General features: G+C 40.0%; 11 protein-coding genes across 14 annotated transcripts in view; 7 read left to right on the top strand and 4 right to left on the bottom strand.

Moving 5' to 3' along the window:
• LOC112172627 (probable WRKY transcription factor 7) overlaps positions 1–1,302 on the top strand; it is a 1,762-nt gene extending 460 nt beyond the window's left edge. The window contains exons 1-3 of the mRNA XM_024310028.2: positions 1–334; positions 432–557; positions 806–1,302. The exon at positions 1–334 is cut by the window's left edge and continues 460 nt beyond it. Of these exons, the coding sequence (XP_024165796.1) occupies positions 1–334; positions 432–557; positions 806–968 (623 nt within the window). The 3' untranslated portion in view covers positions 969–1,302. The remainder of the gene's footprint in view (positions 335–431; positions 558–805) is intronic.
• Positions 1,303–9,909: 8,607 nt separating this feature from the next.
• On the top strand, positions 9,910–11,880 carry LOC112173563 (uncharacterized protein At4g06744). Its single transcript, XM_024311212.2, has one exon. It carries the CDS (start codon positions 10,105–10,107, stop codon positions 11,398–11,400), a length of 1,296 nt encoding a protein of 431 aa, XP_024166980.1. The 5' UTR covers positions 9,910–10,104; the 3' UTR covers positions 11,401–11,880.
• A 1,909-nt stretch (positions 11,881–13,789) lies between these two features.
• On the top strand, positions 13,790–17,248 carry LOC112174162 (probable inactive receptor kinase At5g67200). The gene is made up of 2 exons (XM_024311891.2): positions 13,790–15,512; positions 16,426–17,248. Exons 1-2 carry the CDS (start codon positions 14,099–14,101, stop codon positions 17,037–17,039), a joined length of 2,028 nt encoding a protein of 675 aa, XP_024167659.1. The 5' UTR covers positions 13,790–14,098; the 3' UTR covers positions 17,040–17,248.
• A 1,129-nt stretch (positions 17,249–18,377) lies between these two features.
• Positions 18,378–20,309, top strand: LOC112170293. Its single transcript, XM_024307532.2, has 2 exons — positions 18,378–18,588; positions 19,549–20,309. Exons 1-2 carry the CDS (start codon positions 18,418–18,420, stop codon positions 19,912–19,914), a joined length of 537 nt encoding a protein of 178 aa, XP_024163300.1. The 5' UTR covers positions 18,378–18,417; the 3' UTR covers positions 19,915–20,309.
• A 146-nt stretch (positions 20,310–20,455) lies between these two features.
• On the bottom strand, positions 20,456–28,997 carry LOC112170292 (kinesin-like protein KIN-4A). Of its 3 annotated transcripts, none has more exons than XM_024307528.2 (26): positions 28,621–28,996; positions 27,446–27,592; positions 27,212–27,361; positions 26,807–27,060; positions 26,433–26,617; positions 26,217–26,341; positions 25,946–25,982; positions 25,761–25,852; positions 25,530–25,637; positions 25,208–25,321; positions 25,017–25,110; positions 24,700–24,815; positions 24,516–24,614; positions 24,318–24,428; positions 24,103–24,219; positions 23,931–24,011; positions 23,694–23,765; positions 23,337–23,430; positions 23,046–23,086; positions 22,860–22,957; positions 22,672–22,770; positions 22,310–22,531; positions 22,038–22,200; positions 21,515–21,685; positions 21,105–21,418; positions 20,456–20,973 (listed from the first exon to the last, which is right to left on the bottom strand). In XM_024307528.2, exons 1-25 carry the CDS (start codon positions 28,735–28,737, stop codon positions 21,203–21,205), a joined length of 3,123 nt encoding a protein of 1,040 aa, XP_024163296.1. In that variant the 5' UTR covers positions 28,738–28,996; the 3' UTR covers positions 20,456–20,973; positions 21,105–21,202. The 3 variants fall into 3 exon arrangements, with proteins under 3 accessions (XP_024163296.1, XP_024163299.1, XP_024163297.1); XM_024307531.2 differs by having other exon boundaries at positions 24,700–24,812; XM_024307529.2 differs by having other exon boundaries at positions 20,456–21,418; positions 28,621–28,997.
• A 4,879-nt stretch (positions 28,998–33,876) lies between these two features.
• Positions 33,877–38,784, top strand: LOC112173728 (long chain base biosynthesis protein 1). Of its 2 annotated transcripts, none has more exons than XM_024311409.1 (13): positions 33,877–34,037; positions 34,401–34,546; positions 34,659–34,753; positions 35,130–35,221; positions 35,494–35,587; positions 35,678–35,750; positions 35,851–35,983; positions 36,418–36,592; positions 37,201–37,341; positions 37,436–37,531; positions 37,705–37,846; positions 38,016–38,143; positions 38,232–38,784. In XM_024311409.1, exons 2-13 carry the CDS (start codon positions 34,438–34,440, stop codon positions 38,406–38,408), a joined length of 1,455 nt encoding a protein of 484 aa, XP_024167177.1. In that variant the 5' UTR covers positions 33,877–34,037; positions 34,401–34,437; the 3' UTR covers positions 38,409–38,784. The 2 variants fall into 2 exon arrangements, with proteins under 2 accessions (XP_024167177.1, XP_024167178.1); XM_024311410.1 differs by having other exon boundaries at positions 33,880–34,037; positions 34,388–34,546.
• Positions 38,785–40,907: 2,123 nt separating this feature from the next.
• On the top strand, positions 40,908–42,750 carry LOC112173564 (SUMO-conjugating enzyme SCE1). The gene is made up of 5 exons (XM_024311213.2): positions 40,908–41,087; positions 41,173–41,256; positions 41,965–42,117; positions 42,196–42,309; positions 42,392–42,750. The coding sequence occupies exons 1-5, from the start codon at positions 41,019–41,021 to the stop codon at positions 42,452–42,454; spliced, it is 483 nt and encodes a 160-aa protein (XP_024166981.1). The 5' UTR covers positions 40,908–41,018; the 3' UTR covers positions 42,455–42,750.
• A 2,216-nt stretch (positions 42,751–44,966) lies between these two features.
• On the bottom strand, positions 44,967–46,344 carry LOC112174333 (uncharacterized acetyltransferase At3g50280). Its single transcript, XM_024312073.2, has one exon. The coding sequence runs from the start codon at positions 46,342–46,344 to the stop codon at positions 44,977–44,979; it is 1,368 nt and encodes a 455-aa protein (XP_024167841.1). The 3' UTR covers positions 44,967–44,976.
• Positions 46,345–50,082: 3,738 nt separating this feature from the next.
• LOC112169552 (zinc finger BED domain-containing protein RICESLEEPER 1-like) lies at positions 50,083–51,659 on the top strand. Its single transcript, XM_040508638.1, has 2 exons — positions 50,083–51,514; positions 51,592–51,659. Exons 1-2 carry the CDS (start codon positions 50,083–50,085, stop codon positions 51,657–51,659), a joined length of 1,500 nt encoding a protein of 499 aa, XP_040364572.1.
• An 8,958-nt stretch (positions 51,660–60,617) lies between these two features.
• LOC112174414 (probable metal-nicotianamine transporter YSL6) lies at positions 60,618–62,255 on the bottom strand. The gene is made up of 4 exons (XM_024312187.2): positions 61,748–62,255; positions 61,471–61,643; positions 61,038–61,135; positions 60,618–60,841 (listed from the first exon to the last, which is right to left on the bottom strand). Exons 1-4 carry the CDS (start codon positions 62,253–62,255, stop codon positions 60,793–60,795), a joined length of 828 nt encoding a protein of 275 aa, XP_024167955.2. The 3' UTR covers positions 60,618–60,792.
• Positions 62,256–62,784: 529 nt separating this feature from the next.
• Positions 62,785–63,789, bottom strand: LOC112171800 (F-box/LRR-repeat protein At3g48880). Its single transcript, XM_024308922.1, has one exon. It carries the CDS (start codon positions 63,787–63,789, stop codon positions 62,785–62,787), a length of 1,005 nt encoding a protein of 334 aa, XP_024164690.1.
• Between the last annotated feature and the right edge of the window lie 2,678 nt (positions 63,790–66,467).

The raw sequence follows: 66,467 nt of genomic DNA, 5'->3' as shown, positions 1-66,467 counted from the left end.
AGACAGAGCAATCCCAATCCTCATCTGCTTTCAAGGTTTATTGTCCCAAACCGGTTCTGCGTTTACCGCCTCTGCCAAAGACTAGTACTAGTTTCCATTTCTCGGCTACGCCGGCGGTTTCAGGTTCGAATTCGTTTATGTCTGGGGACGGCGAGACTACTACTCTGCAACACTCGGTGTCGTCCGGTTTTCAATTGACCAACATGTCAGTGTCTTCTGCTGGTAAGCCTCCTCTTCCTTCTTCGTCGTTAAAGAGGAAGTGTCATTCTGTGGATGATGCGGCGGCTCTCAGGTGTGGCTCGTCCTCTTCAAGATGCCACTGTTCCAAGAAAAGGTTTGTCTTTTCATCACCATCTCTGTATTTTCTTGATGTGGGATTTGATTGAAATTTTGAAATGGTGGTTTTAACTTGAATTTTGTGGATTGAACAGGAAATCAAGAGTTAAGAGAGTGACGAGAATCCCTGCTATTAGTACGAAAATGGCTGATATCCCAGCTGATGAGTATTCATGGAGAAAGTACGGCCAAAAACCAATCAAGGGTTCCCCTCATCCAAGGTACCATTTTGCATATTGGTTCATCCTGATCCATTAAGTTGCACAAAACTTCCCTTATCTAATACCGAATAAGGAATCAATCGAGTAGTGTAGTTTCAATACTTTCGAACACTGTGTATCCGTATTATTTTGTGACTTTGTTTACTCATTCATAAAAAAATCTTGTTCTTGTGATAATTGAATGTTGTTAATCCGATTAAGGGATTGAGTTTGCTGAATGTGTGGTTTGGTTTGTGTGACAATTTTAGAGGGTACTACAAGTGCAGTAGCCAGAGAGGGTGCCCTGCACGAAAACACGTAGAGCGAGCTGTAGATGATCCGAGCATGCTGATAGTGACGTACGAGGGCGATCACAATCACTCCCAAGCTGTCACGGAGGCCATGGCAGCCATCGTCCTCGAATCGTCGTAGTCAACTCATCGAGCGGCCAAAACGGCGCCAACCACAATTCTTCGTCTTTATTAAAGTTTGGGCAAAAATAGTCAACTCTCACAGTCTCCAAGAGGATTAGTGGGTTCATATTTTTATTTTCCTTATGGGTTTATTCTTATTCTTTTGATGATCTAGAGCCTTGTTTAGAGATGGAAAAAAAATGATATAGGATTAGGAATAGAGAAGATGATGGATTTGGTGCAAGGTCAATGAATCAATGCTAACTAATGGCTTTTTGTTTATTAATATGTTTATGCTCCTATACTCGTTTAATATATCATTGTGGAGTTTGCTGACTCTGCGCACTTCTACTTGCTTGTTAGTTGTTCCAATTCCCACTTCACTTTTAATTCATTGCTAGATCTATTGAAAATAGTGAAGAGTCTTATGTGGATCAAGATCTGCCTGCATTAAACTGAAATTCTGCGTGTGAGTACCACACACCATCACTTAACTGCGGTTGATCTCTCATTGCTCTCTCTCTCTCTCTCTCTCTCTCTCTCTCTCTTCTCTCTCTCTCTCTCTCTCTCTCTCTCTCTCTCTCTAACCTATAATTTCCAAACTACCCATCGACATTCATAATCTGAAACCCTTTGCAAATCTCCTTCATTTCGAGTCTATATAGAAATGGGGCCCGTCACGAAGGCCTTCAATCGAAGAAATAAATAGCTTCTCAAACTCGCGGCTCTCGGGCGTCGAGTTACGGTGCTTATAGGATTTACAATTGTTAATGCTCAGAATATCATCACCTGATGTCGATTTTTGATAATGTGGACGGGGGGTCCAATCTTTTGATATGTGTATGGTTCGTGAAGTCCCACTATCTGTCAAGAGAAATACAACGGCGTCAAGAGGGGAGACCGCGGTTGGCGGTCTTCGCTCCTCCGATGTTAAAGTTAAACGATGTACTTGTATTGACAAATGCAGCGGTAAATAGCTATTGAATGCGTCCTCAATGAAGAGAGAGAAGTTGACCTTTTATAGGTGAAATAGTTAGTTACCTTACTATTGTTTTCGATGTGGGACTGAAACCCTTTAGTTTGCTAAGTTTTGGTTCTTTCTGCAGAGACAATTTTGGGTGGCGCTTGTCGGCGCGTCAAGGCATGTCTCGACTTGGAGTTGGCTTGCCAGTGGAGGTTATCTTAGTGTGTTTCCAGAGATCACTCCACTGAGGTCGTTCCGCCAAGGTGACATGGTTAAGTATGAGTGTTAATTATGGCCGGCATTTGCCATGTATATACAAGTCCCCCAAGTCCCTAGTCAAGAAGGGATTTCTTGGTTAGGGAGTTACCACAACTAAGGCGGAACCTTCAGTTACATGTCGGGCATAATTAGTGCGAGTGCGTCGTCAACCATGGATTTTGTTTGAGCGAGCGCTTTTTGCCCTTTCGGGTGGGCCCCTGCTGAGGATCAACCACAGGATGAGCCCGATCACCTCTTCTCTCGTTCAAATTCTTTCCTTCTTTCTTTCCTCCACCCGATCAACGCGGTTTACAGATCTTTTCTCTCTGATTCCCTCTCACTCTAAAAAGAAGGCAAAAGAACATAATAGGGCAAAGTGAGTGAGCTTGATTTCGTTTGACAAGGCTCACCCCGAATTCCACCCTAGAATCCGAAGTGGCCCTGCGGGACCTACCTTTAAAGGAGATTTACCAAAAATTTCAGCATAACCTCCCTTAAAAATGGTTAACCCAAAAACCTGCGGAAAACCAAAATTCACTTCTAATTATCCAACCACAACTCCTGGAGCCACCCTGCTCCCAAATTCAAACAATCATCCCAAAGCTAATATCATCGTACATAATCTCCAAAGGGTACAAGTTACTACAATCACCAAAGTTAGGTCATAGACCTCAAATATAATACATATAAGTTGGGTCACATATCCCTTAGTAATCAGAGCATTCTAGGAATATAAAAAGACGAGGAATACAGTAGGTTAACTAGGTAACCTACAGAATGTGATGGCGGAAGCAGGTGCGGTCACTATGGCTCACACTCGAACACCGAGCAACAATACTGCAATCTGGGCATTTGAAACCGAAGGGGCCAGGGAAAAGTATATAAAAACGTTAGCGTGAGTGGACAAAAATAAATAACTTTAAACAAAAGAGATTTTATACTTTCCCACATTTATTTCTTTAAAAACTCCCGATGCATGCAATAATTAAGAAAAGACCGACTAGCCCCGCTAGTCAAGGACAGCAACAAAAGAACATGGGGAAAATGGGTTCACCATACTGGAATGGAGCCCCTCAGGCTCAACCTACCCTCGACTGCCACTCACACATAGATTGTGCGAGGAGGAGAACTAATAACCTCAACTACCACTCACACATAAATTGTGCGAGGAGGAGAATATCACCTCGACTACCACCCACGTGAGGAGGAGAAAGCTACCTCACTGCCACTCACAAACACAAAGTAAGTGAGGAGGAGACCTATTCACATGACCCGCGTATGGTGAGGAAGAAGATCGTCAAAAGCCAGTAATTCTGTATAATTTCCCCACTTATCTCGCAAAATCGGAATCCAATGTATAAAGACGTGACCCCGCACGCCAAGCTCATCTCAGGTTCAAATATAAATAGGGTATAAATAAGTATAAATTTCCGAATCCGCATAAATCAAAATCCTCAAATCGAGCATAATGAATCTAAATTCAAAAGTTCAAACCAATAAATCAATCAATAAGCCAAACCAAAATAAAATGCTCGATAATTAAATTGATAAATCGATAAACTCAAAACTTGCGGAATATAATTTGCATGCATCAATTAAAATCAAAGGTCCACTCACAATATGCGGTCAATCCTGACGTCGCTCGTGATTCTCCTCGTATGGAGACTCCTCTCGTCCTGTACGAATAACAATCATAAATATATATAATCCACAGGACGGAAATTTAATTTTTCGATACTTATAATTGGAAATTCATAACATCCCCCTTCCTAATATCCGACTCCTCAACTCTCTACAACATCCATCCTTAATGCTCCAACATTAATCTGTCATTGATGCAATACCTAGAGTGAATTCGAAAGGAACTCGGCGATCGAATTCGCGATAATCAATAATTAATCATTTAAACTCAATTTGTAAATCCTCCGATTTCCACCAAACTTCATGCATTACATTCTACAATCATTATAGGGTATATGGGATTAAAACGACAATTAAAACACAAGTCTACGCGCCACCACACGCTACCTACCCCACGCGCCGGCGGCGACCTCCTCCAATGAACACCAAACTCTGGCACTAGCATCTACACCACAAGCCCAACCAACTTCTCAACTACAACATCAACCAATTTTACCTCGACGTGGTCGAATCAAGCCGGTGAAGGAAAGCCCCGAAGCTCCAAGAACCCTAGAAATGAAAAATTGTCAATTCGACCTCTACAATGCAAATTGGAATGAACTACCTTAGGGGAAATAATCTCCATCAAAAACCAAACCTTCGATGTGAATATGGTGGCCGGAGGTGGCCGGAATGGCCGGAAATCGGCAAAATCCCAAAACTGCGACCGGAGCACTTCTTGCTTCGATTCGGGCTTTCACGGCCAAAACTCCCCGAACCCAGGTCACAGGTATCACGAGCGGGTTGAGGCGCCCCTGTGGTGACCGGTTGCACGCCGGATGGTGGCCGGAAAGTGAGGAATCGGAGGGAGGAAGAAAACCCGAAGGAGAAAGGGGGAGAGTCGGGGGAGAGGAGAGAGAAAGAGGGGTGGGTTTCCGGTTTTGGAAACCTACCCGGGTAACTTTCCCTATATATCAAAAATTTACCATGAACAGTAATTTTCGTAATTCACTCGTAACTTTTGCATACGAACTCCGATTTTTACGTACCACATATGCACGCGCTCGGTTTAACGTCCTCTACAACTCTCATGAAGGAAATTTTCTCAAATTATTAACTCACAAAAAGTCAATTTTTAACCACCCCCTAAACGTTAAAATTATAACCGCGAACGGTAACCATAATGAATTTTATGTAACTCAGTAAAAAGGGTATAACAGATGTGGGGTGTAACATCGTTGCTCATCGGCGTTTTCTTCCGTGAATTTGAGGTATGCTCTGTTTCTTGGTTTTTTGTGTTCTTGTTTTGGTCTGGTTTGTGTGAATGCTTTTGCTCTGGTTGTGCCGAAAAGATATGTTTACAATTTTTGTGTTACTCTGTGTCTGAGGGTCTGAGGGTTTCTGGCTTTTCTGGGACCTTTCTGGTAATTTCTTGGATTTTGGAGTGACTGTTCTTGAATGAGTTCTTGTTGTTGATGACATGGGGTAGGTTTAGATCTGACTTGATTGCTAACTTCTAGGTTTAGAGTGTTTGTGTGGCATGTCGGCCGTCATCGATATCTCAAGTAGTGAAGAATCGGACGTGTCGTCGGTTAATTCGTCGGAGAGGGGTTTTATTGATTCATTGCATCGTCCCACTTTTGCAGGAGATAGTCCTGAAGAACAACTAGATCTGGTCCCTCTCCAGGTCATTAATCCGTCATATATGGCGGCACGTCAGAGTGAGGAGCATGAAGTTATTCGTCGTACCATGGAGGATGAGGTATCCGATAGTAGTGAAGAGAGTGTTGGCGCCTCTGGACAAAGTGACGATGGAGTTGAAATTGGGGATGAAGGTCAGAGTTCCGAACCTACCAACTTTTCGTGGGTTCTCAGTGATGGTGTCGGAGTAGACGAACCTTCCTCCATTATGTCGTGGCGAAAGATACAGAAAATGAAAGATAGGTTTCGCTTGCCCCAAATTGTGAAGTTGCGACCGTTAGAGAAGGGTGAGAAGGCTATTGATTTTTCGAAGGGTTATGCCGCTATTCATGAGGCTATACTGAATCATGGAGTGAAGCTGCCGCTACTTCCAAGCCTACAATATATGTTGCATGAATTGAATGTTGCGGTGGGTCAAGTGTCAATAAACATGTGGAAGGTGTTATTGGCTTTGACAGCTTTGTGGGATTTGTCGGGATGTGAATTTCCGACAATTTTTTAGGTATTATTCTTCTTCGAGTTGACATACAACGAGAGGAAAAAATGTGGCGGGACTGTTAAACTAACTCGTCGACCTGGGGCTCCGAAACTGTTGGAACATACGCTTGATTCTTCCACAACATGGCGGGCCGCCGTGTGTGTTGCCACCGATGGTTGGGAGTATGACATGAGGCCAGATGGAGCGAAAGTTTCGCGGTTCCGGGTTCCCTCAAAGTTCCAAGCCATAAAAGGTTGTTGTTTTTTTGCCGCTTGTCTTGATAATTACCCTGCTACCATTCCCTTTTTTTGTCATTGGGTGGTGTGGTTATGTTTGGAGTGGCGGTGGTTGTTTTTTTGTTGGAACGTGGCGGGTTGGGGGTTTTTAAGTGGAGTTTGCGATGGTGGTGGTGTGGCGTTGTAAGTGCTGTACTTGGCTTGGGCATGCAGGACTGCCTCATTCATGACGTAGTCATATGTAGCATTTGGACAATTACAATTGAGGTGGTATAGAAAACTTGCCTTGTGGAGTCCTTGCTTAAAGGCCGCCAGCGCCATTGTTTTGTCAAGATCCCGGCATCTTGATGTGGTGGTCCTCCACCTTGTTACAAATGATTTTAACGACTCGTCAATACCCTGACTGATGCTGAATAGTTGGCTAGAGTTGTGGTAGCCATTCGTCATGAGGATGAATCTTGACAGAAATGCATTTGATAGAGCCGAGAATGAGTCCATGGAACCTGGAGGGCATTCGAAAAACCAACTCATTTCCTTGCCATCCAACATTTCGCTGAATAGGTGACAAAGCGTTGCGTCCTCAAATCCCTTGTTACTTGTCACCTTCTTGAAAGTGTCCATGTACACGAATGGATCTGTTGATCCGCCAAATTGGGCTATCTTTGGGTGTTTTGGCATATGTCGGTCTGACGGTTTGCAAAATTCTGACGATAAATGGACTAGGTCGTGCTGCAAAGAGTGGATTCTGCGCTAGTGGTAGGGTGCCAGTCTCAGCTCTAAGTAACCTTTCCTCTAGCTCCCTCATTTTTTCCAGTATCAAGGTGGTGGGGTCAACAGTTGGTCTAGGCATGTGTTGGGTTGGTGCCGCAATCTGTTGTGGTGATGCAAGCATGTTTCCAGTTCCTCTTTGTTGACCCGCTGCATGAATTATCATATTGCGGCTGTGAGTCCGCCACCTGCTCTTGTGCTACCTGTAGTGGCGGTGTCGATCCTAATCCCGCTAGTTCAGTTGGGTTTAGGGCGACACCCATTGAGATTACCGGTATCGGTGCTGCTCTTATCCCTATGCTTGGACTTATCCTTGCTCTTTGGGAGTGTTCACTTTGGCTTGGTCGTACATTTGTTCCCAGCGCTTTCTTCAGCTCGTCAAATTTTGACAATAACGTCGCTACTTGATTTTGAGCTTCCGCCTTTTCCTTTCGTTCCTTTTCTCGATCTCTGTTTGCGTTGTGTAAGTCTGCCAATGCTATTTCTAACATAGCAGCAAGATCCCGGCCTTACGCTTGACGGCTTGTGCCGGTCTTATTTTCCACGACAGATTGTGTTGGGAGTATCTTGGGGGAGTTGAGATTTTGGTCGTCCACGTTAATTGGTGTGGTGAACAATTCACGGTGGACGGTTGATGGATTGGTAGGATTGGGCTGAGGGTTGGTGGCTTGATCTGCTTGGTCTCCAACGCCCTCGCCGCTTCCGCTTGCCATGGTAGGTTGAATGGGAAATGACTCTTAGTTCAGAGATTCCCACAGACGGCGCCAATGTTAATGCTCAGAATATCGTCACTTGCGGTCGATTTCAGATAATGTGGACGGGGGTCCAATCTTCCGATATGTGTATGGTTCGTGAAGTCTAGCTATCTGTCAAGAAAAATACAACGGCGTCAAGATGGGAGACCGCTGTTGGCGATCTTCACTCCTCCAATGCTAAAGTTAAACGATGTACTTGTATTGACAAATACAGCGGTAAATAGCTATTGAATGTGCCTTCAATGAAGAGAGAGAAGTGGACATTTTATAGGTGAAATAGTGAGTTACCTCACTATTGTTTTCGATGTGGGACTGATACCCTTTAATTTGCTGAGTTTTGGTTCTTTCTGCAGAGACAACTTTGGGTGGCGCGTGTCGGAGCGTCAAGGCATGTTTCGACCTGGAGTTGGCTTGCCGATGGAGGTTGTCTTAGTGTGTTTCTAGAGATCACTCCACTGAGGTCGTTCCACCAAGGTGATATGGTTAAGTATGAGTGTTAATTACGGCCGGCAGTTGCCATATATGTACAACAATTTTCGGTCTTTGGTCCAGAAGCGGAAGAGGTTCGTGAAGGTCGTCGGAGCCCTAATTTCTATGGCTGAGATGGTGTCCGATTCGGTCAAGACGGGGCGACGAGATGAAGAAAAAGATGAAACGGAGATCGGCCACAAATGGGACCCACGACCTCTTTCACTTACCATATAACCCCGCGTGAACAACATGCGTCGAGATTGACCGTGGTCGGCCTGCATCAAGGTCCGTATAAGAATTTTCAGGAAAATAGTGAGGGTTGACAATTTGAGGGCTTAGTGTAGTAATGGTTAATGTGTGTGGATGAGGGAAGGAGTTTTATAGATTTTGGGGACATTGGTTTGTCAATCATACCTTAAACTACGGATTCTATTCCTTGGCCAATAAGCATGGATCAGTGTACTCTGTTTTTAACCAGGTCGCGTTCATGAATTCTCAATCTGTCACCATTATAATTCTCCATCTTGACATTGTTGATGTTATTAGGACTTTTGTGAGTCTACGTACCCACTTAAACTAGTAATTTTGAATGGCAATGTCAATGCGGTCGTTTTCGGGTGTTTTGTCGAGTTGATATGTTGTCAATGTCAATGTTGATAGGTTGTCTTAATGTGTATCATTCCTCCATTTTCGGGTTTTGATGTTGGTGGTTCTACGTCTTCCGTGCCGGTTTGGATCGTGTTAACCGGCTGTCAGCCCATTTGAGATAGCATTTCATTTTTTTTAGCCCTGCTCATGTTGGACATTGCAAACAAATTCATTTTGGTTTAAATTGTGCCAGCTGGGCCAGTAGAAGCTAAAATTACCAGGCTAACTGAAAACACATTAAACACTTTGACCCAACTCATCATGGAAATCCAGTGGGAATCCCTATGCTTAGTTGCCGCTGCTAATTGGTCAAACCCCTATTCGTGTTTCCTTACTTGGTTACTTTTTTTTTTTCAGTGATGAACGATCATCTATAGTAAATGAACCAAACAAATGAGCTCCATTTCCTTGTCACTGCCTCTCTTCCGGGTAACAAGAGGAAAACAAGAAGGTAATGGTGATTATGGGTGGTTTCTTTTACAATTTAAAAAAATAAAGTGATATCAGTTCATTTCTGACAATCATTTCAGGTGTTTATTTACCAGTTGCATACACATACATTTCATACCAGAATTTCAATTGTATATAATATGATCAGGATCCTTTATTTTTTTTTGGTTGAGACATACATTTCATACTAGAATTTCAATTATATATAATATAATCAGGATCCCTTTTTTTATTATTGTTTTTTTTTTTTTTTTTGGTTGAGATCGCTTTTGAAAAAGAAAAGAAATATGCAAGACTTTGATCAACCATGATCTTTGTTAGAGTGACCAAAGCCTGACGCGAGTTGGACGCATTGGCCCGCCGCACAAGGAAATGGTTGTCGGTGGGCAATTTGTAAACCAATGGATTTACAAAGCAGCTCCTGCTCCATATATAATGAAAAATAAGACAAATCCCCTTTAGGTTTAGATTTTGGTGTCTCTGTAATAATGAAAAATGTAGGTAGAATTTTCCTCTGTAGCAATTTTAAATTTGGAAGCAAAGAAATGGAAGACCCCATTTCTATTTTCGTCCGATATTTTACAGAAGAAAAACATGTGAGGTCCATTATATAATAGCAAAGTCTCAAAGTTCTCATTAGTGCTTACATGGGGGCCTAAAGGATATGCTAAATTTATCGTTATCGGTATTGAAAAGCTGTTCATGATTCTGCCTGCATAAAACCCTTTCAGCAATGAACCACTTCTTGCATTTCCTCTCATTTGCCTCATTTTGCAACATATAGTTTCCTCACAGGAAAGAAAACAATGAGAAGAAGCGCTTCAACCAAAGCGTTGTTTTTAACCTTCTTCTTCTTCTTCCTCCTAACATGCCTCATTGCAAACTCTGCGACTCACAACATTACTAGAAGAAGTAGCAAAGACAAAACCCACAGAAAGAAGTGTCCTATAACCAGTAGTCTACTCCAGTGTTCGAAAACACCACCGCCACCACCACCACCACCAGATGCACCAAACCCACAAAAAGTGCTCTCATTTGCAGACCAAAGGCTTCAAGTGGTATACCCAGTCATTCAAAAATTCAAGTCCATCATCACCTCAGATCCTCTCAACATCACCAAAACTTGGGTAGGATCAGATATATGCAAATACAAAGGCTTCTACTGTGACAATCCACCATACAACTTATCTGCAATCGCGCTAGCCTCCATCGACTTCAATGGCTTCCAACTCGGTGCTTCCTCCCTTGATGGGTTTCTTGATCAGCTCCCTGATATTGCTCTGTTCCATGCAAACTCCAACAACTTTTCCGGCACCATTTCCTCCAAAATTGCCAACCTCCCCTACCTCTATGAGCTTGACATTAGCAACAACTTATTCTCCGGTCCATTCCCAACCGCAGTTCTCGGCATGAACGGCTTAACTTTCTTGGACATAAGGTTCAATTTCTTCACCGGCTCTGTTCCGCCTCAGATTTTCACTCAGGACCTTGATGCTCTCTTCCTCAACAACAACAACTTCATGCAGAGCCTTCCGGATAACCTAGGCAGCTCCCATATAATTCTCCTCACTTTGGCAAACAACAACTTCAATGGCCCTATTCCAAGCAGCATTGCAAAAGCTCTGTCTTCTCTCACTGAAGTTCTGCTTCTCAATAACCAGTTAACAGGTTGTTTGCCTTATGAGCTAGGTTTTTTAAAGGAGGCCATAGTGTTTGATGCTAGCAACAATCAGTTAACTGGTCCGTTACCGTTCTCTTTGGCTTGTCTAGACAAAGTGGAGCAGCTAAGTTTTGCTGGAAACTTATTGTTTGGCTTGGTGCCGGAGGTGATCTGTGATCAGCTGCTGAATCTGGCAAACTTTTCGCTGTCCAATAATTACTTCATCCATGTTGGTCCAATATGTCAAAGTTTGATCCAGAGAGGACTGCTTGATGTTACTAATAACTGCATTCCTGGTCTTCCATTCCAAAGATCGGTAGAAGAATGTGCAGATTTCTTCGCGCATCCCATGTTCTGTCCGAATATGGGGTCTTATACCTGTATTCCCTGCAGTAAGTTTCCTTATACTTCTTTTGTTCATCAAGTGGATCCTACACCTTGAATTTTTCATAGATATGATGTTGCTCAGTTATTCTTTTACTCATTTCAATGTAATTATGTAACAAGCACGTTATATTTCATGAGTCAAATAATGGTGGGACTGTGAATTAACAACTGAAAATAAGAAATTGATAAGGTGATTATAGTCTGTTGGAGAAGAACTCATTTCACTCCTTAGACGGCTTAGACGGCAACTTTCTTTTCAGTCTTCGTCTAAATCTTGATCTTGAACCCTTACAATACTTGGTGACAAATTCAACTATGTATGGTGGGAATCAATCATTCAAAAGAATGTAAAGGTGCTTTTTTGAAAAACTATGGTCCCAAATTTTATTCATATAATGATGGAACAGAATGCCGTCCTCTGTTGAAATCCCAGAACCTTCAAGTGATAGCAGCAATGTCACTTTCTAGAGTGACCCTCTTTGCTTTCCAGAGGACCTGAGCCAAGTGGTGGCAGGTAAGAAATGTCCTCTGCTTTGAGTGAGGTAAGCCAATGGATAAAAGGTTAAAACTGAAAATGTAAGATAAATAAGACAAGGCATTACAATTGGTCGCCTAAATTTCTTAGTATTAGTGGTACAGAAGTAGTTTAATTTAATAATGGAGAGCTTCATAATGCAAAGTGGAAGCTTATAGCGGTAGTTGAAGTGGACAAGGTGGTGGAGCACTGGCCAGTCAGCAAAACATCAGCTGTATTTGATATTTTTCCACCCAATAGCTGTGGATTGTTTGATTTGCTTCTGGAAAAAAATTATAATTCAAAGATCAGATTGGCTCAACTTGTATCTGGAATCTGGATCGTGATCCTTCTCTCCCACTTCTTTGCTTATTTTTTTTGGATGAGCATTAGACTTATGATGATGCAGATTCGGAACCAACATGGAACTGGGAATCTCCTTTATGATCAGGTCAGTGTTATGGTAAGAGCACTCAAACATGGTGGGATATCTCACTCAGAGAAGAAGAAAAAAAAAAAGGATATTATTCATGGCACAAATTCTAAATCTTTCTGAAAACCAAAGAAATTCTAAATTTCTAATGGGGTTGATAAATTGATTGGGCAGCACATCTAAGGTTTTGGGTCGGAGATATATAAGAGGTTAGTCAGGCCCAAGCTCTATTCATTAACTCAGTATAAGGTTCGACCAACGAAGTTAGTATATACCTTTCAACTTTTCTAGGCCTTGACCTCACTTTATATCCGTGCTTTGTTTCATACTCCCATCTAGTCTCTTCTGTCTTTGGTCTGAAATGAACTATAACAGTACATATTGCCTATATCACATATCGTCAAGCATAAGCAATGACTTTTTAGACGGCCCACTATAATATGATGGACCCTGCCTTTAACTAGACCGACATCTGAACTACATCGCCATGGTGAAGATCGGCTGATTTCTCGCCGAAAGGCCACCCTCTCATGCTCTCTGAAGGGCTTCAAGAGAAGCAAGATGCATATAGTGTCTCACATCGAAAACATGTACAGGGAGGGGACCAATTCCTTAGGTATAAAAGGGAGTTTTTCCTTACTTAGAAATGATGGTATCCATGATCCCCACGCTTATATTAATGCATAGGCTACTTAGCCTCACTCTCAATGAAGTCTTTAAGTGGACATAGTCTCTCTTATGGGCGAGATGAACCGCCCAATATCCTATGTCACTCTCTCTATCTCACTTTTTACTTAGTCTCCGAATTAACATTAAAACAATAATTGTCTTTCTTCTTTATTTTTGTTAGCAACTTCACAGAAATTCTATTATAACCGTATTTCAACTACTCTAGGTGTATTGCATACTGCATACATTACGTTTTCTAGCGTTTAAAGGAAAAGAGAGAATCTAGTAGCTGAAAGTTAAAGACCAAGGTCAAGTATGTGATCAAGTGATCTACAACAATACTCATCACATTGTGTTTTATAGTACTTTAGAGTTTTCAGAGTATTGAATTTTCAAAATCAAGGTGTATTTATATTGTGAGACACAACGCAAACAATAACTAGGACTCCCAGTTCTAAAGCTTAAATATTCCTGAATATACGGTAGAATTTTAAATGGAAAAATATTTATGAAGTAAAACTAAGGACTGATGGAGTTCATCTTACATTCCAACACGGACTGTACAATCACATGGTCAAGTGACAGGGTTGTAGGCAATAGGGTTTCCGTGCATAAACAAGACCTAATATTCCTCCCAGTATTAAACTTATCGGAACAGGTCTAGGGAGTTGTGTATTTAGCTAATTAAGTATCATTATAGACTCAAATAAATTGGTTTGTTACACTTCATGTCAGACGTAATACATATTAATTAGTTTGTTACACAGTAAAAATAAAAGTGAATTATGAGCAGTTCTGTTCTTCGGCCCCATACAGACGCTCTATAGTAGTACACTCCATACAACTCACATTTCCAGAAACCCCAAGTTACACTCCAAATCAAACCCTCAAATCTTTCACGATTTTACCCCTAATCCCTTGTCCTCGGGATTTTACTTTCACGTGATTCTGAGCTCTGTCTCATCCAGACAGCTCCAACTCTCTGCTCTGATCGTCCTAGCTTTTGTCTTTTATCACGTACTCTGCTTGCTTGCCTTCTCTGCCCTCTTCTCTCTTTCATACATTCACCCCAAAACCCCAATCAATGGGCAACTAGCAAAATAATACCCAGTTCGTTTTATACTTGTTTCAGCCACAATGCTCATCAACAAATGGAAACTACCCTCATTTCCTCTGTTTCTACTATTCACCTCTGTTTTCCTCTCATTTTGCACCACCTCAGTTACCAGTTCTTCAGTGAACTCATCATCCTCTTCAAACCCCTCAGATGCTGTTGCGCTTCTTGATTTCAAAGCAAAAGCTGATTTGAGCAGCGCACTTCCCTTCTCAAACACCACCCTCCAATATTTGTGTCAATGGGCTGGGATCGAATGCGCGAAATCGAGAGTGGTCCGGTTAGTAATCCAAGACTTGGATCTCGGCGGTGTTTTCGCACCGGACACTCTGACCCGCCTGGACCAACTCCGAGTCCTGAGTCTCCAGAATGACTCGCTCACCGGGCCGGTTCCCGATCTCTCCGGACTCTTCAACCTCAAAACCCTCTTCCTTGATCACAACTCATTCTCCGGTTCTCTTCCGCATTCCCTCTCCTCTCTCCATAGGCTTCGAACCCTTGATTTCTCTTATAACAACCTCACCGGTCCATTGCCCGAATGGCTGAGCGGTCTGAACCGGCTCTACTATCTCCGCCTCGAGTGGAACCGCTTCAACGGAACCGTCCCGCCTCTGAACCAGTCCTCTCTCCAAACCTTTAACGTCTCCGGAAACAACCTCACCGGCGTCGTACCGGTCACTCCGACTCTCCTCCGCTTCGGACCGTCATCGTTCTTGTGGAACCCTAGTCTTTGCGGCGAGATCATTCGCATAGAATGCCACCCAAACGCACCGTTTTTCCGTCCGGCGACTCCGTCTACAGTTCCCACGGCTCCGTCGCCTAGTCGCGCACTCGGGCTGAGAACCGGTCAGGGCGTTGAGTTGACTGAGCCGTGTCACAAGAAGCGCAAGAGAACCGCCGTCCTCATCGGCTTCTCTTCCGCCGTGTTCGTCCTGATCTGCTCGATCCTCTGCTTCGTCCTGGCCGTCAAGAAACAGAGGAAGCACGTCAAAAGGACGGACTTGTCCTCGGACGACGCGGCGGCGGCGCAGGCGGCGGCGGCGGTGCAGATGGAGCAGGAGGAGCTGGAGCAGAAGGTGAAGAGAGTTCAGGGGATTCAGGTGGTGAAGAGCGGGAGCTTGTTGTTCTGTGCGGGCGAGGCGCAGGTGTACTCGCTGGACCAGCTGATGAGGGCGTCGGCGGAGCTTTTGGGAAGAGGGACGCTGGGGTCCACCTACAAGGCGGTGCTGGACAACCGTCTGATCGTCTGCGTTAAACGGCTGGATGCTAGTGTGTTGGAGGGTACGGGTAGGGAAGCCTTCGAGAGGCACTTGGAATCGGTGGGAGCGCTCCGGCATCCGAACCTGGTTCCGCTCCGAGCTTATTTTCAGGCCAAAGAAGAGAGGCTCCTCATCTACGATTACCAGCCCAACGGCAGCCTCTTCTCCCTCATTCACGGTAATGCTCCTTCAATTTTGGGTTTGACCCTAGTTTGACCATAACAATGAGGAAAGCGAGTGAGAGATTGACACGTAAGGGTTGATTTGCCCTTTTTGGGTTTATTATTATTGGGAGATGATTTGTCAGATTTTCTCTCCACCAACATTGAGAATCTTGCTTTCTCTGGCTTTCGCCGCAATGTCGGTGCAGATGTCCTGGCGCTGGCGCTGGGATACCACTGCATGGGTGTGTAAGTTACTAACAACTAACCCGATAAAAAAAAAAAAACATTGAGAATCTTGCTTTTGGTTTAAGGCAGGCTAGGTTGGGAATTATTCATTCATGGAATATCATTGGGGGGTTATAGTCTTCAATCACTTTTTATATTTTGACTGTATGTTGGCTTGTGAACCGAAGTAACATGCTTACATGGTTCATATTACTTGCTCAGGTGCTCAACCCTTTTATTCAACCTAATCATCATCAAGAAGTTGATAGATTTAGGATTTTCTCTTTCTTTTTCTTTCTCCTCTTTGGCTGGTTCGATGAGAATCATACATTGATGGATTAGTTTTATCCCATAATCCCATTTTTTATATTTATATACCGTTAATGTCGTTAGATTGTTTCGTGTTATGGGTGCTTCCTCTCCCTATCGAACCCTATTTAGATGGGTGCTTCCTCTCCCTATCGAACCCTATTTAGAATAGTCCCTCTAGTAAATGGAGTCCTGAACTAGCTGCTGCTTGTGAAGTATGGAAAGAGATCCAATTTGAATAGTATTTATCTATCCCATTAAATACCTTTGATTTGTGGTACTGTTGGTTTCTAGATTACAAATGGCAGTAGTGTTGGAATAGTAAATGTGTACCTACTAAATGTGACAAATTAAAATTTAAGTGACTCATGAGCTATTTTAAAACTAATGCAGGTTCAAAATCAACGAGGGCAAAGCCTCTGCACTGGACATCATGCTTGAAAATAGCAGAGGACGTAGCGCAAGGCCTCTCTTACATCCACCAAGCATGGAGGCTTGTCCACGGAAATCTCAAGTCCTCCAACGTGCTACTTGGCTCCGACTTTGAGGCATGTGTCACTGACTACTGCCTCTCCGTTCTCGCTACTAGTCTTCCGCCATGGGAGGAGGAGAACCCTGATTCTGCTGCCTACAAAGCACCAGAGACTCGCCATTCAAATCACTCACCAACTCCCAAGTCTGATGTGTATGCATATGGTATTTTGCTGGTGGAACTTCTCACGGGGAGGCCTCCGTCGCAGCACTTAGTTTCGGTGCCCCCAAATGACATGATGCAATGGGTGAGGTCTGTGAGGGAAGAATCAGATCATGATGGTGGTGGTGGTGGTGATTCAGAAGAGAGTAGTAATAAGATGGGAATGCTGCTGGAGGTGGCCATAACTTGTAGAACAGCTTCGCCGGAGCAGAGACCGACTATGTGGCAGGTTTTGAAGATGTTGCAGGAGATTAAAGAGAATGTGGCCGCGGATGAAACTGACACCGAGTTAATGGGATCATGTCCTCGCTAGCTCTAGTCACTGCTGCAACAAACTAGGAGTGTAGTAGTATTCGATAGAAATGAATGAAAGAAATAGCTAGCTAGATGAAAACATGATATGCAATATTAATTGTTACTTCTTCTGCCACGGCATTGTTTTTGTGCTCTGTTCTTCACCTATCATGTATTTTTGTTGGCCATTTACTCAAGTTAATGCGATATTAATTGTCACTTTAGTTCTTGCTGCAGCTAACTATAGAACTTTGATTTTGGTTGGTGTATCAGATATGGTCAATTTTTGAAATGTTGGTGGTGGTGTGGGATTTGTATTGTGTTATTCTTATTATCATCATCCTCGCTTGCTTGCCAATGACGTTCTAACACATGACCTCGCTTGCGTTGGTTTTAGAAATAATAAACGGGTCACATTTCATTGGCATTGGAGTTTATATCAGCTCAGCCCCACATTTTGGTGCCTTAGAAGTTGGATAATTGTTTCCCATTGATAGCTATAATTTCCTACATTAAGGAGATTCAATTATTGAGAATAATGTCACACGTTCAAAAAGTAACAAGAGCTTATTATAAGATCTACTTGCCAAATGATTTGAGTTTGGTGCACAGACTCCAACAAGAATGTATGAACAAAAGATACAGGGATTAGGCATAACAGGTATCTTGTAACTTTTTTTTCTTACAGGTGAGATGGAGACGCCTGTAGTCTACATATGTAACTGTTATCGTGTTCGACTATTCGCCTCTTGAGATAAGTTTTTTTTTTTTCGATGACAGGAAAAAAGTAAACTACTACAAAACAAATCCACGATCTACGCCTCTTCCTAGTTGATTCAAATGGAACTCTGGGGACACTGAGAGGGGCAAGCGAAAAAACCAAACGGCAGGATTGGAGGATTGATGAGCTAACGTAGCGAGACGAACAACAAAGAAATTGGCTTCGCGATATAAATGCCTAAAGATGATGGACTGGAATTGTTGAGCCAACAGCTTAATATCCTCCACTAGGGTTTTGATTCGCCATGGCACTTCAGATTTTCCACGAAGGCACTCAATTAACAACTTTAAATCACCTTCAACTACGATATGATGATGCTGGTGTAGAAGAGCATACTTTAAATTTTAGTAAGTGACAAGATGAACACTACCGATAAATTTAATTGATGTCTTAACTAAAAAAGAAAAATGAGTTATGAAGGGCCATAAGATTAGTTAGGCCCAAAGAAAGACAAAATGTGTTCTCATGATTTCTTTTGTATTGGGCCAAAGAAAGGAAAGAAACCCAAGGCCGGAAAATGGACACCCGACCTCCAGAATTTGCTAGAACCGTCTCTCGCTTTATCAAAAGAGTTTCAAAATCGAAAGGAATCTGAAACCGGCGTACAAATGCCAGCATGGAGCGTACGGACACAGAGATGATGGAGACGGAGATGGAGGTGGACACAGCCGCGACTGGGCGGCCGGAGCCGCCGCCTAACACCGGCCAAAGTGACGAGGTCAGGGACCTGCTCACATTGGCTCGCCAGCTCGTCAGTGAAGGCAAGCCTACTCAGGCCCTCCAAGCGGTAAGTTTTCATGATCATCATTTTCTTCTGAAGAGGGTTGCTCCGATTTTTGTTGTGTTTGGTTCGTATTGTGCAGAGAAATCCCCTTAATTTATTGGCTTGACAAGTTTTCTTAGGTTGAAGTTTCTGGAAGCTCTCAAATGATTGCAATACCTTTGTTTTGGTTCGGCTTGGTTGTTAGGGTTTATACTATTGGAGAACAAATTATGTATTTTTGAAGTGGGAGTCATTAGTTGACAATATGACACGGTTTTGCTTCATTTTCGTCTTTTGAATTAGAGATGAATCACTTGTTTGTCTTCGTTTTCGAATAGAGAGTGTCTGAATGCATTGAAGAAATTGGAGAAAAATGGTGTGTTAGGTGGTGTAAGATCATCGACCTGATGTAGGATCTTCAAAGCTCGGAAAGAGTAATTTTGAATAAAAGCTGGAGCTTCTTGCTTCTTACTCATCGGAGATGGTCTTAGTACTGTGTTTATTAACAAAATGGTAGTGCTGGAAGTTAGGCTAGTTGGGTGGCACTAAGCACTGAGAACCTCGGAGGGGTTTTGGATCAGTTATTTGCTGGAAGATGGAGATTCTTAGAAGGGAAAATTGGTAAAGTCAATACAACTGAAGTCTGATTAAAAATTTACAGTGCAAGTTCAGAGCCGAATCTTAATCGGATGCAAATGTTAGGTTTTGGACTTGCCTCACTTTAGCATAACGTGGCTGATGTAGTGTTTATCTGTTGCTTTTTGTCTGATCCTGGTATATGAGGTTTGGTCTAGTGAAGTGAAGGCTTGTCTAGTTGTTACCTTTGGTACCTAATTGTGTGTGCAAGTATGGAGACACTCTCATAGCATGAGCTGCTTGGAAGAGATGACATAATCTATGTTGGAACTTGTTGGAAACCTTAGAATCAATATAACTATGTCCACAGTGGGCTTTCAGTACATGCTAATCTGGTTTTTGGAACAGGTTATTATGGCATCAAGAACCAGAGGTGGGGATGAGGCTGTTGTTCAGTCCTTGCAACGTGCTCGCGAGCTATACAGATGTAGATTGCAAGAAAGCACTGCTGTTGATCATTTAGCCTCTTTGTTTGCCGAGTGCGCAATTGATGAAGCTCAGCCTTCAAAACCTGAATCATCAGCACATAACGTGAGTGGCCCGTCAGCTGGACCTGATGCTCATGGAACTTCTATACTGGCGGAAAGTGGCAGGATGCAGATTGTGCTGGATGCATTTTCAGATGGGAGCAGCTTCATTTGCTTACAGTGTGGAGGTCTTGTTAGCAATCATCGCAAAGACGAGCACTATGCCTACTGGTGTTGCCAAATTTGATGTGCACATGCCTCGGATGGATACTTGTGCAATTCCACTTCCAACCCCCCCCCCCCCCCAATCCATGATTATGTAGCATGGTTCAACTTCTGTGGATCTCTAGTGGAATAGTGGTTCCCAGATTCTCAAATGGTCACCACCAGCAAGTACAACATTGAATGTTTGGTTAGGATATTGAGAACAGGCATTGGCTGGTTTGCAGTAAAATTTATAAAATGTATTGTGTGGTTAGACTAGAATCTTGTAGTAGCTGTGTTAATCACAGTTTTCAAAAAGAAAGAGTTGAACAATATATTGGGCAGTTGTTGTTGCAAACTTGTGTGTTTATTTATATAGGTGACATGAGCAAACCAAATAATGGTAAAAATAGAAGGAAAATTCCTTTTTATTGGTGACTGAAGAATTTCTGTATCAATTACAGGTGATGAAACTTGTATTCAAAACGATGGATAGTTTTCTTTGCTTAGATAAATTGCACAAGAGAATACTGCAAAAAGAATTTGCTTAGATATATTGTACAAGAGAATACTGCAAAAAGAAGTCCAAGAAATGACATAGCATCGTCTACTTTGATTCAATATTTTCATCTGTTTTATTACAGATAGTCATACAAGCAAATCTCTTACACAACAAGAAACAAAAGAAAAAGTTAAATCTACAAAAGAATTTCCCTTTAGCTGAAATTGTTCTGCTCATACACAATAACATTATAGCAGCTTAGGCCAAAAGGTTATAATTACAAAATACAATTACCAAAGAAAAAAGAGAGAGAAAACCTTTTATACATATTTCTGTAACTTGGTAGAAGGAGTTTTTTCTCATGTTATTTTGTTATTAAAAGATATGTCTCTTAGTTCCTCCTTTCACCAGTATAACACCACTGGCAGTCTTGCACCACTGCCTTTGGTGTGGTCTAGCTACACAAAGTATCATCGGCAGCATCAACACAGCTTTACAAGATGCTCCGAGTTCAGTAACCATTGCAAAATTTTCAACAACAAACCTATGCATGCTTTCCAGAACGACAGTAGCAGGATCCGAATAGCTACTTATAGCACACTGCATTGTTTATAGAATTCAAAGTGGGTTAATCACTACACTAACTCTTTCAAGCCACAAAACTTCTCTTTGTATGACCATCGATTATGCAGCTAGTAGTTTCGGTCATCCAAACAAGTGTTTTATATTACCTGCAATTCATTCTCTAATCCCCCAGCCATGCCTAGGGGTGCCATGTATTGGTCAAAGATGAGACGTGGGCAACAAATAGGCTGGTGACATCAGAACTTCAAATCCTCCCATTTGACAGTGCTTGTACCCGAGGCTTTGCCCTTATAATTGTTTCATCACTGTGCCTAATCCATTCTGAGAGTCTCCAAGGCTTTTGCCATTTCCATTTGAATTGTACTAGCCACTGGTGATGGCTCCTCTTCCATCTCCATAGCTTTCCAGATTGTCCTATAACTGTTAATTTTTTTGTTGGCAAATGCCCGATAGGTACCATCTGCATTAACAGCAAATCCTTCTTTGTTAACTGAAGGGGAAAAAAAAAGAAAAAAAAGAGGTCTCAGTTCTGTAATTGAAAATATCAGGAATTGACCTTTCGTGTCTGATCTATGAAAGCTGTGGATTCTCTCACTCGGCCATTAGCAATGCCTGCTGTATACTTTAGCTGTTTTTGTGCAGGCACAGAGATTGGGGACAAGGGACCATTCGTGTCATCAGCAAAGTGTTTCAGTGAATTGTGCGAGTTCCCGTGATCATAGCCAGCCTAAGAGTTATAAGATATCAAAACAACTGTTCACATACTTGAGCCAAGGGTAAGAAACAGATGAAAATATCTGCTGCTCCAACTACTATAAAACCTATAGAAAGGACCTGGCGAATCCTCTATTTTCTAATACAAAAAACTTTTGCAAGTGAACTGTTAATTTTGAGCTTCAACGTTGCTTAAGCTCTTCAAAATTAAACTCTAAAATAAAACATTACATCAGGTCCTGCCAAAGCTAGGGAGGTCTAAATTCCCAAACTTATGTTTTCAAAAGGACTGGGTATTAGAAGGAATAGTGGCTATGCTAAAGTCTACATTAGAAGAAATAGTAGATGGTGTCCAATATCCTTACCGATGGTGGTGTTGCCAATGCAGCTGCGGCATCTTGCTCTCTAAATTTTAGTTCCTTCTCAACTTCCTTTCTTCGTGTTTCACTCTGCCGCAACAAGCCTACAAGTTCTTTGAGATGCTCTTTCATTTCCTTGATTTCCATATCCTTCTCCCAACATTGACACCTGTCAACATGTGAAATGATACTCATTACTTCATGTGTGAATATCAAATTTTGACAGATCATAATAATCTGCAAGAAATTATTTAATTGCTACTGAGATCTCTTAATACCTTGCATCAGCAACAGAATCGAACATATATTGAAGCAAGTTCTTTGCATCTGCCATTGAGCGCAATTGGTTCCAACGTCCACGGTTAGTAAAAGCACGCTCTCTCTCTTCTGCCTCTGAAAGTTGTGATGCCATTGCTACAAGTGAGTTTGATGATATGCCAAGCATGTTCTCAAGTGAAGATATTCTGGCCATTCTTGCATTTGGTGACATGGAGGAAACTCTGAGCAAACAAAATACAGTAATAAATCACCTGAGAGATTTTTAAGCTCTACCATCTAACTATATCATGCTAACCTCTCAATCCAATTTAAAGCTAAGAAAGGAAGGAAGTACTTATTAAGTGTATTAACACAAACATACCTGGAAAAGCCATTCTTTCCTCTTGGAGGACTAAGGCCCTTTGATGCAAATTCGTCTACTTGCTTCAGCATGGCCAACTCTTCTGCCAATGCAGCACGTCTGGATAGCAAAGCTTAAATAATAAACCTAAAACCTCCAATAATATCTCAAATAGATTCAGTATTGAATGCATATCAATTTATACATACACTTGACTTTGTTTCTCATATTCATGACGAACTTCATGCACATTCACCATGACTTCCAGCTCATGATCTAGCCACCGTTGCAGGGATTTTTCATTGTTCTAGTGACAAAAGTTGAATTATAAGGATTCAAAATCCAAAGGGAAGAACACAAAGCATTTGGCAAGAAGATGAAGAAAAGAGGTTTACCTGTCCATGTGTCCCATTGGACCCATTCCCATGGGCAACAACTGGTAAAAGTTTGCACAGTTAGAAAGGTTATTAAATGAGAACTGACAAGGCTCATGGTGTGAACATGTAAGCACCCTATGTCTTTTATAAAGAGGAAAGCTCGTCCCATGTGAGGTGATATTAGAAATTCGGTGATTTCATATGTTCTGCTAAGGGTAAAGTCATTCTTCAATACTTCCATATGAGAGAACCAATGCATGATTAAAAGCAATGGGTGTCCGGAACTGCAGCCCTAAAAATTATATATACCTGAGTTGTCACGAGCAGAAGATTTACGAGCTTCAAGCAATTCTTTAAGCCTCTTAGTAGCCATTGCAGCCTCTTCAGTCTTTCTTTGAAGGACCTAAAAGAGAGGATTGCATTCAATAATGTACCATAATAATGTACTCTTTCTCTCTCATGAAAGAGAATCGTCCATAATGTGATGAAAGCAACAGGCAGTAATTCAGATTATTTCCCGAATCAGATTGAGCGTAACAAGGGAAAGTAACATGCAAAGATCAGTATCAGAAATTTATAATCAGAAACTTCTATTGCTTGACAGACTTAGCATTGAATTCTCTGAACTCAGACAATTAAATAACTAAGCAACTGAGATATACTCACCATTTTTTGGCGCTGATTTAAAGCCTGCAGCTTATGCCTTTCATATTCATTTCTCCTGCCCTCTTTCCGTAACTATTATTTCAAAGTGAAATCAAAGAAGGGAGTGAATTAATACAGGAAATACACTTAAGAGATTTTAAATGAAGAGCGATTAGACTAAATATATTTTATATGTAAAATGCCATGAGATAACAGCAGGAGTTTCAGACTTTGTGAACTGACTTCATAAGTAAATACCTGCAGCAATTCCTTCTCTCGAGATGCTTTCCACTGCCGGAATTGTTCTGCTTCTTGTTTTATCCTTTGTTGCAATTGAACCTAGAAGTTTAGAAGAATATAAATTATAGCAGTGGATGAAGTGAAATATTAGGATAAATACTTCAAAGATACTGTATGGATTAGTCTAAACCTTTTGTGCCTTTATAGATTGAATTTCATCTTGAAGCCGCTTTGCCGCTTCATCACTTTTTTGTTTTTGCTTCAAAAGTTGAACCTGGCTCTCTTGTTTCTTCTTTAGATCCAGAATCTGGTATGTTAACATTGTAAAGATGAAACATTTCTGATTATAAGGACATCTCCTGCTTATCCAAAGACAAAAGCTTTCTAGCTGAAAATTTTGGTCACCTGTGCCTCAAGTGCCTTTAACTTTTGGGAATGAACATCTTGCAGTTTCTGTGCTTGTCCATCACTAGCAGCAAGATTTTCGACTTCACCCAACAAGTGGTCCCTCTCTTTCTGCAATATGAAACAAGTTAATGACTGAACATGTGAATACCACTTCTCTTGAATAAGAACATCAAAATTCAAAGGCTTCAAGTTCACCTGCACAGCTCTTTTCTCATCTTCAAGTTCCATTATTTTCTTTCCAAAATGCTGCTTGAGTGCCACCGTGTCAGACCCTTCAAAAGATTTCATCTCCGACTGCACATACATCAAACCCAATGTTATACATGATAAACAAGAACACCTTTATGCGGAAAATATATTAACATACACAAGTACACACCTCTTTCTGCTGAAGACGTTTATTCAGTTCATGCAACTCTTTGTCCATGGTATTTTGCAGAAGGCTGTGCTCCCACTCTTTTGCTACTTCTTCATCAATTTCCCCAGAATCACCTGCTAAAATAGGCAATACGACCCTAGATGAAATGATTCCAAGTAAAGAAAGCTTAGCTTTATGTGAATACAACTGATTCACAGGATTGTAGGTGATTTTTGTGCACAACTTATAACAACAACAAAATTTACACAGTTGCAGGATTGCAGCTGATGTGATTGAGAAAATGAAATGTCACCCAGGACGTTCTAAACCATACATACCTGATATTGCTTCACCCATTTGATAGTCAGCCGATTCTATACTTAGCAAACCCCTTTTAAGGCCATCAGTTTTCAAAGAGCAGGGACTAGCATCCTGAAAAATGAAGTTTAAGATGTATATGTGCCCATGGACAAGCAGATTTGAAAGAAGCAAGATCAAAGAATAGTGTGATAGAGCAAGAAACACATACTTGAGCATCTTTTTCACATTGGTCTACAACTGTGCATTTCTTTCGGTATTCATGAAGTTCTCGGCAGAGATCCTCATTAGCTGCTTCAAGCCAAGCAATTCTTTCCTTGAGAACCTACAAAAATTGATAGATTACTTAGTTAGAAGATATGCATACCTATTTTTTTTTTAAACAAACTGCTATACAAATCAAGAATTTGTCATATTGTTTTTATTTGGTTCCTTCATTTTAGTGGAACAACCTCTGAGTCTATACAACATGGGTAACATTAGCCCTTGATGGAAGAAAGCAGACATTAAAAGAACTCACATAAGAGTAATACCTGCATTTCATCAGAAGATCCTCCTCCACGAGCACAAAGCTCGGCTTGCAAATACTCTAATTGTTGGCGCATCTTCAGCATTTCATTCGACATGGGATCTCTGTTGACCTGGTACAATAAATCAGAAAAGGCCGCATAAATGACACCTTAAAAAAGGCAGAGAATTTGTATCTACATTGGGAAGGGAAAAAGAACACTAAATAATAAAACCATGAATAAGTAACAACTTACAATGGGCTTATTTTGGATATTTCGAGCACGATTTGCATATTTCAAAGTGTTCAAGGTTTCCTCAGCATTAATATCAGCAGGACTGATGCAAGCTGTACAACACAAGATAATAACAAACATCATAGGCTGCCTATGAGCAAGTATTAGTTTGCTTAACATGGAAAGAGAAAAATTAATGAAGTTACCTATCATAACAGTTCGGCTGTTACCACCAAGCGAGTCCTGCCAAAACCATTACATAGTCTAAACTTAGTATTATACTTTAAAGCAGGGAGGTACAAAGGAATAGCAATAGACAACAACCACAAATAAAATGGCATTCATGCCAACAGAGTTCTTACATGATTCAGTCAACAACATTTGTCACTTGTTGTTAGATCTTTTCATTTACATATGTATATGAATAACTCAGCCTTTATATCAGAAAATTTTATCAATTTTGGAATAAAATCAAACCTGCAAAAGCCGAGTAAGTTTACTATCTCGATAAGGAACATGAAGTCCTTCTTTTCGCTTCTTCTCATCACCAAGTGCACTGATAACATTTCCAAGTGCAAGAAGACCTTTGTTAATATGAACTCCTGTTGAAGAGAAAATAATATCCTCATGAAAATGTATAACAGAAATGCACTGTAGATATAAAAAGTCACAAAAAAAGAAAGTGTATCCAACCTTCCTTAAAACGCAAACCATCAGAACCTGTCCTCTTGGCTCGCTCAGACCCAGCAAGATCTACCAAATGCAATTTAGCGCATAGATAATCTTCATTCATACTCTCATTGAGACCGTTGCCGGAACATGCTGGGTTGAGCTTATGCATTTGCTCTAATGTAATGGTGAAGATGGCATGTGAACGACTGTAGACATAAGAAGAAAAGGACCAAGTCATTAAACTTAGTGGCACTTAATCTGTCTCAAAAGATAATTAAATCAAAAGATTGAAACAAATTATAAATGCAGAAACCTACATTTCTTATTGCTGTATATCAATGAAAAAAATTGAGTTCAATTATCCTTAGAAAGGACAAGTAAGGCACCAAATATACCTTGACTGATTGTTCATATTTGTACTCCCTGTAGCCCTGTTCAGTGATCCTTGTTCAAGACATGTGGCCATTTGTTTAAGTGTACTAACACTAATTTCAGTAGATCCTGCCAATGTAATAACACCATTTGATGATTCTCGAATTTGTATTGGTGGTTTTCCAGGGATTGCTACTTTTGCGGCATGCCCATTTGCACCTTCTGGTTTGCTCAGAAAACTGGGATCCAGCAAGTCTCGTACTTCCTCTTTGAGAATCTTTGCAACAAAATCTTCTACTTAGATCAGTAACGAAACTCAGATATGTAACAAGTTGTAGCTATCAAATCTTCTACTTAGGCCAAAATACTATAGTAACATCACAAAGCATGAAAGACAACTTAGTAAAGAATAAAACACCAATACAAACCTCAATAAAGGAAACATGCAACTGGAACTCCGTTTGATGCTTCAAAGTTTCAATTTTGCTGAATAATACATTCATGACTTGAGGGATAATTCCAGTTTGCAAACCATCTCTGAAACCAGTGCCCATGGTATATGTTTTCCCTGAACCGGTCTGCAATAGAATGATTATGTTAGCTTCAAAGTAACACTAGCCGCAAGGTATGGAATCTCAACTCTGCATCAGAAGTGTAACTACCTGACCATAAGCAAGGACAGTAGCATTATATCCTTGGAACAAACCATCGACCAGCGAAACAATACACTCTTCAAACATTGCAGATGATGGAGAACCAGTACTGCCGTAGACATGATCAAAAGTAAATGAATGTGTCCCAATTTGTACCTGCACCATTGTCACAACCAACATTTAGTCACATTAATCAAACTGTCAGCAGTCAGAATTCTAGAACTCATCAGTGGTGGAGCCACTACAGTTCTCCTGCTCTTTGTGCAGGACTGTTTCACATTTTTCCTTATCACCAACACCACCTCCTCCTCCCCAACTTCACTGGCTTTTCACCTCCATTTTCACAACACCTCGCAACAATATTTAGAATTTGTTCGAGTACTACTAGTTTCATATTGACTTGTTGCCAAACAATGGCCATTTCATGAGAGGGAAAAAAAAAAAAAAAAACAAGGTTTGGATTGCAAAGGTCTTAATTAAGCTTTGTATATTGTAGTTATTTTGTTACTGGGTATCTAGTAATGCAATTGGACATGCACATTCTATTAGACTAGAGATTATGAAACGGTGTGAGTTAAAGAAAAAAAATACTACTGATTGATTATGCCAAAAACAAATTTACCATGAATAAGAACCGAAGAGAAGAAATTAACCTCTACTATATTATCAGTTTCAAAAGAATATTTATTTTATATCCCAAGCTTATACATTTCTGGCTTCGCCACGCCGTATAAACAGAGAAGAAACAGTCGGTTTTTTTTTTTTTTTTCTAAAGAAGAATTAAAGCAATTTAGGTACAAATATTTCACCGGTTAAATCGATGGCGTAAATTCAACCAAATATTAGCAAAACTCTCAGAGAAAGTTTGATTTCTCAGATGTTACCGGAATTGGACTATATAGAACTAACTAAATGTAGCCATCAGCTCCCAATTTCAACCAATTAATAATTACATGAATTCGAGACCATAATGTGATGAATCGAGAACTCGGATCCAAAATCAAAATTAGCAAATGAAGGACGCAATGCTCCTATGCCTCCAATACTAAAGCCGCAACCATAACTGCATCTAGATCTCCAAGATTTCGATTCCCTCCTCCTCAGTTCTCCGGCACGCTCTTCGACTAATTACTATAAAGAAAAGAAGGAAATGCAGTGATTTAATTGACCAATAGTGACAGTACCTGAGGCTTCCCAGGGACTACAGTGACGCAATCTTTACATCCCTGCAGCTTCTCGTCTCCGACGAGCGGCCGGATGTGGACGGCCACTTTGACACTACAATCCTCCCCGGCTTCCATGGCAATCAAGGAGCTGCTCCTCCAGCGCAACAGAGAGGAGAATCCGGAGATAGAAAAATGAAAAGAAGATTGAGAAGGAGACAATGAGCGGAGAATATTGCGAGATCAAACCGTTCTCATTGTCTGAGAATTCGGGTCAGGGAAAGTGATACGCCAGCTAGCTAGGAGGCCAAGTGTGAAAGAATGAATTAGCTAAGAGAGAAGATTTTGGAGGAGCTCATTTGGTTCGAGACGGGGACTGTGATAAGAGTGTGGAGAGAGAAAGTAAAAATAGTAAGAAAGGGGGAAGGGTAGTTGGGGAAATGAGCGCGTAACTGCAAGGACAACAACCACTATCATTTTCCTTCGCCTTCACTACACAACCGCCCAGACGGTTTGCGTTCCCTGAAACTTTTATGACACTCTTTCCGGAATTGCCCCTCCAGCTTTTTGCAACGGTCTCTCACAACCCCTCCCCCCGTAATGTTTGACACTCAAGGTCCAGTTGCGAGCTGTCACCATCGCCCCCTGCGTTATTACGTCTTTGCCCTTTTATCTGGATTTTCCTCTTTTCCGGTTGGTCGCCGGTCTCACGGTACCGTTTGAGGGGGCCGGAATTTGGTGAGGAAAAGCGACGGCCACAGCGCACCAAGCCACGTGTGACGGACTATGGAAATTAGTGTCATTTGATTTTTCTGCATCCAACAAATTAGAGGGCTAAGTCATGTCCTTAAATCACAATTACAAAGGAGAAAACGCAATCGACATGTTTCAAATTTCTCTACTTGATGTTTGTTTGTTTTTTTTTTTTTTTTTGAAAGGGATGTTTGTTTTTTAAGTACTATAATAGATTACATATTAACACATGGAAATAGTTTATGAATTTACTCAAACTATAATTCTAAGTCACGAGTTCAAAATCGTTGAATGTAGTAAATGGAGTTGTTTGTAAGAAAATTACCTATTAAAACATTACAATTTTTTATTACAATTTTTTTGTTTAGGATTCTAAGAGTTAATGAAATTCAAACTTCAGACCTCTACCAATATTTTAGTCCCTTTTTTATTTTGACTAGAATATGTGTATAAAATGTACTTGTTCAAACCTGGATATTACAATAGTATACTTCTAAAATGATTCCAAAAGTGTTCAATTTGATTATGAAAATATTCATTTTGTTTGTATTTTGGATTTCTATTTTTTTTTTTTTCTCTTGTGATAAAATGTCATTTTCTGTAATTCTCATGGTTTTAGGCCTTTAGGAGAAGACCTGTATGGTAACATTGTAACATGCAGTATGGGACTATGGGGAAAGGGTATCACTATGAAAAGTGATAATTAGAGGGAGGTCCGCTGCAGTAAAGCGAGTGGACGGAAACACAGTCCCACACAAATTAGACAATGCCAGCTGGTGGTCGACCACCCTCACATGGCCATAAACCCACCTAGCTGGACCCCACTCCGATCACTGCCCCTCCACCACAGTCCTCTCCAACTCCGACGACGAATGGTCAGACTCAGACGTTTTCACAAACCTGTGGCACCCGGTTAAAATAAGTCATCCCCTCTATTTCCTTGAATCACATTGCTCCCAAGTCCCAAGTATATATAGCTATTGAAATTTCTGAGAATAGTTAAATTAGTCACCGTTTGCAGTGTGCTGAGTTATTTTAAACAGATTCTGATTTTGAAGCTTTAGACTTTCTGTATTTTTCTACATTGACTTGTTAAATTTAATAAGAAATCAAATTATTATGAATCTTGTTCAATAAATATGCGTTAAAATGGTACGTCAATTTTTAATAATGCTATTAACCATTTATTTGCCCAGACTGCCCGGTGGTGGTTGCACGGTTAATAATTTAGTATTTTAGGCGGCTCAAATAAAAGTGTAGCAAGTAGATGAGCAAGGACCATCAAATGGAGTAATGTTAGTTGATGGTGATACTTGAATTATTTAAGTGGTGATCGAAACATATTTATATATTTGGAATCCACAGTACTTGAAAAAAAAAGAAAAAAAAAAGAGACAATTATGCTACCTCTATCCATGGTTCCAAGTTTTTATTTTTTTATTTTATTCTTCTGTGGGCCAAATTAAGATAAGGAGATTGTCTTGTATATTTTTGTGTTTTGGCCTATAAGATTAGCCATATGATGTTTCAATTTTTGTAGGAATATTACAGCTGTGTACAGTAACATACATAAATTGACAAACATTTCTCGCAAACTTTTTTATTGAAGTGTACTAACTCGTGAACGTAGAGTCTCGATCAAACTTTTGAAAAACACCCACAGCAATCGAATCACATCCACAACTGATAAATATGTAGTTTAAATTTAATATCATGATGAGGTTTTGAGATAAAATTATACGCTCTTTGACAAGATTGTTAAGTTAAGAATAATATATATATACGTGTTGAATCAGCTACTCATGCATCCTGATGCATGACTCGTTTTTAAACGCGAAAAATAAAATAAAACTCTCTCTCCGCCCTGAAGCTAGCGGTAGACTGCAAGTTAAGCAAGCAGCTCCAGATGCACCAACGGGGTTTCTGCAGTTCTTTCGAGCTACAGCTCCTTAATTGAGAGTGAAGGAACCCAGAGAAAAGCTGATGAAAATGATCCCAACCTCAAGTTTCGTGACCCCAATACCTAACTTCCCACTCATTCCATTTCTCTGATTCGACCGTTAGCTTGGAGGCAGACCAAGCAACTATCCAGAATGTGAAATAAGGCCCCCACTTATATTGCTTCGTTTGCTTTGCAAAGGAAAAAGCTCTAGTTTGTTCAAACTTACATTAATATAAAGATGATCTTGGCTATTTCAAATAGATGATCTTGGCTGAGTTTAGGGTTCTCCTATTAATAAATTACTTGCCAGTGTGGGAAATAGCTCTCTGTATGATATGATGTCTTACCATTTACCTTTTAAAGCCTCAACCTAATCACATATTGATACTATAAAATGTGCCTTCTTAAACAAGGCACCTAAACTTTTTCATTTTTGGGTAATTTTTTTTTTCCTTCAACCTTTTGTGAGTTGATTACTTCTCTCTTTCAGTATGCAAGATTAGTACGTATTTTACCCCCGACTTCTTTCACAAAAGTACGAAACATTATCATTCGGATTGATACACGAATCGCCGTAATAAACTAATTTTTTTTAAAGAGATAATGTCGGTACATTTTTTTACATGTTTATAATTGAATTATCACACTTTTTAAAATAATTTGGGAGAAGGTCTCAACTTATAATACTTGCGTACATCTAACTACATTGCAGGGTAATTAACCTTCCTGTAAATAACCTAAAGAAAAGAAATCCAACTCATTGTTTTCAATAGAGCACGAGGGCGGCCACATGATTGAAGAAAACTAAACACATTCTCTTTAACCGTTTCCAGTAGCTTTTTTTTCAATGGGAGCTCGATCAGATCAGAGAATGTGCTAGCTGTTAGTGAAGCATTGGTGCCTCTTTATTCTATTCCCTTCACCACATCCATCTTTTTCCTCGTGCTCTCTTTCCCTAACCATGTGGAGCTTTGCATCACATGCTTCTACTACCTTTACATCACTACCATTATTCCCAACCTAGCTTCCTTTTTCATCCAAGCTAGCTAGCTCCCATTTTCTTCTATCACCCAATCAGTAAGTTGGTCCGACGGCCAGACTCAAGATCTTCTCTTCAAACGATCTATGATCTCTTATCTTCAAAATGATTAACACCATAATTAACATGGATTTTGGACTATTTCACAGTCCAATCACATTGATTAATTCTTTAGTACAGAATTATGCTAACATAGGAGAGATATGATTCCAAACTGCACAATTATTATGAGTGTGGTCCAATTGTCTACTCAAAGTGAATGAATATCCAAATCTAAGTGTGCTTTTTCGGAGTCTTTCACTTCCATCATATCTTGTCTTGGATCAATCTTGCAACCTTATGCTTAAAAAGCTATCGTTATTTCTGGCTCCAAGCATCAGAAAAAGCACCAAGAGTGTGGAGGAGGAGACACAACATGTGAGACTCTGCAATTTTCCATCATTAGCGTCCATCAGATTTTGGTCTTGATGATTACTACTTCCATCATTTTTTTTCCAAGTGACCTCAAGGCTCCGTCGCTTTTGTTGGTACGGCCGACGTCGTTTTGGCCAACGTGGTCGTGGTGTGAGTTAGGAACTTGTATATATTAGGCCCAGAATGATTTTGGGTTAGGTTCTTCTTCTTAGGCGATTAAATAGGCCAGACTTTTTACCAATGGCAGATTGTTCTTTTGGTTGTTTGGTGGAGGAAAAGTAAAAAGAATGTGGCAGTGTGCACATTTTAGATGTTCTTTTCAACTTAATGAAGAAATGTTTACATTTGAGGTTTTAATTTTGAGCATCTACCATCGGTTGATAAGTGTCTCGACATCGGTTTTAAATATTCTTAGGCTCCAAACTAATCTAGCATTCGAATTGGATTCCTAATTAGTTTTACAATCCGATACCAATTTTTGAAATTCTATGAGAAAATTGTTCATTTACTCTCAAGTTCCCCCATTAAGTATGCCCTAAAAGATGGGCTGGTCCGAGTCCTATCCTAATTTTGGGCCATTGAATAGGCCGACTGAACCATATGTGGGCTTAACCCAATCTGTTGGTTCATAGCACAAAGCTTGGGCCACGCTGTTTTTGACCATGGCTAGCCCAATAAAACCCAATAATGTTGGTAACATGTCATTTTAAGCTCTAATTCTACTTGTAGTAGTAGTTTAGCGCACGTACTTGTATGAGGAGTTGAAATTACTTGAGAGGTTACGAGGCCGGCTCGCCAAAGTTCACTCATAAACTTAGACTTTACAATTGACGCATAACATGTTTTCGATCAGATTGTTACATCTAACGTTTAGGACAAGATATTCTCGATAACCAAATCGAACTAGGACCATCATACTTTAAAGTTCACTTGGAGAACATATGCTCATCTATCATATTTGTAAACAGTTCATTCAATTAATTAATTGTAGAATTAAATCAAAATGAGCAGGTAAACTTTGTCAAAAAAAAATAATGCGTCCTTTTTAATTTTTCTAATAAGAAATATTTTGGCCAAAAGCAAAATAAAATTTACTACGTATTTTCTGTTGGCCAATGCGGCAAAATTTTTGTCTGCCAACGCAAAGAAGCGACTTGGTTGACCCTGCACCTCATTTTCATAATAGAATCTCATACAAGCGAACCAAGGCGAAGAGGAGGAGAAGAAGAAGAAACCACAACCCTACTACTCCGTTGCTCCGCCGCCGCCTCACTCCATTCAATCTTTCAGGTACTCATAACTGTCTCTTCGACTATGCCGACCTCATCAATATATGCATGCGTATCTTTGGATCATCAACTACACCACTAATAACAATGATGATTGAGCATGAATTTTCCGTGAAATTTCGTTTCGATGTGCTCTGTAGCTTTTGGATCTCATTGAATCATTGATCACTATGTCTGTAGAGACTGGATTTGTGTTCAGAATTTTTCAAATCTTAATAGTGTTTTGTTTTCGTGGTGGTACTGCTCATAATAAGGGATATCAGCTTACCTTATCTGCTGAGCTGAGCTCTTGTAGAATGAGATTTCGTAGGCTTTTTACCTGTGAATGATCAGTTAATTGGTTAATAACAGCATTTATATGCAGGATCCTGGCGTTTTGTTGATGAGTTATATCAAGTAAAATGGCATCGAATTATGTTTTGAATTTGGTGAATTCTACGTTGGATTGGGTGACAGCGACTTTAGATGCTCCCTCCTCCAGAGCTGTTGTTTTTGGAGTGCCCATTGGCGGTAGGCTACCGATTTTTTACAACTGTCTTTATGAGATTCATGCTTTTTATTAATGAGAGTTTGTCTCTGATCGACAAATCTTTGTTGTTTGGCCTTTTTTTTTTTCTTGTAGGACATCTTTTTGTAGAAGTACTTCTTTTTGCAGTCATCGTTTTTCTACTCTCCCAGAAAAGTTACAAGCCCCCTAAGAAGCCTTTAACAGAGAAGGTTTGTGTAAAAGTTCTATGGCAGCACCTTCGTCTTGTTGAATAGTACACGCTGCTTGCACACCACGCTTAATCTATTGGACTGCTTTTTATATCCGTAACTTAAGAAAAATAAGGAGTTCAGAAGTGTTGAGGCATTGTCGTAATTTGATTATACTTCCTAGTGAGATTTGAAAAGAAAAGATCTGTGTGACCAATTTAATTGTCAACTTTCGTCTCAATGAATATAGTTTTTAGTGATGCCACTATTTGCGTATCACCACGTATGAACTTGCTAAATATTTAGTATGATTATACGCTTCTGATTCTTGTGCTTTCTGATGTGACATGTGGCATGAATTCTTAACTGAACTTTGCTAGTGTATTGGTACATGTAGGAAATAGATGATCTATGTCAGGAATGGGTTCCTGAACCTCTCATCCCTCCTATCACTGAAGATATGCAGTATGAACCCCCAGTGTTGGAAAGGTGAGTGAGCATAGTTTCTAGCTCCTCATAAACCAATCCATAGTTTAGCTATGCTTTGATTTGCATGTTCCTTTTTTTGATTTCCATCAGGGAGAGAGAGAGAGAGACCAGAGAAGTACTGCGTATTTTTTCTGAAGAAAGAACAAAAAATTCGTTATTGCAATTTTCTTCATGTTATATCTTGGAGTTAAAAAGATGTTGCCTATGGGTACAAATAAAACAGTATAATTCTTTGTTCTAAGGGATATTGCTAATGAGTGGAATTTATTCAGTGCTGCAGGGCCACACACAACAGTTAATGGCAAAGAAGTCGTGAACTTTGCTGCAGCAAATTATCTTGGATTGATAGGACATGAGAAGTTGCTTGTAAGAGATAGCTTTTCATATTACTGATATACTTTTTCTACATGAATGATAGCATGAATAGCACATATATATTTCTATGTCTAATCTCAGGAGTCATGTACCTCTGCATTGGAGAAATATGGTGTTGGTTCATGTGGTCCTCGTGGGTTCTATGGAACAATTGGTATGACTTATATACTATGAGATAAAATATTGATGTTCTTTTCTTTTTATAGAAAGGTAGACACCTGCTGTATATCTTTTATTGTTTTATTTGGCATCAGATGTCCACCTTGATTGTGAGGCAAGAATAGCAAAGTTTTTGGGAACTCCTGACTCAATTCTCTATTCTTATGGTCTCTCCACCATGTTCAGTGCAATTCCAGCATTTTGCAAAAAAGGAGATATCATTGTTGTGTGAGTATGCATAACCTCAATCATGTTATTTATTGTTGTCTTTTGCTCTGGGCTGTAAAACTTGTTTAGTTGGAGAGTTTTTTATGAAAGTGAAATAATTTGGAAAACATATCATGGCAAATCTCTTGACTTTAAGCTAATTTCTAGATCTTTTGATTGTTACTTCTGATTACAATTCAAAATGATGGTCAAAATACATTCAAATTACTGAAAAAGTAATTGAAGTATGCAAACTATTCAGATGCTTACTGATTAATTTGTTTACTCATTGCTCTCATATTTTTTAGGTGCCACATTACTTTTCTATTTTACTACTGTACTGGCCTGGGCTTCGAATATATGGAGTTTCTGGCTGCTAAATACATTGCACAAAGATTTCTGTTTAGATATGAATTTATATGTAAAGTGGTTTTTTTTTTTTTCCTCTTTTTTAGGGATGAAGGAGTCCATTGGGGAATACAAAATGGTCTTTATCTTTCTAGAAGCACAATTGTGTATTTCAAGCATAATGACATGGAATCATTAAGGAATACTCTGGAGGAAATCACTGTGAAGAGTAAGCGGGCTAAGAAACTCCGGCGTTACATTGTGGTTGAAGCTGTTTACCAGGTATCTATGTCTATGCATTGCTATTACATCAAATATATCTTTTTGCAATTTTTTTTTTTTGGCATGTTGTGAGTTCTTTGAAGACGCAACTCAGCATCATCCATTTTCATTATAGGGTTGCTTATACTATGCAAAATAAATGCAAGACTTCTATCTCTACATGAATTGCTGCTATAGAGCCATTGTCAGCAAGAGGACAATTCTACTTAAATACCAAGATCATGTCACTAGGAAGTCAACACAATGACCTTTCACCTTTTCATAGTTGCCATGTTAGCAAATTGCCTCCATTTTTTAATAAGAATTGAAATAGCTTAATGCAATTTAGAAGTTTTGATTCCTATTTGTAGGTGTATTGACTTGTTTTGTTGTCATGTAATCTGTTACCGCTTTCTGATGCTAAGTATTTACTTATGTTATAGTTGTTTTATTACTTTGACCGATGTGGAAATTGTACTAAAACAGAATGAGATCTCTTCTTTAGCTCTTTCTATGCTATCACATTATAACATACAGTTACTCCTCCTTCCCCTATTTTCTTCCAATTAGTTAAAGAAATTGCTCAACTGGAGGTATTGACTGGTTATCTTTTATCCTAAAATTTGCAGAATTCTGGCCAAATAGCCCCCTTGGACGAAATTGTTAAATTGAAAGAGAAATATAGGTTTCGTGTTTTATTAGATGAGAGCAACTCATTTGGTGTCCTTGGAAGAGCTGGACGAGGTCTCACAGAATTTTGCGGGGTGCCGGTATTTTTCAAACATCCTTAAAGAAGAAAATAAAAGATCACAATATATCGGTTCATAGTTAGTTTGTGAATTTCCGGTGGTGTGATATCTGCAGGTTGAAAAGATAGATATTATTACTGCTGCAATGGGACACGCCTTAGCCGCAGAAGGAGGATTCTGCACTGGAAGTGCTAGAGTCACTGATCACCAGGTATGGTCATTATAATCTGTGAATAGCCATATGATATGGTTACTGACATATGTGTCAAAACATTGGAATTCTAACAAGAAATTTCTTGTCTTATCATAATAATGGTTATGTCTTTGCATGGATATAAATGATATTTCCAAAAAAAATAAGTTTTGGGGTATTGTCTGTGGCAGCGATTGAGCAGTTCTGGGTACGTCTTTTCTGCTTCTTTGCCCCCTTATCTTGCGAGTGCTGCCATTACTGCCATTGATGTTCTTGAGGAGAATCCTGATCTGTTAACGAAGTTGAAGAAAAACATTACGTTACTATGGAAAGGTCTGTGCTTGATCTCCTTATTCATGTGCATAAGTGTGTTTCTCTTGGTTTTTGGATAGTTATCGCACTGCCAGTGTGGTCATCACTTGATTAGTAAGTGTCTTAGTAGTCGCTTATCACATGCTTACGCTGGCATCCTCTTGTTTGAGTATTGTGCTGTAATGTGCAGGATTGTCAGGTGTAATGGGCCTCTCATTAGCGAGCAATCCAGAATCACCCATTGTGTTTCTCAAACTACAGAAGTCAACAGGTTCTGTGAAGAGTGACCTGCAACTCCTCGACGATATTGCTGACCGTGTAAGTAAATGGTTTTATCTTGATTACACTAAGCTGAATCAATTTCTGCTGATTTTCTTTCTCAAGTATATTTGTTGTGGTTTTGCAGTTGTTAAAGGATCATTCAATTCTTGCGGTGGCGTCCAAAAGGTCGACACTTGATAAATGCCGTTTGCCTGTGGGAATTAAACTGTTTGTTTCTGCTGCCCATTCAGAATCAGATCTGCTCAAGGCATCGGAGTCACTGAAAACGGTTGCAGAATTAGTGCTGAAGAATCATATATGACTGGAGAATGCCTGATTTCTCTTGCCTGACTGAAGCACATCCTGTCTTTACGAACCCTTTGATGGTTGAGCAATTTTGAAGTGCAGGCTAACGGTGAAAGGCCTCTGGTTGATGCGATAGAGATATGATTAATTTACAACTGCGTTCTTTTCATCGCTGTTTAACATGTGATCGGTATTTTTTTTCGGCCACTGTGTATACATGTGATCAAGATTAACGTCAGATTTAGTCTTAGAACACAAATACATCTTTGATTGTTCATAACGCTGTCAAAATATTCATGTTGCAACTACTGTACATTGGTTCTTGAAAGCTTGATTCTTATGAACTTTTTTTCGTTATCGAAGATGTCAAGGAAATGTTACTGTTTCTATCATTTGAAAATTGGAATGACGACAGATCTAAATTATCATTCTTCGCTTGTTCTTATATTTTCTTATTACATGATTACATCAATAATAAAACTTAGAATATACAATAATAACTAGTATTTTGTGGGCTCACGATTTTGTTTCCGCTTACAAAGGTTCTGTTTTATATTTGGGTCCTTGACCCAAAGCCCCAAAATGAGCCAAAGTTATCCCACTTACCCCAGCAACAGATTTTTATTCCCCACTACCCAATTTAAATTAAAAAGACAATTTTACCCTCAATCAAATTAATAAATTACACCATATGCCATCGAGCTCTCTCTCCTCTCTCCCCTTCGATCTGACTCTCTCCCTCTTCGATCTGATTCTCTCTCTCTCTCTCTCTCTCTCTCTCTCTCTCTCTCTCTCTCTCTCTCTCTCTCTCATCCGGCAATAGTCGTGCAGCCCAGAAGCCGGAGCTCGTGCAGTTGGTGAAGAGTTTATGCAGCCCAGAAGACGGCGGCGAGTTCGTGCAGCCGGCGCCATCGATCGTACAGCCGGCGGCGAGTTCGTGCAGCGAGCTCGGAGTTCCTTTACGTCACCTCCGTGCAGCTAGGTCGGAGTTCCGGTTCGTGCAGCGAGCTCGGAGTTCGCGCCATCCATTGCCGGCGGCGAGTTCGTGCTAAACACTGAAGTCACCGGTTGCTTGGCTTCGCCGATCACGAAATCAAAACCGCAACTCATCTCCGGCGGGAATTGGCGCTCGAGCTCGACCTCTGGTGCTCGACCCAGGCTCTCCGGCCTCGACACAGGCCAGTGGCAGAGGAGAACATGGATCTGGTATGCCGGTGGTGGAGGAGAACCACGATTTGGTGCCCAGAGCTTTTCTCTGGGTGCCCAAATCAAATTTTTTTTTTTTTTTTTTTGCTGTAAATTGGTTCAGAAGCCCAAAATGAAAAGAAAGAAAGAAAAGGAAAAAAAAGGTTCTATTGGGGCAATAGAGGCCTCTTAAAGATCTATTGGGAGGCAATAGACGTCTATTGGAGGGCAGTAGACGTTTTGAATTGATGTAATCTCCCCAATAGAAGTCCTATTGGGGGGTAATAGACGTCTATTGGGGGGCAATACATGGCTGATGGTCGTCTATTGGGGGGCAATACATGGCTGATAGTCGTCTATTGGGGGGCAATACATGGTTGATAGTCATCTGCTGATAGTCGTCTATTGGGGGGCAATACATGGCTGATAGTCGTCTATTGGGGGCAATACATGGCTGATAGTCGTCTATTGGGGGGCAATACATGGTTGATAGTCGTCTATTGGGAAGCAATAGATGTCTATTGGGGGCATAAAAACTTTTCAGTGAGATTTTCAGCAAATTCCGGTGGGCGGCAGCCGGTGACCGGATTCCGGCAGCCGGTGACCGGATTCCGGCGAAAGTTGGCCGGATTCCGGCGAAGTTGGCCGGATTCCGGCGAAAGTTGGCCGGATTCCGGCGACCGGTGACCGGATTCCGGCGACCGGTGACCGGATTCCGGCAGCCGGAACCGGGCTCCGGCGAAGTTTCCCATGGTTTCTCTCTCTTCTATTTTCTCTCTCTCTCTAAGTAACAAAGGGGTAAGGGTAAAATGGTATTAAAAAAAAATTAAAAACAAAAAAAAGGTATTAGGGAAGACTCCCTTAGAGTGTATTGGGTAAGAGAGAATTAAAAAAACTTAATGGGGTAAGTGGGAAAAAAATCCCTAAAAATGGGGTAAATGGACAAAATCCCTTTATATTTTCTCGAACAAATGCCTCTATTTATTCTTTATTTTACAGTAAAAAAAAAATTGGAGCATTAAGCCCAATGGAGTTGTCTAATGGAAGCATGTTGGGGCTGTAAGTGGGGCGAACGCAGTAGAGTTTTTTCTGATTTGGTAATATGAGATTTCTGGTTCGAATCTCAGCTTGTGAAAAACCTCCTTTGAAAAAAAGTCATACCAAGTTGCTCTCGTCTCGGAGGTGCAGCTCACTCGGCCACCAACCAAAATAACAAAAAGGAGCATTAAAAGATAAAAATAAAATAAAACACACGCGCATGGAAGTTTCGTAAGCGCGTAGTTGTACAATTGTACTATAATTTCGTGGATTTGGATACGGTAGAATATAATAAAAAGCGAGCTGCTTAATAGGATTCTTCTACTTGTTTCTCTAAAAATTAAAGGCGGCTGCGCTTCCTCCATCAATCAATCATCGTCTTATTCTTCTTCTTCTTCAGAGAATGTCTGGAGGAATCGCGCGTGGTCGCCTCGCGGAGGAACGAAAATCCTGGCGTAAGAATCACCCCCATGTCGGTACCTTCTCTCTCTATTTTTTTTTTTTTTTTCAATTTTCAATTTGAAGGTCTTTGCTAATAATTGGTAATCGCTGTTTAGGGTTTTGTGGCGAAGCCAGAGACAGGTGCAGATGGCTCCGTCAATTTGATGGTTTGGCAGTGCTTAATCCCTGGAAAACCCGCTGTGAGTTTTTCTCTTCTCTTTTGAAATTTGTATTTAGCTAGTCAATTTGGGCATAAAAAGGATTTAGGTCTTGTGGTTTTATACTTTACCCTTGTATTACTCTAATCAGACTAAGATTTTCAGTTATCTGTGTTTGAGAAGTTTGTTTGGTATACTGGTTGCTTGCTCATATTGCTGTTTAATTCATAGCAACTCTTCGGAGTCTGGCAGCAGCAGCTCTACTATAGATCAATTGACTGGTATCTTCTGTCTAGACGTTTATCCTTTCGCATTAGTATTTAGTAACCCTGTCGAGTTGATGTTGTGGATTATTTTCTTACATTCTGAGCTCTTTTAATATTGTTGTTGTCGTCGTGGACTGTCTCCTGTTATGATGTATTTGTTTCTCTGTTGGGCAACCTGAAGTACAACAGATAGAAACCATGAGTAGGATGTAATGTGCCATCTGGAGAATTTTAAACGGATGATTCATTTAAGCCTCAAAGATCTTATTGATTGTAGTTGTGTAGAGAGGGTCTATTAATTGAATATTGGAGGTTGGAGATTAATGTAGCAACTTAACGAGCATGTTATGGTCTAGATGAGTTGATATTTGTTGCTTTATAGATAACGACATTGCCAGTGTCCATTGTTGCTTCATATTTTTGCCTCTTCATTGATGATGTGAATGTTTTTGTACTATCAATATTGACCATATTTCAAATGCAGACTGATTGGGAGGGTGGCAACTATCCACTTACACTCCAGTTCAGTGAGGATTACCCCAGCAAACCCCCAAAGTGCAAGTTCCCTCAGGGTTTTTTCCACCCTAATGTTTATCCTTCTGGAACCGTTTGCCTTTCAATTCTCAATGAGGATAAGGTGAGTAAATATCACTACATTTACTTATATAGGGAGATTTTGTCAATTATTGTCGCGTAATGGGAATTCCTTTTTCAGGGGTGGAGGCCTGCCATTACTGTGAAGCAAATCCTAGTAGGCATTCAGGACTTGCTAGACCAGCCTAACCCTGCTGATCCTGCACAAACTGAGGGTTATCAGCTCTTCATCCAGGTTTGTTTTGAATTCTAGTTGCATCTTGTTCTCTTGTTAGTGAACTTATGTTTAACCAAATATATATGATTCTGATGTGCAGGAACCAGTTGAGTACAGGAGAAGAGTGCGGCAGCAGGCAAAACAATATCCATCTGTTATCTGACGAGTGCTTTTGTTAACTCATTGTTTAGTTAAACAAAATCATGCTCAAGGCTCTTCTCAAGACTTGACCAACCTTCTGAGTGGGTTCCTTGCATTTTTCTCTCTCTCTTTGTTTATGGTTGTGTGTATCGTAGTTATTCTCATTTGTGACAATACTGAAAATTCGCAGACAGTAGAGGCTGTTATGCACAAACTTCAAACTCCTAACCTTGGCGTGACTTTGTTCTGGTTTTCTTATCATTGCTTGATTTTCATTTGCTATTCTGGGAAAATTCTTTTCTACTCATGCTTGTTAAAGGTTGTAGTTCTCTAAACAATGCATGCCAAAATGGGTTAAAGTTGAGTTTTCATATTTGTAAAGCCTGTTGACATTTGGAGGGTGTTTCAACAATTGAAAATTCATTTTTTGCTTCGAATGTTTAACTTCTCACACTCGAACACAAAACCAAACTCGAAGTCCGGGCATTACGTATTGCTAACCTCTTCTTCTGATAAGTGATAACAATATAGATGATTGATTGAGCTCAATGAAGAAGCAAATGTACACTGAATAGAACCCCATCTACCAATATTTGTCGTGCAAAATCCGGTATGGGGTTGAACCAGGCATAGCTCCATTAGCGGCCGCCCTTCTTAAAAGTAGAGTGAGAAAGTCTCCCTTCTCTCTAAGAAACCCACCAGACTAGGTTTTCTCCTTCTCCCCCTTCTCTTGGCAGATCTAGATCCTTCTGATCTGGATCTTTGGCTTTAGAGTTGGGGGAGTCTCCAATTTTCCCTGTTTTTCCCCTACCCTTCGTGGTAGCTCTCTGCCCCGGCGGTGGCAGTTTTGCTTATCGTCAGCTTTCGGTTTCCTTCGTTTCCCCAATTCCCCCATAACCCAAATCTTATTCATCTTTAGAGCCCAGATTACCCATCCCATCTATCCCCTTTTCCTTCTTCATTCTCTTCGATTCTTATCCCTCTCATGTCCCCCCACTCTTCTTCCTCTCCTTCTGCTTTTCAAATCCTAGATTCTTCACGTTTCAGGTGCACATGCTTCATACCCATCACTGTTTTAAACGAATGTTCACCGATTTGATTCTCTGAATACGGCGTTGTATCGGATGTCTTACATAGGCATGTCAGCGAATCCGCTGCTGCTTATCTCTATTCCTCTTTCTTTTTTCTATTTCTTTTGGTTACCCTCATGCCTGGCAATTGCTTGCCTGGCGATTTGCTGATGGGTTTTGTTGATGTTTTGTATGGTTTTGGGATTTGGATTGTAGAGTTCTGTTGGGATCTGGTTTGGTATTCACGTGCTGGAAAGATTTGGCTGGCTTCTAAGTCCTTGGCTGCAACTCTCGTGACGTTTCTGAGTCACGCGGTGGTGACGGTTCTGAGTCACGCGGTGGATCGCTTGTCGGCGACGACGACAAGATCGCTCTCCCCTTCTGCTGGGTTTGCTAGTGGGCTGTTTGTCATTGGGCTTGTTTGTTGTTGGGTTTTGTTATTTACTTCCTTGCTTTGTACCTTTGGCCCATGTTTGGGTCTTTGTTTGTAAGTTTGTGTTTGTGATTCAATAAAACTCTATTAACCGTAAAAAAAAAAAGGCTACTCGCGCATGGTTCCAGGGCTTTGGTTCTATTAATCCAAATATAGGATGAAAACAAACATAGAATTTAGGGAGAATTCCACAAATGGTCATTCAACTATGACTCATTCGACACTTTGGTCACTGAAGTTTCAAATATATCACTTTGGTCACTCAACTATTACACTGTCAATCACTTAAGTCACCCAAAGAGTATTTTTTATAATTGTTTTTAATGAAAAAAATTAACAAAGTGACTCAATTGATTGACAATGTAATAGTTGAGTAACCAAAGTGATATATTTGAAACTTCAGTGACCAAAGTGTCGAATGAGTCATAGTTGAGTGACCATTTGTGAACTTTTCCCTAGAATTTAAGTGAAAGTCTATCAGCATAAAAGTTCAGTAAGGCCAATTTAGACTTGAGCCCAACAAACAAAAACCAATGTCACGATGGACCAAAATGAGAACCATCCCTTCTCTGACCAACATCCTGAAAATTACCTTCCCTAGTAGATCCATCGTTTGTGAAGCATACATTTTACCAACTCCAACTCCCAAAATTCCGGCATAAAAAGTAATTAACATGGGAAGCAAGCTTTAAAGAAATATCATCTCTCATGAAAACATTTACAATTTCTGGCATAAAAAAGATCAAGCTCTTTTGCAACCCCAAAATAGTGTCACAATAGTATCTCCTTCGATCCGACAATAAGCCATGGACAACTCCGCAATATTGACAGATGCTCCGAAGCACCAAACAATTTTCCGACAAAAATATCCAATTAATTAGATCGACAACCATGATTAAAGAAGATTTAGGTAGAACATCATCATTATTCTCATGGTATCTTCTTATTCGATTCAAGGTAAAGAACCTTAGACATGCATTTCTTTAAAAAAAAATAATAAAAAAATTAACATGGCAAGTTGGCAACATCATTCTAGCTTGACTACTCATGACTTGGTACAGAGGCAGCTTCCATAAACTCATCATCAGATTCAAGAGCCCTCATTACCTCTGGAAGAAGACACACCTCCAAGTCAATGCTTCCTGCTTCGCGCCCTTGAAACGACGACACTTTGCCACTAAACTTGTTGGCATACCCACTTCGTAGAGCCACAGCTTTTCCCATCCCAAATTCATTTTTATACATGTCGAATCTCGGACTACTCCCCATCATCACACTAAATGGATCGAAATATCGCATAGTAAACACAGTCGGAGACTTTAACCAGTAATCAAGATACCGTTTTAGTACTTGGTCATTGAGGTTGACCACAGCCTGGTGCAATTTCCACGCGGCCCATCCAAGCCCATGATCAAGCAACTCACCAGCATTGATCAGTTCTGATTTGACCGGATAAATGGCGTTGCCAAAGTAATTCGGAGGCAATGGCGGGTCCAATCTTGCTCTGTTATTGGCAGCTAATCTGCAACTGGTTTCTTGATCTGGTGGCAGAAGACGCGCTCGAGTTATAGTCCTCCAGAGAAGCGCAGACAAGGCCTGGAAGGTGGAGATGTTGCTGGTCTCGTTCTCTGAATTGGCCATGGCTTTGAGTTTGGCTAGGGATTCTGCGGAGAAATGAAACATTCTCTCTCTGAGTTTTGGTGCTTCGACTCTGTCAATGAACTCACTTGGGTCTGTGAAAGGAAGGCTGATAATCGGACCATGACCTTCTGGAAACCACCGATCCAACACTGGTGGATTGGAGATCTTGGAAAGAGTGACATTGTTTTCTTGTGCTTGGAAAATTGCAGACCAAGTGTTGAAGAAATTCCAGTAAGATGTTCCGTCACCGAGACAATGGTTCATTGATAACCCGATGAAAACGCCGTCCACCAATTCCGTGACTTGAGCCGTCAACAACGACGTGGTGTGTCCGTCGTGGTTGACCGCCCTGTCGTGATCAAACAAGGACTGAACCACCAAGGGCACATCAGTTGGGGAAAGAATGTCCGAGATGGACATGTCAAGAGAAGCATGGATGAATTTAGCTCCAGGGCTATTGCTGCAATCCACATAGACCAAGTAGAGATGAGGGTCTTGTTCTTTCTTGGTCACAAGGCGACCCGCTAGCGGGTAGAAGTGAACGAGTGCGAGGGAAAGAGAGTACTTCAGTTTCGCCAAAAGGGTGTCAAGAAAATTAGGGTTGTTGGCTTTTGGAGGTTTGGTGAAGAGGAGACCTTTCTGGATATAGTGCTCGGAGAGCATGGCGAGGTCTGTGGGGGTCAAATAAAAGCGCTTCTTTGATTCTTTCGAAGCATTGTGAGGTTGGATAAAGCATTCTGAGATGTGTTTGACATTTGGGGACTCCATGATATTGTGAACGATTTTCTGTGTGTATTTGGCAGGGCTGCTTTGCTTTATATATGTAGTTCATATATAAAGCAAACTAATTCGTTGTCTATTTTGGATTCTTCTTTTGAGAAACTTGTTTTAGCGTATCTGGGATTATGAAAGATTTTCCTTAGAAATAAAGGTTTAGGATTGAAGATCATATTGGGAGTCAGACTAATTGTGATCCTATAAATAGTCATTGAGATAAATTGTTTTTGGTGTGTGATTTCACAAATTAAAAGACAATTATAAATTCTTGAGAAATTTTTAAATAATGAAATCTGCAATTCCATTAATTAGAATTTCATTAATTGCAATTTTCATTGTTTGGTCGTATCTATTTAGAATTTCGAACTTGTAATAAATTTTAAGAAAATTTAAAACAATATTAAAATATTAACCAAACAACCTTGTTTTGGAAACTGATAAAGTAATAGAAAGAAATTTTTGCAATGAAATTTGAAATGATACTTATTCTAATGGAAATTAAAGTGAGGAATCCGGCAACCGGTCACTGAAATCTCGAATCAGGCTACCAGATCGGTGACCGGATTCTGACGTCCGATTTTATTGCCCCCTAATAATACCCTTTATCATATTATTATCCCCAAGTAAACATATTATTGCCCCCTAATAAAAACATTATTGTCCCCCAATAAAAACATTATTGTCCCCCAATAAAAACATTATTGCTCCCTAATAACATGATTATTGCTCCTAATAGAAATATTATTGGCCCTCAATAATATTATTATTGCTCCCAAATAATATTATTATTGCCGGGGCCGTGAGAGACGTGGAACCTGACGTTGGGCTCACGATCGTCATGATGCTTTAAAAAGTGAAAACTGCAGAGTACTTTATCAATTAATACCGGTGAGGCGGTGACTACTGATGCGCACTACTTTTCCATTATATTTGGTTGGATACAAAATATTCACCCATCACTGAGAAAAGTGATTCACTATAAAACAAGAAGCTATTGCCTATTGGTGCTCAGAACCTTTCATTATAAGATGGCAGCCATTGATGCAACTAGGGCTGGCAAATCCAACTGATCCAAACCAGCCAACCGCGTCCGTCCCGAACCAAGGGGTTCGGTTACCAGCCAAATCGGTTACCGAAATTGTGGTACGGTTATACCGTACAGAGATACTATAATTGGTACGGTATCGGTATTCAATATTAACAAAATACGGTATACCGTACCGTACCAGATATTTAATATAATATTTAATTATTTAAAATATTTATTACATAATCAATCATAGCCGTTGATTTTCTTCTGTTTTATTCCATATTAACTAACAACCGTTAGATTAAAACTTTCCAAACCCTAAATCCATAATCCCTCAGTCCCTCTCTCAGTCTCTGGAGTCTGGACGACTCACCTCGTCTCTCACTCTCTCTCTCTCTCTCGAACCCGATCGAGATTTGACCTGAGCCTCTGCCTCTCATACTCTTGGTCCAAACCGGCAAACCCTAATCCATAATCCGATCCCTAATCCCTCAGTGGCTCAGTCCATCTCTCGACCACTCCCTCAGTCTCTCTCTCTCTCTCTCTCTCTCTCTCTCTCTCTCTCTCTCTCTCTCTCTCTCTCTCTCTCACCCGATCGAGATCTGACCTGAGCCTCTGCCTCTCAAACTCTTGGTCCAACCTGCAAACCCTAATCCCTAATCCGATCCCTAATCCCTCAGTGGCTCAGTCCATCTCTCGACCACTCCCTCAGTCTCTCTCTCTCTCTCTCTCTCTCTCTCTCTCTCTCTCTCGAGCGAGCGAGCGAGCGAGCGAGCGAGCGAGGTTCTGACTTCTGAGCCTCAGTTCGAAGAATCGCGTTCGACCCATTCGATTTCATTTCACATCAAATCGATCGATTGTTGTAGTACTGCTGGTGAGTACGAGCTCGGAGCTTCAATTGTTTTGGATTGTTGAGTTGAGGTTCGAGACTTCGATCTACCCAATTTTAGCAATTTGATCTTGGATATGTTATGAATTATCTTGAGATTTACCAATTTGTTATGGGTTTTAAACTTTTAATGGTTTTTCTTTTGTGCTTGGAGGAGCAGGAGTACCGAGGAGGCGAGGACTAAGTTTGATGTTTGACAGTTTGAGGGAGAAGAAGGCAAAGTTAATGGGTTGAAGGACTAAGTTTATGGCTCTCGATGGTGGAACTCTGAATTGTAAGCAAGACTCTATTCAATTGAAGGTATAATTCGATATATGCATAATTCTCTATTTGAATTTTCATGACTATGTGTTGTTCTCTTTGTAAGAGCTTTTATCTGAGTAAGAGAGTAAGAGTTGCAAAGCATTTTAAATGGAGTACAGATGAATTAGAAAATGGCAACCCAAGACTCATTTACAATTTTACATGCACCATAGCATTTACAATTTCATTCTGATCCGAGTTTCCCTACTTTATATGTTGCTTTTCTTATTTGGTCTAACATGCTCTGATTATAATTTTCAGGTGTTCCAATCTCAAGTTCTCAACAATTCAAGACATCTTACAATCAAGGCTTAGAAGTTAGAACTGGAGCAACATAGGAGCACTGCAGTTGGTCGGTTTGGACCAACAGGTCAGTTTCAAAGTGATATATATTTGTAAAGTTAGATGATGAAAATGTTATATATTATATATATGTTTGATGTTTGTATTAATAGCACAATGTTTGATGTTTGTTTCTTTTTTCTGCAACAATTAAAATGTTTGATGTTTGTTTGTTTTGTTTGATTCTTTTTTCTGCAGCTATAAATATTATAATGTTTGATGTTTGTTTCTTTTTTCTGCAACTATTAATATCACAATGTTTGATGTTTGTATGCTATGTTTGTTTCTTTTTTCTGCAGCTATTATAAATTTATAATGTTTGTATGTTCCACTTGTTTCTTTTTTCTGCAGCTATGGGTACTCAAAGTGGTAATTTGAGTCAGACTAGTAGCTCAAGCCCTTCGATTAGTTCTGGCATACATGTGACGGGTACTGCAGCTTTGGATCATTCCCCTTTAGGACAACCACCTTTACCATAACCACCTTTAGGACAACCACCACCACCTTTAGGACAAACACTCCCACCTTTAGGGCAAACTTCAGGTTCAGCTGATGAATCTGATCCTACCAACTCCCAATCCCATGGAGCAGCTACTGCTGGGCAGAAAAGAAAAGAGCCTGCAAACAAAAGCCCTCTTTGGGCACATTTTACTAGATGTAAACACCCGAACTCAGACCTAATAGATACTTGTTGGTGTACTTGCAATTATTGCAATGATAGAGTGTTATGTGATACTAAAAAGAATGGGACAAGCTCGATGTGGGCACATACTAGGAAATGTGCTACTCATCCATTACATGCAGAACTTGATCCTAAGCAGGCTAAGTTGAATAGAGATAATGTGAGTGGAGGAGCCTCATACCATAAGTATAACAAAAAGAGGTGTGATGATAGGTGCATCGATATGACTATCAAGGATGAGCTCCCTTTTAGGCACGTGGAGAAGGAGGGATTCAAAGCTTTCTGCAAAGAGTTAGAACCTCAATGGCCTGGAATGGACAGAAAGCAGGCTGCCAAGGGTGTGCTAGATAAGTACAATTTTGAGAAGGCTGTTTTGTTGAGTCAATTGAAGGCAAATGAAACTCGGATCTCAATTACCACCGAGGCACCGACACCTGGACATCGATCCAGAATATAAACTACCTAGTACTAACAGCCCACTTCATGGATAGTGACTGGAAATTGCACAAAAGGATCATCAACTTTTGTACAATTACTAGTCACAAAGGAGAGGAGATTGGAAGGGTAGTAGAGCAGTGTTTGAGGCAATGGGAGATCACCAAAGTGTTTACAATCACAGTAGACAATGCTAGTGCTAATGACTTAGTTATGGCATACATGAAGAGAAGGTTGACCAGTTACAAGACTTTGATGTTTGAGGGAGAGTTTTTACATTTAAGATGTGCATGCCACATTATAAATTTGATAGTTAAGGATGGTCTGAAGGAGTTACAAGATGGGATTGCTGCTATATGGAACTGTGCCAAGTATGTTAGGAGTTCATCAAGTCGTCTTGACAAGTTCAGGGAGTTTGCTGTTTTGGAACAGTGCAGGGCAAATGCCAATGTTCCATTAGAGGTAGTCACAAGATGGAATAGCAAATACCTTATGCTTGAAGCTGCACTTAAGTATGAAGCTGTGTTCGGCAGAATGGGTGAAGAAGACTGCAATTTTAAAGCTTATTTCGACGAAACGGACAGAAATGGCAAAGCCAGGGTTGGACCACCATCTAGTGAGGATTGGAGGAGTGCAGAAGCATTTTGTTTGTTTTTGAAGAAGTTTTATGAAGCTACTGTAAAGCTGAGCGCTTGGAAGAAGATCACTGCCAATATATTATTTGTTGAAATGGTTACATTGCAGACTGAGATTGACAAGGCTATCATTGCAAAAGACCCTATTTTGAAGAGGGTTGCCACTTCAATGAAGGCCAAGTTCAACAAATATTGGGGAAGCTTCGAATCGGTGAACAAGATAATCATGATAGCTAATGTTCTTGACCCAAGATACAAGCTGCAGTGGGCTAAAGTAGCAATGCAAAAAGTCAATGCAAGCTACGAGACAATTCATTCAATACAAGGGGACTTAAAGAAAATTTTGCTGAAGATGTATGATGAATACAAAGCCAATGAAGGCAGCAACGAAGCTGAACCGTACATGGGAGAAGATCTAGGATTCGAAGGGGATGACTTGGAGAATCTTGATGAAGTCAGCAAGCAAATAGCAAGGGAGAGGATGGCAGAGCAGTCACAATGCATACGAAATGAGGTTGATCAGTATTTATCGGATAGGTATGTTAGCCTCCTTGCAAAGAATTTTGAAATTCATAAGTGGTGGAAGGCCAATGAGTTAACCTATCCAATCCTATCAAAGTTAGCAAAGAATGTTTTTGCTGTTCCTTGCTCAACGGTGCCTTCGGAGAATGCATTTAGTTTGGGATCAAGAGTGGTGGATCCTTTTAGAGCTTCATTGACACCAAAAATGGTGGAAGCCCTTGTTTGCAGTTCGGATTGGTTAAAATCCGATCCCCCAAACTTCTACAAAGATCCCACTGACGATGACCTTGAAATGTATCACTCTTTGGAGGAACTTGAGAGGGGTAAGCTACTCATATTGTTTGTTTCTTATTTTATGAATCATGATATTGTTTTTAACCTTGTCTTTGTTATTTTGCAGAAAATGCTTTTAATCAAGGAATGGAGTCAACATTGACCAATCTCAGCTCTACACAAGCTGATGCATAGCAGGCAGCAGCCAACATCGTGAGCTTTTTTGTTCAACGTTAGAAATTGCAAAAACTGCCTAAATTCTTCTTCATTGATTGAATTTGCAGAACTGCCAGCATTCTTATTCTTTTCAATTAAAATTGATTTGCAGAAACTTTGACTCTTTGAGTGAGGCAGGGAGCACAACAAGCAAGTATGAAGTGACGATGAGATGAAATTTGAGTCTTTGAATACTTTATTTTCAACTATTGTCCTCTTTGTTATTGTATGATTCATTCATTTGTGTGAACTGTAAGTGATGATATGAAGTGATGATGAGATGAACTGTAAGTGATGATATGAACTATGAAGTGATGAACTGATGATGAGATGAACTGTAAGTGATGAACTGAAGTTGATGTGAGAGAGTGAGAGACTGAGAGTTATAAGTTTTTTGATTGTTTTACATTTGCGTATGGTCTGGGGCTCTGGGCCTTTAAATTCATATATGTTATTTGATTGTTTTTGATTTGCTTTCAGTTTTTCAGTTGTTGACAGGTTAGGGATTTAAAATTTTCATTTGGGCCGTAGCTGAAAGCTGGCCCAATCTTAAACTCGGTTGGAGGCCCAACCAACCGATACCAACCGATACCGAGAAGTCGGTATACCGACTTTTGTGGCCGGTAGTGGCACTTCATTTTGTGTACCAATAAGTTCTGGTACGGTAGGTGGTTTTGGACTTGAAGGTCCGGTACCGTACCGAACCCAGCCCTAGATGCAACATCAGGATATGACATTATGACCGAGTGAAGGAAGTGAAAGAATTCGACGAGTCTAAGATCGGAATTAAAGGCCTCTTCGATTCCGGCATCACTTCCATCCCTCAGTTCTTCGTCCATGACCCCGAAACCCTCTCCGACCTCAAACCTGCATCTAAACACATTGCTGCCACCCTCCCCACTATCGATCTTTCTGACATCAACTCGGTTACTCACCGTGGTGAAATTGTTGAGCACGGACCCGGCCAAGATCCGGATAGAGAAACATAGCCGAGATGGCCCAAAACCCGTCGAGAAACAGAGCCAAGATGGCCCAAAAGCAGCCGAAAAGGTTACGTCACCGTCATCGACTTGCCGGGCCACATGACTTCTGCAGGTGAAGTCTTCACCACTGTGAATCGGACTCTGGTGCTCCAACGACGAGGAGGAGGAGAAGGGGGGGGGAGAGAGAGAGAGAGAGAGAGAGAGAGTCTGGGAGGAGAGAGGAGGAGTTAGTTTCAGTTTAATTGATAGGACAAAACTGTCATTAAATGTTAAATTAGGTAAATGGGAGTGAAAAACTCTTAGTAGAGTAAATCATGAGAGTATATTGACCCAAATTTGAGTATTTGGTCAATATCCCAATGAAATTCATAATTTCTAAATTTAAAATGTCAAATAAGATAGTTCATGTTTAGAAATTATCTTCATTTTCATTTAAATTTCATTTTTTTTTCCTTCATCCAAACACACTTGTTAAGGTTTGGTAGCAATTTGTGGATGCTGCAACTTGACTAAGATCGGTGTTCGCAATCCATAAATCCTTAAAGTGCTTGAAGTGAGTGTCAAATGCATAAGGATCATATCCAAAACATTATAGCAAAGGGGGTCGACTTTCCAGTGTCAAATCTACTCAAACTTTCACCACGGTCTGGCACTAGCGGCAATATTTTCCCCAAGTTGCTCCCCAAATGCGAGTTCTCTAAAAATTTCCACTTTCCTATCACATCTGGGAAAATTTGACCGGTCTTGAAAAGTGCTAAATCATCCTTGAAGGACAAATCCCTAAGGAGAGGGTGTATATCTGAAACATACCGCAATGCTTCTACAGTACAGAAGCCAGGTAGCTTGACTGCTTGAGTGAAGTAGCTTTTTCCTTGCTACAATTAACTACATGCAAATTTTACAAAAGCAGTGACAGAGAATGAGAGAAACGAGTCTTATCAATTCGATATTCAGCTACGAACTAGTTTTAAGATGGACCAAAACTCTGAGGAGGTTCCTGATCCTGCCTCTCAGTAAACAAGGGATGAGGTGTAAAGATTGGAAAATAGAGACGTTATCAACACAAACAACTGAGGATGTTTTGTACCATGATTTACAGACAAAAGAGACAACCAAAAATAACGACTACATTCCAACTCTTGAAATTTAGCACATTCGTTAGGCAATCCGTGTCTAAATCTACCCCTGTTCTTGTCTTGCCAGGATCTTGAACGACGTCGTTGCTCCCCGGCGTCGACATCACTATCATGATGTTCTGTTTGTGATAGTAATTGAATAAGTCAATAGGTAGAGTATTTGTTTACCTGTTCTTTAGGAGCATCCCAACAGTTGAGGAGTTTGTTACGGATGGGATTAGTACTGTTCCATATTTTCTGAGTTGTTTGTTGGTGTAGTACTATTTATATCCTCCTTAATTAATGCATAATATTATCGAATTCATTTAGAAGTATCTTTTCTTATCGTTTTCAATCAAAGTTTTCAACATTCTGGTATCCCTAAAAGTAAATTTTTTTTTTTAAAAAAAAGGAAAAGGAAAAGTGGCAGCTTACTTGAAGCAGCAAGTGTTCATGGCAACCAATAGCAACTTTGTGCAGCCCTGAATCCCTCGTTTCGATGGTCATTAGGTGCATGAAATTTTCCATCAACATGCTCCAATGGTCAATTGGTCATGGCAACCGATTAACTTTATGACCATTGAAGCATATTGATGAAAAATTTCTTGTGATCCAATGAGAGTATTAGGTTATAGTGGAAGCGGGTGTCAATGAACCAGCCAGCGGTGGGTGTGGTGAAGAGGGAGGCTGAGCAGAAGAACAGAAATTGAAGGATCTCAAGGCCAAAAACTATCTGCTTCAAGTAGTTGATTGTGTCATTTTGGAGACTATTCTTCAGAAGGACACGTTGAAACAGATATGAGATTTTATGTATTAAGGGACATCAGGGGTGAAAAGCAGGTAGCAGCTACAGGCTCTTCGCAAGGAGCATGAGACTTTAAGGAGGGAGAATGTTGATCGAAGAATCTTTCTCCACCACTGCAACATCTTCCATTTGTCACCATAAAAATTGCAAGGGGTCTGAGATTTTCCACATGGTGACAAACTGGAAGATGTTGCAATGGTGGAGAAGATTCTTCAATCAATGATCCAAATTTTGCTTGTGTGGTCTGTTAATTGAGGAGTTGAAGAACACTGATGAGCAAAGCTCATTATTAGTGCATGAACAGAGAATGAAGAGTAGTCCCATGGATGAGCATATGGTTCTTTTTTTTTTTTGTCAAAATTGTATATTCTTATTTTCTCACCGAAAAATGTTCACACCTAAATATTTAAGCAATTATACAACCAACAGAATTCAAAAATACTAACCCAATTCTTTGCTACAATTTTCTAAAGTTAGAAAACCGATATAATTACCATCAACTATGAGATTATAGCAAGAGAATTTCAATATAAAAAAAAATGTTGACAAAGTTTGACATGTTTTGACAATGTTAGAACACTTTCAAATGTGTCATATCAGTCGAGAACTCGAGATCACTATTATTCAAATTTTTTCATGCAGCTTTATGCTAAACTAGCTACCACCATATATGATTTACAAATAATTAATAAACAGTTTGTAATTACAAACTTTAATTCCATATTCCGCTACAAACTTGTCATGAATAACCAAATTAAAAATCTGAGGAGTTGGAAGCCAATCCTCAGTCACCAAGGATAAAGTCTAAAATCTGTAACGAGAGATCTTGCCAGCACAAAGGATTGAAACTTGTTTTGTACCATGATTTGCAAACAAAAGTGACAGCCCTTCACGCAGTACTCCATTCCAACTTTTCTAAACACGATTGTTAAGCAATCCCTTTACTGTCTAACTTCTTCTTCGTTCATCAGTCTGTGGTTTTGCTTCGCAGTTCTCCCTATTCCCAAACAGTATATTAATGCAATCTGGGACGGATTTGTGAGATAAATTGAAGGGAACTTTTGTCTTATCATGGAAAGGTTTGACATTCATGTAATCAAACAACTAGATTCTCTAGCAGAGAACTAAAGAAAATACAATCTGACGTTTAGCATAAAGGATGGAGACTTTTTGTGTACCATAATTTGCAAACTACTAACCTATTCCTAATTTCCTATAGAAAATAAACTAAGATGCCCTTATTCAAACCTGACTCTACAAATTAAATAAATTGGTCGTTAATTTGTGCCATCGTTTTTTGTTGTTTTTTTTTTTCTGAGCATTAGTGTTGGTAAATAGATTCTGTTATTACTTTTTTTTTTTTTTTTAACTTTGTCAAGGGAAACCCAAAGGCTTCCTAGGCCTAAGATAAACCCCTTCAGTGCATGTGAAATGCTCCAACTGTGCATTGCAGCACAGTGTCTGGCCACTTTGACAACTTCGAGGTTCGAACCTAGGTTGGGGAGCACACCCAACTAGGTAAGAACCAGTAGACCACTTGCAGTGGTTAATTATGTTATTACTTGATTCGCCTATGCAAGTGGAAAAGCCATTAAGTACAGCAATTCATATACAATTGATAACAAGTGATATCAAGTGAATTATGTTATACTGCAGTCTTCAATTTGATATCTGTATGGACTTGTTTCTATATGTATATTCTCATGATGCGCAAACCGGAGGGCAGAAGCTAAACCTGACAGCAAATCCATCCCACTCGCAGATGCAACTGAGTCCTTAGAGCATCTCCAATGGGTTTGTTATTTGGCTTTGGTCAAATTTGAATTTGACACATGAGATGGCAAATTTGACATAACAACATGAAGACTTGTTTTAACTCCAATGGAGATGTCAAATTTGAATATTATTTAACATATAAAATTCTATTTTAAGAGTTGTTTTCCTTTCTTTCTTTTTGTATCTTGTAAATCAAAGACCATACAAGGCAAATGGTTCCAGTGCTAGTTTCTGCTGCTCTTCTTCTTCATCATAAATATCACCCAATTATCCCAAAAATACAAGCAATACAAATATACGATGGCAAGCCACCATCAAACACCAAAGCGAAGGAAGCATCACAAACTTGGCAGCACAGAAGACAGGAAAAGACGAGCAAAAAGACTCAAACAACAGTAGAGCTTCAGAAAGTAGGAAACTATTTCATATGATTCGTTCTTCATATTATTAGCATCAAATTCATCAAAGACAAAATATCCCAGACAAATTCAAACACCCAGCAAGCAATCATCAAACATGGTCACAAATGAATCCATACTGCATATCAAGCTGAAAGTCACACCAAGGCTATATATATTTTGGGCTCAAGGAGCCTGTTCATTGTGATGCCTCAGAAATTCGTAATTATTTTCCGAGGAATTTCCGGAATCAAATTTATGGTTGTTGGACGGTTTCGTGGCTCGTGGACGGAGCGGAAGTGTTTCGGACGAATTAATTATTTGAAAAGTATGACTTTAGGGGGGTTCAAGGTTGACTTTTGATACGTTGATATTCTCCGAAAACTTCCTTCACGAAAGTTGTAGAGCGCGTCGATACGAGTTCGTGGACATGTGGAACGCGGAAATCGGAGTTCGTATGAGAAAGTTTTGAGCGTTTGAAGTTTTGGAAAAGTTCTATAAATAGGAGTTTCCATTTTCGGAAACTTACTATTTCCATTTTCAGTTTTACCATTTCCGGAAAATCAGAATCCTCTGTTCTCTCTCATCACCCGCGCTCGACCCGACCCGAACCTGGTGATCCGACCCGGCTTTTCCGGCGAGCTCCGGCCATCTCCGGCGACGAGACTTTCCAGATCAGCTCGACTCCTCCGTGCACTCCTCCCTGTGGTGTCCTCTAGTGCCGATTCTCGGTGGCAGCGGCGATAGAAGGCGGTGCAGGTTGGTGTTTTCGGACCCGGCCGGAAAACACAACTCCGGCGACTTCGTGGCTTCGTGCTTCCTTGGTTGAGTTCAGAATAGGCTTCCTGATCGATCTATGGTGTTTGTTTTGATCGGTTTACGTGGAAATCGGTTCAACTTAGTTGGGATTACTGTTCACGACTTGTGAGGTAGTTTTCGATCCCTTAAGCTTGTTTTCTGACTTCGAGCCAGTTATGAAAGTTCACAAGCATGCTTAGATGAACAACTTTGATGTTGGGAGTTTTGTGAAATATTGAGTTTTGGCCGGCGGCGGTGCGCCACCGTCTGTGGAGGCGTTCCGGCGGTGTTCCGGCCACTTAAGGAACTGTTTTTATTATTATATATGTTCTACTCGTTGATACGAGCGTTTCGATATATAATATGCAAGTTTTGGAGTTCGTTTGGAATTGTTATGATTTTTGCAGTTTCATACCGATCGATTTATGCTATCCGTGAGGATTTGAGCGTCCGATCGACTTGTGGTTTGGTCACATCGATCGTGGACGTATTCCAGAGACTTTGGGAGGGCTCGGTTGTGGTTTCGCCTCGATTGGCGCCACTTTGGGGATTTTAGTTCAAAACAAGGGTTTCAGACTTAAATCATTTGTGAATCGTTACTAATTTGAGATCATTGGTGATTAGGTGCTTCTAAAGGTGAATTGGACGAGTTGTTGGTGATAGTGTTAGTTCGGTTCTATATTGAAGACGCAGCGGGATTCTGAGGTGAGTAATCTCACGAAGTTCATTCACGAACGGGAATACCCTTATCGTTTTGAGAGTTAATTAGTTAACTGCAAACTATAGATGGTATTAGTGGCATTTCTGAGTGGATGACTATGTGTGTGTATATATATATATATTATGGGATGTATATATATACATACGTATTCATGTATTAGTAGATATATGTTTACATGATATATATATATGTTTTGGTGGTTTGTGGATTTGTGAAACAATATGCATGAAATGATGCTTTTTATTGTCTTGGGTTGTGGCTTTTGGAAAACAATTGGTGGGAAATGGTATTTCTATTGTTTTGAAAAGTGTTTGAGGATTTGAGAGTCACAGGTTGTGATTTCTCCTTTTGATTCGATTTAACGTTTTGATCTGACGACCGGTGGTCTGAGGATTTGAGAGTCACAGGTTGTGATTTCTCCTTTTGATTCGATTTAACGTTTTGATCTGACGACCGGTGGTCTGAGGATTTGAGAGTCACAGGTTGTGATTTCTCCTTTTGGGTTGATTTAACGTTTTGATCTGAGGGTCAGGTTGGCCTAAGGATCCGGGGTTGCAGGTTGCATCCTCATGGCAATATTATATCGTAAGATTGAACCTTGGCCGGGTGACAGGTTACGATTCAGTTAGAGCTCTAGTTTGTCTGCCATCGTACTTTAGGGATCTAAGTAGGTTACTTAAGACTCCTTGGTACATATTTTGTCCAGGTTGGACCTATTTGCTGTTTTGTCCAGGTTGGACCTAATTATTGTTTTATCCAGGTTGGATCGATTTATCATATTTGAATTGTTAGGTTAACGATTTATATGATTTTGTCACGGTGTGACTTTCGTTGTTTCTTTTGGGAAAAGAGTATTGTTTTTGGAAGCATGGTATGTTTTCTTTATTCGCGAGTTGAAAGGTTTTCCTCGTTTTTGGCGTGAGTTGTTCATGTGTGTTTTTGAGTTACTCATACGGGCTTGCAAAAGCTTACCGGGTTTGTTGTATGGCAACCCGGTGCACCATTCCAACGGTGTAGGGGTTAATCCTATAGGTTAGGATAATCGAGGTTGAGGCAGCGAGTTAGCAGCTTTACGGTAGGAAGTCATCTTTGTGACTTTACCTTTGATAAGGACTTCCGTTGTATAGTTACTCTGAGCAGCCTTTACGTTTTATTTTGTTGTTGACAATTTAATTCGTAAGCTTGTGTAATATATATAACTCTATGGAGCGAGTGTATATTGACTTTGAGGGTTCAGGGCATCAATATCTGTGTAAGTTAAAGGGAAAAAGATTTCAGGTATTTTGTATTGATGACTGAACGTTCACGCATGTATAATTATGGGATTATATATATCGATTTTCTTGTGTGTAAAATCAGGGGCGTGACATTCATACATCTAAAAAATGATGATACATCAAAAATATATTTTGCACTGTAAATTACAAATCAAGGATTTGGAATCCATGACTTGTGTTTCCTTTTACTGTCAAATTCTTACACAAACAGTTGGGCAAATCTACCTAACAAAATCTTCATATACAACACAATTGAAAGAATCAGAAAGAAATACCCAAACAACAATCTCCCAAATATCACACTCTATCCAAAATGTGCTAGAGAACTAAAAAGCAGTCTCAACTACAAGACTCAAGGAGCCTGTTCATACAAACTAAAAAATCATATAGCAACCAGCAGCATCTACTAATGACATCAAACTTGTACTGAAAGTAAATAGCCACAGAGAAAGCAACACAATCTGCAGTTTCAGAACACACATGTATTCTTTTATTACCATCAAGTTAATAAACTGCATTTCATCAACTTTCTGTTCCATTTTGCATACAACTTAAGCAATATAAACCTATTTAATGCACAACAACTATTGAATCCATTTTGCACACAGAGAAAGTAAAAGAAACATGCTTTAAATCACATCGGACTGTCGTTTCCATTTTGCTAACAGACAAAGCAATAGAAACTGATTTAATGCACAACCAAACAGCTTTATTTTCCATTTTGCTAACAGAGAAAGCTGAAACCTATTTAATGCATAACAACAAACTGTTCCATTTTATGAACAGAGAAAGCACTCAAAAGGCTTCCATATCTCTTAAGTACATTTCATTTACATTTGGTAGCTAACTCTATTAACTCTTTTGCATTTATTAACACAAGTAGCATTTATCAGTCTGCACAATAGAAAACAACACAAAATCTAAAAAATCAAAACAGAAAAATGCATTTAACTCATATGCATAATTCTTGCCGTAATATATGGGAAGGAAAGCCAGAACACAAATCTCATTTCACATTCTAAACAACTCAATTTCTCACAACCAAACAACTGGAAATGAAAGCAATTTGAGTAATTTCTCACCTAATCGGACTGTTAACAACCAAACAGCTGCTCACAACAAAATGAAGGAACCAAACTTCACCATAAAAGTGTTCTTAAAAAGTGTCAATTCAAGGCTAGGAAAGTTGTCAAACCCATATGAATCTCCAATACCACTGAAGAACCACTTAAAGCAGCTTCAAATTAAACTCATGCTTAGATACTTTTCAAGACATTGCACTTGCTTCCTGCAATAAAAAGAGTACATATATATTCAGTGCAAAAAAGTGATTAAAAAAAAAAAGATTCATTTTGAACTCAGGCCTCTATTTGAATGAAAACAGATAGAAAGGGCTTAGGATATTAAATCTTTTTTTTTTTTAAATGGGAAAGAATGACCAGTTTCAGTGGTGGCATTTCATGAAGTTGAGACATAGAGTTTACCCGGCAAGCTCTGCACCACTTTTAGTGTGAAAGCTATTGATCAACATTGTTGTGGCAGTCCCACTGGGGTATGTAAGTTTGTAATCCATAACCATAACCTGATTTCAGAAGCATATACAAGTGAGGATGCTTTCAACTACAACGAATGCCAATCATGGTGGCCAACAAGCATGTCAAACTTTAAGAGTCTTAAAAATGGCGCGGCCAATGCCTTACAAAATAAGAGACAACAGTTCCTCTGAAAGGTTAACATAATTACTTAGGTATATAAATTGAACAGCCACATCTATCGCAAACTAAAAAAAGACATTGCAAAAAGTAGAACCATGGAAGCTAACAAGCAACTAATAGGAACACAACAACTACAACATAGAAGAACAAAACACCCAAAACATTGTTGGAAGATTGAACAAACCACAGTGGAAGTAGTTACCTTGCGAAGCGGAACAAGACTAAAAAGTCCAAGGAAGCTGACAACAACGAGGAAACCAGTCATCCACCACAAGCTCGGATTAATAACATCTTCTGCCCTGTTACCAGGGTAATCCTCCCCGATGAGTTTATATGTTCTCTCATCCATTGCAACCAAATACGAACCGAATCCCCCTGTCATTAAAATTTCCCAAGTTTAATTTTTTCCGGTATTAAAAAAGATGCAACCAAATTTAATTACACACAGATTAAAAGAGCTAATGATTTGAGGGTTATACAGCTAAAGGCGAGGCTATAGCAAGCGACGACGCAAGTTTGGATGACAGTGTTCTCTTGCCTGGTGAAGGGCTTCACCTGAAACCCAAATTGGGCCAAGAACTCGATCCAGGACTTGACGAAGAAGAACCCGAGCAGACCGGCTGCCACATTCAAGGATGGGATGATCCCCATCTTCAGATTCAGCTTGTGACCAGGAATTGAGCCCCGGCGTCTTCTTCTCCCCTTCTCTTGTAGAGCTTCAATCTGCAGATTCATCAAGTCTTCGTCTGATGATGAATTGGCAAGATCCCAAAATTCCTCATCTGCACCATCTGAAGATGAAGCTGAATTCTTTTGATCCATGATCCTAAGAAGAGAAAAGAATCTTGAGAAGAGGAAGATTGAAGCTTGAAGTTCTGGGTGATTTTTAAGTGGAAGCTTGAAGTTCTGGGTGAGAGGAGAGGAAGAAAGCCGTGAAAGGGAAAGAGAGTGAGAAAAAGAAACATCAGCTTCAATGGTTTCTGTCATTTTTGACAGAGGAGAGGTGGATGTCAAATCCACATGTAAAAAGCACATCTGTTGGAGAATGGTTTGGTCGGTCAAAAATACTCGTTGGGTGTCTAGATGGCAAAAGACCCATCTGTTGGAGATGGTCTTACATACTAATTAGACTTTATTTATTCAAAACCGAGTTTAAATAGAACAGAACCAATTGTATGGAAGCTTAAGAAAACCAAAAATTTGATAACGAAAAAAGATGAGAAAAGAAGGATAAACTGGGGCAAGTTGCATGTTATATAGCTTGAAACAGAAACTAGGGCAACAATATAAAAAGAGACGATCAGAAAGAAAAAAAAACCTTTGAACATGAAGATGCAACAAAGTACTGAACTGTTTGCAAACAATAATTGAATTTGAATCTTTCATTTAAAGAGATCTTCACAAGTATATCAGGATCAAGTGATAAAGGCTATCAGGACATTAGCTCAGTTAGAAGAGCACAACAAACAAACACCACCTTGACCATAGATCAAAATGAGACCTCCACCTGGCCTTTTCATCCCTCATTAATCTGATTTGATAACTCCAATGCCCTGAAAATAGCCTTCCTCTGTTTAACGATTATTGTACACCAAGATAAATCACAGTTTGCACAATCTTGGCATAAAAAGTGTTTGACCTGGGAACCAAGCTTTGATATTTCTTCATCACTCTCTTCAAAACCTTCACATCTTGTGATATGAAAACGCACCACCTTTTTAAGGCCCTGCAATAGTTTAACAACACTATCTCGATCAATGCAAGAACTGCTCACATCCAACTTTTTAAGGTTTGGCAGCAACTTCACAATTGTGGATGCCTCAATTTCACCAACATTGCAGAAAGAAATAGATAATTCCTTAAAATGTTTGCAGTGAGTGGCAATCTGCACAAGGATTCTATCCAGAACATTATAGCAGGGTGGATTTTCCACTGTCAACAACACTTTAAAATGTTCTCTCAAATGTTTTTTACTCAATCTTCTTTGCCGCATAATTTTCACCAAGCTACTCCCCAAATACAAGCACTCCAAAAATTTCCACTTTCCAATCACTTGTGCAATAATTTGAGAATTCTTGAAAAGCACCAGGTCATCTGTGAACCAAACTCCCCTAAGGAGAGGGCATGCATCTGATACATATCTCAATGCTTCTTCCGTACAGAATTCAGGTAGTATGAGAGAAGTGGCAATTCCATTGCTACGATCGACTACCAACTTCACAAAAGCATCGATAGAGAACCGAGTCTTGTTTATTCGATATTCATCAACAAACTGATCGTAAAAGGGACCAAAACTCTGAGCAGGTTGAAGCCGATCCTCGGCCTTATCAGTAAACAAAGGATAAGGTATAAAATCTGGAAACCAGAGACATTTCCAGCACAAAGGATTGAGACTTGTTTTGTACCATGATTTGCAGACAAAAGGAACAGCCAAAAACAGAGACTCCATTTCAACTCTTGAAAACACATTCGTCAAGCAGTCTGTGTCTAAATCCTCCCATCTTCTTCTCTCATCATCCATCTTCTCACACCTTTGCCTCAGGAACGATACAATTTAACCCTAATCCCCATACCTCCAAAATAACAACCGAAAGGCGAAACAAAATTTTAGGACAACTCTTATGGGCTGGATCTAAGTATTAGGGCTTTCCTAGGAGTTATGGGCTTATTTCATAGAATAGATATGACCCAACCATTGCTTTACCTTCCAAGTTTTAACTCGTACAATCATTGTTCAGTTCACTCTTACAATTGCTGAAAACTTTTTCGTGAAATACGGAAAATAGCATAGATTACTCTGAAACTGAAATAGCACTCAATCTAGCTACCGTAACCAAATTATCGAATAAGAGCTGCTCACAGGTCACAACAACCAAAGGGACTCTATTTTTTTTTTTGAGAAAATAAGAAATTCTATTAATCCAAAAAATTACAAAGACGGGAATGACATCGTAAAATCTCAATTACTCCAACTAGAGAATAGGACCTACTCATACCCCTACTGTAGAACCAGCGGTTACAGATACCATGAGCTGATAGGGGCTCAACTCTAACCACATGAATCGCCCTTTGTTCCGGGCTACAACCGATCAACTTTTTCCAGGAGTCCCGATACATCCTTACAGCCAACCTCAAGAAAAGACTAATCCCCTTCCGCACCATATACCAATACCGCCAGTATACGTGCAGGAACATCTCCCCATTACATTGACAATAAGAAAACATCGAAATTAAAACAATTAGTCCCTGGAGATGACACCATAACAATGGCACAACCAATAGGGAAGACCACCAAAACCCTCGCTCAAAGGAGGAGGGACTTATTAAAACTAACCAAAAACCAAAACATAAAAACCTAATAAAACAAAGTACTAAGCTATGTTGAACCACTTCCATCTTCCTCACCATGGACAACAAATCGCCGGCAAGCCACCATGAGTGTAGCCAAAAGAGCGCACTCCATCGAAGACACCCAAGCCAAGTACTCTGCCACGACAAGCTTGGGATCTTAGACCACCCCCATCCTCTTTGGCTGAACTCATTACATACCCATTGTGCAAATTCGTCCCAAACTAACCTGAAACCAAACCAGCTACCCATCAATTCGAGAACCCCTTTCAACAACTCAAACCTTTGCCCAGCCAATCGCCTCAGAAAAGAGACCAGTGCCATACAATCCATGGCCTGCCACCGCCACGATCTGGTCGCTGACCACCTTCCCGTCACCGATAGCTAAGCACCTGTCACCAACGTCTACACCGCTGCCTGAGGTAGATGAAAAGGCATACACAGCCAAGACCACCGAAAACCAGAGAAAAAGAAGAAACCTAAAGCCCCAGGAACCCGTCCGGCCACACCCACCACTCGTCGACGAGGCAGGAAGCCGCTGTCAATGCGGGGGCGCCGCCAGACAGGCCACAACGCCAACCCTTGTCTTTCCAAACCCTAGATCTCTCTCACCTGTTTTCTCAAAGGGACTCTATTTTTGGATTCAAGTCTAGAGAAAAAATAGCTGGCAATTGCATCACAACAAAACATACAAGTGATTGTAATAATAGATGTTGAGAATCTCTCATGATATGGAAAGATTTAGGTATAAATGCTAATTGTTTCACTTCACATTTTGTCAATCGTTGTAATTTATTTTTATGATAATACTTAGGATCTAGACTATTCCATACCATAGAAGGTAGATTGATTTCCTATATATCTTGTAATATTCTGAATTGTAATCATGATCAATATACCAATTATCATTTTCACATGGTATCAGAGCAAAACGCTCTTAGACCTAAATTTCAAAATATTTCCAAGTAGTGTTGGAATTTCTTTGAGAAGCTTTTAACTTCTCCTTTTGTTTATGCCGCTCATTCTACCATCCATAAACTTCAAGCAATTGCTCTCAATCTTACCGTTGTATAATGCCTACAAATTATGGCACTGGTAAAGAGTAAGGGTGTTTTTCCATCTCAAGCAAATGGTACAAGTTTACCACATTCCTCTTCTTTTCTTAATCATTGGATCATAGATAGCGGGGCAACAGACCATATTACATCCATTCATAATTTTTTATCAAATCTTGCACCTACACCTTTGTTTCCTCCTGTGAAATTACCTAACGGTGAACATGCTTCCATTCATTCAATTGGGGATTTTTCTTTTAATTCTAATCTTCGTCTAAATGACGTGCTTTGTGTTCCCAGTTTTAAGGTTAATCTTATCTCAGTACGCAAGCTTACAAAATCTCTTAAATGTTTCATCACCTTTTTTCCTGACATGTGTCTTTTGCAGGACTTGGTTACGAAGAAGATAATTGGCTTGGGTAGGAAGCATAACGGTCTCTATTACCTCACTCTAAATTTAGCCACTAAACTTTCACATATTTCTTTTGCCAATCATGTAGTCATTTCTTCCACATTGTGGCATCGACGTCTTGGTCACCCTTCTCTAAATCGCTTGCAATTGCTAGCCAAAACAATTCCCGGTGTTTCTTGTAGCGTAGATAAAGTATGTGATGTCTGTCCATTAGCCAAGCAAACATGTCTCTCATTCAATTTGAGTACTATTTCCACAACAAAACCATTTGCTCTCATTCATTGTGATATTTGGGGTCCTCACAAAATTGCATCTCATTCTGGTGCAAGGTATTTCTTGACAATTGTGGATGACTTTAGTAGATGTACCTGGTTGTATCTTATG

This window comes from Rosa chinensis, chromosome 6 (genome assembly GCF_002994745.2).
Source record: "Rosa chinensis cultivar Old Blush chromosome 6, RchiOBHm-V2, whole genome shotgun sequence".
Lineage (NCBI taxonomy): Eukaryota > Viridiplantae > Streptophyta > Magnoliopsida > Rosales > Rosaceae > Rosa > Rosa chinensis.
Note: the sequence above shows the minus strand (reverse complement) of the source record. Positions and strands in the feature narration are given on the sequence as shown.

Coding starts and splice junctions, on each gene's coding strand:
- LOC112173563 (XM_024311212.2), top strand. CDS start 10,105: ATGAGAAGAAGCGCTTCAACCAAAGCGTTGTTTTTAACCTTCTTCTTC.
- LOC112174162 (XM_024311891.2), top strand. CDS start 14,099: ATGCTCATCAACAAATGGAAACTACCCTCATTTCCTCTGTTTCTACTA. Junction 15,513..16,425: donor CCTCTTCTCCCTCATTCACG/GTAATGCTCCTT, acceptor AAACTAATGCAG/GTTCAAAATCAACGAGGGCA.
- LOC112170293 (XM_024307532.2), top strand. CDS start 18,418: ATGGAGCGTACGGACACAGAGATGATGGAGACGGAGATGGAGGTGGAC. Junction 18,589..19,548: donor CTACTCAGGCCCTCCAAGCG/GTAAGTTTTCAT, acceptor TTTTTGGAACAG/GTTATTATGGCATCAAGAAC.
- LOC112170292 (XM_024307529.2), bottom strand. CDS start 28,737: ATGGAAGCCGGGGAGGATTGTAGTGTCAAAGTGGCCGTCCACATCCGG. Junction 24,816..25,016: donor AATGGGTGAAGCAATATCAG/GTATGTATGGTT, acceptor TGCCTATTTTAG/CAGGTGATTCTGGGGAAATT. Junction 22,771..22,859: donor TATGAGAAACAAAGTCAAGT/GTATGTATAAAT, acceptor TTTGCTATCCAG/ACGTGCTGCATTGGCAGAAG.
- LOC112173728 (XM_024311409.1), top strand. CDS start 34,438: ATGGCATCGAATTATGTTTTGAATTTGGTGAATTCTACGTTGGATTGG. Junction 35,751..35,850: donor TGGGTTCTATGGAACAATTG/GTATGACTTATA, acceptor ATTTGGCATCAG/ATGTCCACCTTGATTGTGAG. Junction 37,342..37,435: donor CAGAATTTTGCGGGGTGCCG/GTATTTTTCAAA, acceptor TGATATCTGCAG/GTTGAAAAGATAGATATTAT.
- LOC112173564 (XM_024311213.2), top strand. CDS start 41,019: ATGTCTGGAGGAATCGCGCGTGGTCGCCTCGCGGAGGAACGAAAATCC. Junction 41,088..41,172: donor GGCGTAAGAATCACCCCCAT/GTCGGTACCTTC, acceptor ATCGCTGTTTAG/GGTTTTGTGGCGAAGCCAGA. Junction 42,310..42,391: donor GTTATCAGCTCTTCATCCAG/GTTTGTTTTGAA, acceptor TCTGATGTGCAG/GAACCAGTTGAGTACAGGAG.
- LOC112174333 (XM_024312073.2), bottom strand. CDS start 46,344: ATGGAGTCCCCAAATGTCAAACACATCTCAGAATGCTTTATCCAACCT.
- LOC112169552 (XM_040508638.1), top strand. CDS start 50,083: ATGGATAGTGACTGGAAATTGCACAAAAGGATCATCAACTTTTGTACA. Junction 51,515..51,591: donor TTTGGAGGAACTTGAGAGGG/GTAAGCTACTCA, acceptor GTTATTTTGCAG/AAAATGCTTTTAATCAAGGA.
- LOC112174414 (XM_024312187.2), bottom strand. CDS start 62,255: ATGACAGAAACCATTGAAGCTGATGTTTCTTTTTCTCACTCTCTTTCC. Junction 61,644..61,747: donor CTATAGCCTCGCCTTTAGCT/GTATAACCCTCA, acceptor TTTTAATGACAG/GGGGATTCGGTTCGTATTTG. Junction 60,842..61,037: donor AGTGGTGCAGAGCTTGCCGG/GTAAACTCTATG, acceptor TTTTTATTGCAG/GAAGCAAGTGCAATGTCTTG.
- LOC112171800 (XM_024308922.1), bottom strand. CDS start 63,789: ATGGATGATGAGAGAAGAAGATGGGAGGATTTAGACACAGACTGCTTG.